The 72,089-nt window shown below is 38.0% G+C and overlaps 4 protein-coding genes across 5 annotated transcripts in view; 2 read left to right on the plus strand and 2 right to left on the minus strand.

The window, feature by feature from the left end:
- Positions 1–34,241: 34,241 nt before the first annotated feature.
- Positions 34,242–35,144, minus strand: LOC107793618 (uncharacterized). Its single transcript, XM_016616010.2, has one exon. It carries the CDS (start codon positions 34,960–34,962, stop codon positions 34,432–34,434), a length of 531 nt encoding a protein of 176 aa, XP_016471496.1. The 5' UTR covers positions 34,963–35,144; the 3' UTR covers positions 34,242–34,431.
- Positions 35,145–39,246: 4,102 nt separating this feature from the next.
- Positions 39,247–43,262, minus strand: LOC107793619 (protein trichome berefringence-like 7). The gene is made up of 3 exons (XM_016616011.2): positions 42,124–43,262; positions 39,906–40,064; positions 39,247–39,712 (listed from the first exon to the last, which is right to left on the minus strand). The coding sequence occupies exons 1-3, from the start codon at positions 42,924–42,926 to the stop codon at positions 39,415–39,417; spliced, it is 1,260 nt and encodes a 419-aa protein (XP_016471497.1). The 5' UTR covers positions 42,927–43,262; the 3' UTR covers positions 39,247–39,414.
- A 6,894-nt stretch (positions 43,263–50,156) lies between these two features.
- Positions 50,157–56,180, plus strand: LOC142170297 (uncharacterized). Its single transcript, XM_075232176.1, has 13 exons — positions 50,157–50,606; positions 50,812–50,840; positions 51,284–51,497; positions 52,104–52,736; positions 53,046–53,336; positions 53,472–53,610; positions 53,759–53,968; positions 54,079–54,141; positions 54,217–54,652; positions 54,744–54,864; positions 54,953–55,473; positions 55,573–55,779; positions 55,976–56,180. The coding sequence occupies exons 1-13, from the start codon at positions 50,157–50,159 to the stop codon at positions 56,178–56,180; spliced, it is 3,519 nt and encodes a 1,172-aa protein (XP_075088277.1).
- A 13,219-nt stretch (positions 56,181–69,399) lies between these two features.
- The window catches only part of LOC142170717 (uncharacterized), a 6,937-nt gene continuing 4,247 nt past the window's right edge, over positions 69,400–72,089 (plus strand). Inside the window, exon 1 of one of the 2 annotated variants that reach the window (XR_012700113.1) lies at positions 69,400–70,233. The gene's annotated coding sequence lies outside the window, so the exon portion shown is untranslated. The remainder of the gene's footprint in view (positions 70,234–72,089) is intronic. The other variant, XM_075232981.1, reaches the window with a different exon arrangement.

Below are 72,089 nucleotides of genomic sequence, written 5' to 3' on the forward strand. Positions count from 1 at the left end.
CTTAATCACTTCTTCTTTGATCTTTACACTCATTTCTATTTTAAATTTCCTTAGTTTTTGCCTGACCGACGGGTATGCCGGGTTAGTGGGCAATTTGTGAACCACTAAATTGGTGCTTAATCCAGGCATATCGTCATATGACCATGCAAAAACATCTTTGAATTCCATGAGGGTTTTGATCAATTCTTCTTTGACATTCGGCTCAATGTGGATGCTAATTTTGGTCTCTTGGACGTTATCAGCGTCTCCTAGATTCACAGCCTCAGTGTTATTTAGGTTAGGCTTGGGTTTCTCTTCAAATTGGCACAGTTCTCGGTTTATCTCTTCGAAGACTTCACCTTCGTCACATTCAGATTCATTGTCACGAACGACCTCTTGCATCATTGAGTCGGATTCAGATTGAATTATTAGACTAGGTCGAAGATCCGCTGTGCATGCCATGTCATTAGAACCAGTAAAAAGAGAACTGTTCAGAAAGAAAAAGAACAAAACAAAATTAAAATGAGACAAAAGAAAAGAACTTTATTAAACTTGCGGGATAAAAGGGTTCACACTTTTACAAAAACGAAAGTAAAATTTGGATTACACCCTTGAATAATCCGGACAAAACAAAACACACAAAACATAAATCAAAGCCTACTACCAAGACTCCCTTCGGACAGGAAGAGGAGTAACTGTCCAATTGTTGGTCTTGGCCTCAGGCCCCACAAACTGTATCTCTGCTCTGCTGGAACCTTCTCCAGCTTCCACCATACTGACATCCGCGAATAGCTTCTCAAAACTCTGATTCAGGTCTTCATTTATACCGATCAAAGGTCCTAGAATCTTTGGGACCGGTGACCCCTTGGCACTTGCTTTGACAAAAGACCTTGAGAGGCGTGGCACTGGTTTAGGCGGAAACCAGACCCTTTTCTTCATTTTTCGCGCTTGCTTCCTATCTGTTGCGTTTGGTTTGAACCCCAATCCGAAAGTTTCCAGATTTTTAGGAAGGGAGACAGGTTGGACAATCCCTTGAAGCTCGACTCCCAGGCCTTTTCCTGGCACAAATCCATTACCCAGCATTTCTGAGACCATCATGACTGTTGCGGCAGCTACCCTAGGGTGCGGGATGATTTCTCCTTCAGAAATTTTGTTGGCCGATCCTGTATCGAAAATCTGGTAGACCCAAGGACCTTTGTCATCAGCGGTCTCTATGAAAGGTACGATGGCTCCGCCCATGGTGCACGTTGTATCCTCGCCGTGTAACACGACCTCTTGTCTTTCCCACTCGAACTTCACTATCTGATGTAGGGTGGAGGGCACCGCCTTGGCTGCATGAATCCATGGTCGTCCTAACAGCAGGTTGTAAGATACTGCGGCGTCTAATACCTGGAATTCCATGGTAAACAGGACTGGACCGATGGTCAGTTCAAGTACAACATCCCCCACAGTGGCCGTTCCGTTTCCGTCAAACCCTCGGACACAGATACTATTCTTGTGGATCCTTCCGTGGTCGATCTTTAACTGGTTCAAGGTAGATAGTGGGCAAATATTGGCGCTTGAGCCGTTATCCACCAATACTCGAGTTACCACCGAGTCTTCACATTTGACAGCTAGGTATAGAGCTTTATTATGCTCCGTACCTTCCACCGGCAGGTCATCATCTGAGAATGTTACCCTGTTCACCTCGAAAACCTTGCTGGCAATGGTTTCCAGGTGGTTTACAGAAATCTCAATGGGTACATGAGCTTCGTTCAATATCTTCAACAGGGCCCGATGATGCTCCTCAGAATGGATCAGTAACGACAACAGTGAGATCTAGGCCGGTGTTTTTCTCAGCTGTTCGACCACAGAATAGTCTTATATTTTCATCTTCCTCAGGAACTCTTCAGCCTCTTCTTCGGACACAGGTTTCTTGGTTGCAACTGGGTTGGTTCTTCTTAGCTCTACCGGAGCAAAACATCGACCTGATCGAGTCAGCCCTAGCGCTTCACAACTGACTTCTTCCACCTGTTTTCCTTTGTACATCACCACCGCCTTTTCATATTTCCAAGGCACAGCCCTGCTGTCAATCATCGGCAGCTGGACCACAGGCTTTATGGTCACCAATTCTCTACATACCCCTTTCAACACGACTGTCGGTGTGGGCGGGATCCCTGATACTACCAACTTGCTTGGCTCGGGTTTGCTTGTTATGGCGGACGGGCTCTTTCCCAATATCACTACCGGCTTGACACCTTCTCCCTGCGACTGTACACTCGTTCCTCCACTGGTTGAGACTTCTTTCGGGGCGGCTTGGATCATCATCACTGTTTGTGAGGGTTTTCTCAATTCTCCTCCCTCACACACCAACTCAATCATGTGAGTTTCGTGGTGTGCTGGCAGTGGGTTTTGGTTGATGTTAGGAGCCTCCGGTGTCTGGACCTCGATCTTATTGGTGTCAATAAGATCCTTTATGGCATGCCTTAATTTCCAGCACTTCTCGGTATCATGTCCGAGCACCCCTGAACAGTATTCACAACTGATTGATCGATCCAAATTCTGAGGTGGGGGATTTGGTTCTCGAGTCTGGACAGGACTAACCAAACCCAATTGCCTCAGCTTGTGGAACAAAGCGGTGTAGGTTTCTCCCAGCTCCGTGAAAGTTCTCTGCTTCCGCAACCTGTCATTCCTAGCATCTGGATTTCCTCGAAAGCCTGCCCCTGAAGGGTTTCTATACGCCCTTGGTGGAGGGTAGGTGTTTTGTGGTGGTGCATATATGTTCTGGGGAGCCGGCGCGCTCCATTGTGGGCGAACCGGAGGCTGAGTGTATGCCTGGGCTTGGTGTACGGAACAATGTGGTTCTCGAGGTGGATAGAAATTTTGTGGTGGGTTGTATGGGTAGTTTGACCTGTGAGGTCTGGGTTGGTTGTAGTGCGGCCTGCCAACCCTGGACCAACTGCCTGCCTCGGTCGTGGCAACCTCTTCCTTCTTTCTTCTCAGCGCACCTCCCGTGCCGCTTTGAATAGCCTGGGTTGTGGCTTTGAGTGCCGAATAGTTTAAGATTTTGTCAGATCTCAGACCCTCTTCTATCATGACCCCTATCTTGACCACCTCGTTGAAAGATTTTCCAACCGTTGTCACCATGTGACCAAAGTAGGTTGGATCCAATGTCTGCAAAAAATAGTCCACCATCTCTCCCTCTCTCATGGGAGGATCGACTCTAGCTGCTTGCTCTCTCCAGCGGAACCTGAACTCGTGAAAACTTTCCCCGGGTTTCTTCCCAGTTCTCAATAATGTGAGACGGTCAGGAACTATCTCGAGATTGTACTGGAAATGACCTGCAAAAGCCTGCGCCAGATCATCCCACGTGTACCACCTGCTGGAATCCTGCCTGGTATACCATTCTAGTGCAGATCCGCTCAGACTTTGGCCGAAATAAGCTATCAGCAGCTCATCCTTGCCGCCTGCCCCTCTCATTTTGCTACAGAATCCCCGCAAATGTGCCATTGGATCACCGTGCCCTTCATATAAATCAAACTTAGGCATCTTGAACCCAGCCGGGAGTTGGACGTCTGGGAAAGGGCACAGATTTTTGTATGCTACGCTGACTTGATTGCCCAATCCGTGCAAGTTCCTGAAGGACTGCTCCAGGCTTTTGAACTTTCTCAATACTTCATCCTGTTCAGGGGCCTTAACCGGCTTCTCAACCTCTGCCGGCACTTCCAAATGTGGATTGTAAGCCTGTGGTTCGGGGGCATGAAACGTAGGCTCGGGGGGTAGTATTGTGTATCGTGAGCCTGAAACAATGGCTCACTGGTCGTTCTTTGCAAAGGGGCTGATGTTGGTCCCACAAAAATGGGAATATTGGGTGTTGGGAGAGGCTGATGGGGTGGTGGAGCTTGGGAATCATGAGGGCTTCTTTCTTGATGATAAAGGGGATTTGGGCGGCTCGTGGAAGGGCCAGAGTGAGGGTATTCCGGCATGTGTCCCAGTGTTTCAGGGCTCTTTTGTGTTTTGGCTAGGGCTAGCTGCATTGCATTCATCTCTAGTCCCATCCTTTCAATCTTTTCCATCGCTTCTTTTAGCAACTGGCTCATTGGCCTTTCCTCCTCATTACTATTCTCTGAAGTAGTCATGCTTGTTGCTACCGGTCCTTTGGATCTGGTTTGGTATGAGTGTGTTGCCAGAGTTCTTTAACAACTAACTTGTCTGGTGTCAGACAACAACAAACTTTGTTAGCGTTAGAGTTTAACAGATTTGACCATAACACATAGAGGATGCAATGCACCTAGGCAGTTAACCGTTTCTACATGCTTTGCTTCAAACAACATGCGTCATCCCGGTTTGCTCATTCGTCCCTTTTTAAAGTATTTTGGGAAACCCTGTGTTTTATTTTATTATGTATTTTCTTTTCTTTCTTTATTAAAAGCGGTCGAATCTTATGTGGATTGCCTATGTATCACATCCCCGCGTGAATCAGACCAGGCGTAGTTCTGCCTTAAAGTAAAGAAATACAAAATTCTTGTGAAATCATTAAATTCATTCTCAAAATTTTGCTATTACAAATTACTTCAAACAAGGAATAGCAATAATACAGACTCCACGGCTCTTTGACCCTATTTGATTGAAGGAAAAAAATAAAAAACAACATATGGGAAAACATCAAAGCCTAAATAAACAAGACTCGACCAAAGGTTAATTTTCCAACTTAGGGACCCGCGAGGCATCATTCGGCCTTTTCGCGGGTCTAGGTGCGAGATCCCTTTCGAGCTGCTCCAACTCGTGCATGGTCTGTTTGACATAACCCATCACTGCTGAGAGAACGGTAGCGCAGGTCATGTTCTCACACCGTCGACACCGTCTGATGATGGCATGGGCAATGGCTCTGATCTTATCTCTGGTTTGTTTCTTCTTTATGAGTAGGTGTCTTATCTGAACACTGCACGTCTTGAATCCCTGTGAGTCCTGTATATGCTGATTCCTCAGCTGCCGCACTTCTGTCTTCATTTGGGCCAGCAAGTCGTAACAGTATCTATTCTCCAATTGGAAATCCCTAGCCTGCTTAACTGCTTTAAACTCAAGTGTAGCCATCTCTCTCATTATTTTGGCAACAGTCTTCTCGTGGTCACATTTCAATTGGTTCAAGCATCGGCGATGCTTATCTACTCTTGTTCCCCACTGTGCCTTGAATTCTGCCATGACCTTTTCGGATTCTTCTAACCCATCTCGCCATTCCGTGATCTCTCTTTTCAAACCCTTTATCAACCGCTGGTCTGATCGACTTCTGGGCTGCTCATCAAGAGACAATCTCAATTTTTGGATTTGGGCCTTAAGTTCTTCATTCTCTTGGATCAATCTATTCTTTTCGCTTCGATCCGCCGTGATTTGTACGCTGTTATCAAATTTCAGACTGTCCATTTGTAGCTTCAAATCACCAATCTCTGCCCGATAACCCTTCTCTTTTGCTAACCAGTTCCATTGCCCTTGGGATGATTCTACGAAATCTTTGAGATGCGGTCTCTTAGCCGGTCTTTCGTAGGACAGGCTACCTCTAAACCAAGCGTGATATCCTGGGGCGACTTCCCCTTTTTGTCGTATCAATCACACAAGTGTTTGCTGTCAGATGTTGGCATTCACTCCAGATTTGGCGAACTTCTTCTTCAGGGAAATGACCGTTCAGACTGATTTCAATCACTTGGGTACTCAAATCTTCATCTTTCGGTACCACTTGGTACCTCCCAAGTTGCCTCAAAACCCGATACGGTGCATAGGGTTGGATACTTTTCAGTCCCATCAACAGAAAGTGAGGCCGGGTTGCCGGCATGTATATGATTTCCTCAATAGGTGACCATCCGAGCGTCCATTGGATTTGGCTGGCAGTGAGAGTTCGGAGAAATGAGGTCCATGATGTGACTCCCTCAGGTAAATTGAGCCCTTTGATTCTCGTGTAGAATTCTCCAATACAAGTTTTCTCTGGCGAACCATAACCCAAAAGCGAGGAGCGATGGCATAAATGGTCGGTCATCCATATTTGCAACAGTAGGTTACACCCTTCGAAAAAGTCGCCCCTGGCTCGACAAGCAGTGAGAGCCCGGAAAATGTCAGCCATAATCATCGGCGCCAGAGTACTTTTATCTTGGGTAAGCAAAGTATTGACGACCCCGGTTATCTTTAGATCAATGTTTCCATCTTTCCTAGGGAACACTATAAGACCCAGAAAGGCTGTCATAAAAGCCACTAGCCTGTGTTCATCCCACTTTTGTCGGTTGCCTCTACTGCATAGTTTGAAATCCGGCTTATTGAACCCGCCCACGTGGCCGTATCTAGCATATATGAGGTGGAGACTGCAGAATCCTTTGGCAAGATCTGGATGGTGGAACGTTCGAGGTATTTTTAGGAAATCCAGAAACCGGTACACCGTGACAGCTCTAGGTGCAATCAAGTATTTGAACCTAAAAGGGGCTTCATCGCTTCCGATGTACCCTGCTATTTCTTCCAACGTCGGGGTGAGCTCGAAGTCCGAAAAATGGAACACGTTGTGTGCGGAATCCCAACAAGTGACCAATGATCTGATGATATCACCCCGAGGCTGAACGTTTAGTAGGTCCGGGAGACCTTTCAGATATTTCCTTACTTTGTCTTGCCCTTCTTTGCCTAAGTCGTTCCACCATAACCGCAACTCAAACGGGATCTTGGTCATTACTGAAAAAGGTTCGTTTTGTATCGTGCTCATCCTGCACATTTATTAGGGTGATTATGCCAAGTGAATAAAATAAAATAAAAACTTTATTTAGACATATACTTTTTAGACAATAAAACGAACCCTTTTTTTTTGAAAATTAAGGGTCTAAAAACTTTCAAGACTTTTTGGCAAGACAAATTTTTTTTTTTTTAAAAAAAATAAGACTCTTTTTCATCTTCATTTTTGTGACAAGACAAACTATATATTTTGAAAAACAAAACAGAACAACGACCCCCTTTTTTCTCTCTTTTTTTTTCTATTTTTCCTTTGCTTTTAATAAAACAAAACTAATAAGACGTTTTCTTTTCATTTTCTCAAAATTTTGGCAGAGTTTTGACAGTATTTTGGCATTGGCTTTTTTCCAAAAATAAACAATTAGCTCCTTAACCGCTATTCCATCTTTTTTTTTGTTTCCAATTTCACATTATTCAAACACCGGTCAGCATGCGGGCTCGAGACAAACAAATGCACGGAAAACAAATAGGATGCATTAGGATCGTCCTTTCATATCAGGTTGCTAGTCCTAGATGGACCCAACCCCTGTGTTGAGTCCCCTAAGTCAAAATGCAACGTGATGCAAATAGGCGTTCCTACTAGGGATCCGGCATGAAGTCACGTTATTCTATGTTCAAAAACCTGGGTCAGTGTTCTAGACAGTGTACCCGAGCGGACAACTCGAGTCGAGGAGGGGGCAACTTACCGGGAACCAAAAGGCCGTCCGGCTTCGTAACTTATCCGTCCTCTTTCTTATTTCGGGTATTGACACTAATAGAATAGGGAGTCTCGACCAGCGAGCTTCTCCCCGGAGGTAAGAAGAGAAGGGTTTCGGCACAGTTTATATACAATCCAAATAATATCAAAGCGGTAAAAGCAGCGTTTAGCACATTAGGCTCAAACATGTAAAAATCAGATATAACCAAATATAACAATTTATCTAAGCTCGAATTTCTAACCCTGAACTAGTGGTTCTGGGCAGTTCCCCAGCAGAGTCGCCAGAGCTGTCACCCCCCTTCAGTTCCCCAACTTTTGTTCAATTATTGGGAACCTATATGAATTATTCATGCGGCGACTATCCTAATCAGACATGCTTATCATAGGATACATTTAAATCATACACAAAAAACAATCGACCAAATAAAAGGTCTTTGACAGAGATGGAAGAAATTAAGAAAACTATCAGAAAATAACAAACAATCACAACAAGGCATGCTAACGACTTAATTAGCAGTTGAATAAAACAAAAGGGAAAGAAAAACTTACCGAAAAAATGTCTAAACCAAACTGAACCAAAACTGACTCAACTTTGACCATTTGAGGCCGAACAAACTTTAATCAGGGTGTTCTCACACGAGAACACCTTGATTAAGGTCTATTAGACCTCAGACCCCTGTCAAGACTGGCCGGATTCCACAGGTTCATGTGTTCTAGGGTCTAGATTTTCAGATCTGGTTTTTTTAGAAGTTGTGGGTAGATTTGGACCAAACCAAGCTTGGTTTGGTCACGAGGGAAGTCATGGGAGTGTCTGATACAAAAATGGTGAGGTTTGGTATAGATCGAGTTTTGTCTCGAATCTTCAAATCCAGATTCGAGACGATAGGAGGTGATTTGAGGTACATGGCTAGTGGATTCGTGTTCAGGGTGGTTGGATGCTTCAGGGGTGTGAAGGGGGTGGTCATCGGCGTTCATGCCGCCGGGTTTTGGTGAAAGTGAAACTAGGGCGGCGTTAGGGTTTGGGGGTTTCAGGGCTTGGGGAAGGAGATGACTGAAGGGGGGTTCGGATAGGGGGCGTGGGGTGAAGGGCCAAGTTTATATACGGAAGGGGAAGGGAGATTGGAGCCGTTAGATCAAGTGATCTGAGCGGCTTAGATCTATTGGTGGGTAACAGGACGGGGTCGTTTGGTTTGGGAACGGGGTCGTTTTGGTTTAGGTGAGGGGTTGGGTTGAACCGGCTAAATAGGTCGGGTTATGAGGGAAGCCAGAGACCGTTGGATCAATGGGGTTGGACGGCTCAGATCAACTTGCCTGAAACGGCGTCGTTGAGGTGAGTTGAACAGCCTGATCTGGACCGTTCGTTTGAATCAGATCAACGGCTTCAATAGGGACGCCGATACGGCGTCGTTTGAATCCGTGCTTGGGCAGGCTCATCTTGGACTGGATCAGTGCTTTGGTTTTGGGCCTCGTTTTGGGGCCCAATCAGATTTTCCTTTCTTTTTTTTTTAATTCAACAAATTAAACAAAAATTCCTAAAACAATGTAAAAATTAAAATTAAAATAAACTTACACACATATTGGGTGACACCTACAACAATTAACACACACATATTAGAATTTTAAAAATGGTTAAATCACAGTCTAGAGTAAAAGCTGCATATTTTGTGAATTTCCTTTTAAAAACCGAATTACGGCCCGATTACACACGGCATACTTATTGTATTTTTGTTTGATAATATTCAATAAAAATGGATATAAACACTAAGGACTACCAGCACATGTCACATAAAAATTGAAAATTTGTACGGCGAGGCCATTTGCAATTATTTTGATTTCTTTTGGAGTGATTGTTCGTGAAGCAAAAATCACGTGCTTACAGCTGCCCCTCTTTGACATGGTGAATCATGGGGACCGCATTGCGGCCGTAGAACAAACGGTTGATTGATTACGGCCTGTTGTGGATATGGTGCATGAACTAAGAACCAGTCTAGGGCAAAGGTTGGACGACCTGGACCGCAGGGTGCTCCAGGCCGAAGTTGACATAGAAAACATCAGTCGCGACTCCGAGGGAGACTGGCAAATGACAGCCACAGAGGCAGCCGAAATTTTTGGCAAATTCGAGGGACTCCAACAGGAGTGTGTCGAATATTTAGCTTACAGGGCACAAGAGGCAGACAGGGTGACTGCCATGCAACAAACTATTGACGACTTGACAAACAAGCTCAATGTTGTCAATGCTGCTTTACAGGGCCTGCTTTGAGGCGGTGGAAACCAAATCGGGGGCACTGCAAACCCCGCTTCCGCGACACTAAACTAAAAATTCCTGAGCCAAAGTCATACAGTGGAGCTAGGAATGCCAAAGAAGTGGAAAACTTCATCTTTGACATCGAATAGTACTTCGATGTTGTTGGGGGCTTAGAAGAAGCTAAGAAGGTAGCAACTACTGCCATAAATCTTCAGGGTAATGCTAAACTCTGGTGGTGGGTGAAATACGAAGCCATCAAGGCCGGTGAAGATGCTCTCGAGGCATGGGCAGAACTGAAGGCAGCCATATGCCTACAGTTCTTCCCCGAAAATGGTGAATACAATGCAAGGAAAAAGCTACGGGAGGTACGCCAGACCAAGTCAGTGCGGGACTACGTGCGGGAATTCTCTGCGCTCATGCTAAACATACTTGACATTGGGGAAAAACACAAGTTCTTCACCTTCCTAGAATGGTTGAAACCTAATGCACGTATAGAACTACAAAGACAAAGGGTAGATACCCTACCCAAGGCGATCCAAGCAGTTGAATGCCTTGGGGACTATCAAGTGGAAGCTCGAAAGGATAGGCCTCAGCTGCCTGCCCGAGTGGGATTCAAAGGGGGCTAACCTAGCAATGGTGGCCCTAGCATAAGTGGGGGAGATTGGAGTGCAACCAAATCTAAGGCTCCCTCCTCAGGCAATAATAGTGCTGCGTCAAACAACAATGACCGGGGGAGAAATCCTCCTTCAGGATGTCGTCATTGCGGCGGACCACATTGGAATAATGAGTGTCCATATGCACAGATGAACGCCCATCAAGCCTTTGATAATGGGACAGATGACGACACAGACGATGCAGACCAGATCGAGCCAGTAGGTGCCTTCAATGCAATTGTTGGCTCCATTTCTGAGGCCTTAGCGTGAACCAGTGCTGGCATCTGTAAGAAGAAGGACCCCTACCCAAGCACCAATAAAAGGAAAAAGAAGGCAGATGAGAGGAATCCTCCTAAATAAGAGAGGACCTTAATGTTCGTTGAGATGAAGGTAAATGGCAAGCCCATTCCGGCGATGATAGACACGGGTGCTACCCACAACTACTTAGCCTCGACTAAGGTGGAGCGCCTTGGTCTAGTTGTAGGAAAGGGCAAAGGTAGTGTCAAGGCTATCAACTCACCTCCTCAGCTAGTGGGTGGGATAGCCAAAGAGGTACCAGTGAAGCTTGGCCCTTACGAAGGAAAATTCAACCTGCGCGTGGTGATCATAGATGACTTCGAGTTGATAGTTGGATTGGAATTCCTGAGTCAAACCAACACCATGTCTGTACCGTATGCTGACATGTTACTGATGATGTGAGTAAACGGGACCAAGCCCTGCATTATCCAGTGCATGCCCATGAAGATGGCTGTTGAGAATATCTCGGCCTTGCAGTTGAAGAAGGGGGTCAAAAGACATGAACCTATGTTCCTAGCAACCCTCTGCATTGAAGATGTAGACCGCTCCTCATGTCTCATTCCTAAGACCGTGAAGGAGCTACTACTGGAGTTTGAAGATGTCATGCCACAAGACATGCCAAAGCGACTACCGCCTAGGCGCACTGGGGACCATGAAATTGAGTTGGTGCTGGGCACGAAGCCACCCGCTTGGGCGCCTTACAGAATGTCACAACCCGATCTCACCGAGATTCACAGACAATTGATGGAAATGCTAGACATAGGGTCATCGTGCCATCCAAATCCCCTTACGGATCCCCTGTGATATTCCAAAAGAAACATAATGACAGCCTGCGACTCTGTGTGGACTATCCGTCTCTAAACAAAATTACTGTGAAGAACAGGTACCCTATTCCGCTAATGGCAGACTTGTTCGATAGACTGGGTGGTGCGACGGTGTTCACCAAAATAGACCTGAAGACAAGTTATTGGCAAGTTTTGATTGCAGAGGGTGATGAACACAAGACGACCTGTGTGACAAGATATGGGTCGTATGACTTCCTGGTTATGTTCGGCTTGACTAATGCCTCAGCTACGTTTTTCACCTTGATGAACCAAGTCTTCTGAGAGTACATTGATGAATTTGTGGTGGTCTACTTGGATTACATTGTGGTATATAGCCAAACATTAGAGGAATACCTGATACACTTGCGGAAGGCCCTAGCTCGATTGCGGGAGCATGAACTATATGCGAAGCTATCTAAGTGCTCCTTCGCTCAAAAGTAAATTGACTTCCTCGGACATGTCATCAAGGAAGAGCGGATCAAGATGGACCAATAGAAGATTCAGGCAATCACAGATTGGTCGCCGCCTAAGGATATCCACTCCTTGAGGGCGTTCCTTGGTCTATACAATTTCTATCGGCGATTTGTGAAAAACTACTCCCTCATTGCAGTACTATTTACAGAACTCCTCAAGAAGGTCACGCCTTGGGAATGGGGACCCAAGCGAGTGGAGGCCTTCAACGCATTGAAAGTGGTTATGTCTAGTAGCCCTGTCTTGGCCCTCCCTGATTTAGCCAAGCCATTCGAAGTACAAACAGATGCATCCGACTATGCCCTCGGCAGAGTCTTGATACAAGAAGGGCATCCTATAGCGTACGAGAGTCGAAAGCTAAAGGATGCAGAGCGGCGCTATGCCACCCATGAGAAAGAATTATTAGTTGTCGTCCACTACTTGTGCCTTTGGAGGACTATCTGCTGGGGACCCCGTTCGTGGTCAAGACAGAAAACACAGTTATTAACCATTTCATGACCCAGCCAAAGTTGAATGGTCGACAGGACAAGTGGCAGGAACTCCTAGCTAAATTTAGTTTCAACCTGGAGTACCGAAGTGGGAAGACCAATCATGTTACCGATGCACTCAGTCGGAGAGCTGATCTAGCATCGGTGTGCCTACTCGCCATCCTAAGGGGGAGCGAAGTAGCCACCTCCATCAAGGACCAGATACAAGATCTACTCATCAAGGATCCTGCTGCACAGTATTTGGTTGATTTGGTAGGACAGGGCAAGACTAGCCAGTTCTACATGGAAGATGGTTTCCTGAAAGTGAAAGGGAACCGAATTTATGTTCCTAAATGAGGAGATCTACAAAGGACTCTTCTGGAAGAATGTCATGATACTCTGTGGGCTGACCATCCCAGTGAGGAATGCACCATAGCGTTACTTCACCGTGCATATTATTGGCCTCAAATGGCCGATAACGTCGCTCAGTATGTGAAGACTTGTCTAGTATGTCAGAAGGACAAGTCGGACCGCTTGACACAAGCGAGACTCTTGGAACCACTAGCTGTCCCAAAGAGACCTTGGGAAAGCGTTTCCCTGGATTTCATCACCGGATTGCCCAAGGTCGGAGATCTCACAACTATCTTGGTTGCGGTAGATCAGTTTTCCAAGTATGCTACATTTATTGCTGCCACACAATATATATCAGCAAAAGATATAGCTCGACTCTTCTTCTCTCATGTCGTCAAATATTGGGGCCTACCCAAAGACATTGTTAGTGATCAGGACTCACGCTTCACTAGTAACTTTTGGACCCAACTCTTTAAGTGCCTTGGGTCAAATCTGAGTCACAACTCAAGTTTTCATCCGCAATCTGATGGCCAGAAGGAGCAGTTCAATGGTATATTGGAGGAATATCTCCGCCATTTTGTAACCGGATCGCAGAAGAATGGGCAAAGCTTCTGGATGCTGCTCAACTGTGTTTTAATTCACAAAAGAGCGCTAGTACAAACAAAAGTGCTTTTGAAATTGTTACCGGACAGCAACCGCTACTACCACACATAGTCAATGCACCAAATATGTCTAAATCTCCTCGAGATGCTAGCTTCTCAAAAGAGTGGAAGCAAAATTGGAGATAGTGCCAAGCTATCTTGTCAAGGCTCAAAGCGGATGAAGAGGCATGCTGATCAGAATCATCGCTTTGTTGAATACCAAGTAGGAGACAAAATGATGGTCAAAATTCCAAAGCGGTACTTATTTGCGGGGGTCCATGACCCCCACTTATTAAAAAAATACATTGGACCCTTATCCATTGAAAGGCGCATTGGGAAAGTTGCATACCGGGTGGATACCCTAGCTTGGTGGAAAATTCATCATGTCTTCCATGTCAGCCTCCTGAAAATGTTTTGGGAAGACACGGAGGATCCTTCATGGAGCCAGCTCATAATACCCAGTATTCGAGGGCCCAATTCATCCGGAAAAGGCATATTGAAGCTATCTTTGATAATAGAGTGATTCATGCCTCAAGGAAAGATCGCCAAGAGTTCTTGGTGAAATGGCAGGGCTGTGATATAGAGGAGAATACTTGGGAGAGGGGAACAAACATCAAAGCCTACAAGAGCCTAATTGAAGATTATCTTGAAAGTAAGGCGTCGAGGACGTCTCCAACTCAGGTGGGGGAGAATGTCATGGGTGGCTTTCCAGCCATGCCCCATAACCCCTTGGGCGCGCCCCGTGGCGTCCTAGCAAGCATCCCAATGCTTAGCGCCACGGACGTCCCCGTAGTCTTGGCCGCGCCAAGTGACAAGCGCGCATGTGCCTCTGTTGCCCCACCAATATCCCTCGTCAGCGCCCAACCGCAGGCAGATGCCAACAGCGCCGCGCTCGCAGACAATGTTGCGTGCGCAAACCCTAATGCCAAAGACTATGCTGCTGACAACGGACCTATTTCTGCCTTGTAGAAAACTAAGTCCTTTTCATTGTAAATATAGAGTAGTTTTATTCCATGTACTTCCATTATGTTTCTCTAGCTTAATCAAGTCTACTTGTAGCTTTGGTTTATTTTTTTAAAGCATTATTAGGGGGATCAAGCAATCAAACTTTCTAGCAAGCAAATAATTCTCTGTACTGGTGTATCTCCCCCTCGACACCGCATTTCCTTTCTGTAATAGCTTTCATTAATGCAATCAAGCTTTCTTTCATTCTCAATTCTCATTTTTGTTCTCTCGATTTCTTTTGACATTGGTTTTCCCATACGGCACTGACAATCTAGTCTAGCGTACGGAGGGGACCTCAATTGGCGGACAATAACTACACTGACATCAGTTGCTTAGCCTTGCGTCGCCCTTCCAAGGAATATCAGGAAGGCACCGCGTAACAGTATACGTGGTCAACAAGTAATATAGGATATAAGTCCAGATATCGTACCCACAAGGACTTGTGATTCACTATCAACTAAACTAAACCACACAATTAATCTATTCAAGCGAATCCTAACGTATGAATATTTAACTAAAACTAATCTAAACTAAAAAATTAAGAGATTAAAGAAAATAACGACAAACTTAAAGTCGAATTCAATGTGAGTGAATATTCTAGAGCTATGGGTTAGCTAACAATTCCGTTGAGTTTTCCACTTAAATCGTCTAATTAATTTATCTGATTTATTGATTGATAGTGTTAATATTGCTCGTAGCCTTCTCCCGAAGTACAACTCGCCTATTCAAGCTAATCTAATGCCTATATTCCTATGGAATTAGAATTAACAAGAACGCATTAATAATTCCTGTATAGTAACCAAGCAAGGCGATTAGGTATATTCCTATCCTAACCACAAATCCGCGCCCTCATCCCTTCTCAGAGTTAAGATCTTTCTCTACTCAATTTTATATGCAATCTAGAATTCCCTCTCCCGAGTTCAATCCTAGATTCGTAGATAGTATTCAATTGGTGATCAAGCAATCAAATAATTAAGCGCAAGATTAAATAAATAAACCAATATGATAAAATAATAAGAACAATTCAAGTTTCAAACCACAACAAAACTCTAGAACTAATAAACTATGAGATTAAAAGAAGAGAAGAGAAGAAAAACTAGTTAGAAGCCTCCACCAAAGCGTGGTGTGTTCTCCTTAGGTCTAAAATCTGTCCAAAATAGTCTCCCTAGGTCTAAGATGTGTCAAAAGTCCTCGAAATAGCGTTTTTATATGTATTTATACCAAGTAGGGTTGGGCCTTGATATCTAGGGATTATGATGCATTTTACACTGCTTCTTCCTTAAGTTTTGATTAGAATTGTGTACAAAATAGTCTCAAAGTCTCACAAGTTGTGCTTAATTGCAGGTTTGATCAACAAGGTGACAAGGTGTCAAAAACCAGCTCAAAAAGGAGTGAAACTTGCACAAGTACCAAGACAAGATCAAGCTCAGTCAAATAGGGCCAGTGCCGCCGCATACCATTCTGTGCGGTCCGCAAAGATGAAGTTTAGAGAGGATGATTTTCAGGCCACAAAGGGTTTTGTGTAGTCCGTATTGGGTTCATTGCGGCCGCACTCAATTTCGTGCGGTCCGCAGAGCCAAGGTTCAGAGAGGTGGCATTTTGGAGGAACTGACTAATGCGGTCTGCGGTCCTTTTTATGCAGACCGCAATAGAAGCCACCGCGGCCGCACTCGATCCTGTGCGGTCCGCAAAAGCCAAGTTTAGAGAGCAGATTAATCAAACCAAGAGCCTTAGTGCGGCTGCACTCGATTTTGTGCGGTCCGTACTAGCCCCGCAGGGGTATTTTTGTCAAGAATTTTTAGCCTAGTATAAATAGTTTCTTTTCCCATTTTTAGGTCATCAGATAGATTTTGGGACAGAGCTGCGCTCGTGAATTCTTCTCTTTTACCATTTTGAGTAATTTTAGCTTAGTTTCAACATTGAATCTTCAAGTTTTATTTAGTAATTAATTATTATGGGCTTATCTTCATCTATTTCTTTATTTTCTTCTCCAATTATGAGTAGCTAGACCCATTAGCTAGGGTTGTGGCTTAACCCTAGTGTGGATAATTGATGGGTCTTGTTTTTTGGTGCTTCATTGTCTATGGGTGTTTGATATTGGACTAATTTAGGGTTTTAATATTGAATTAGTGGTTGCAAATATTAGTTTATGCCTAGTAGACTTTGGCTCTTCTTGAGAAAGAGAGCCTAAGTCCATGAAATTAGTCCAACAAGGAATTGGGGCGTATTCAAGAGATTGATAGCCCCAATTAAAGGGTTAAACCTAGAGATAGTAATACCCAACTTGAACCTTGATTACTTGTACAAATTTTCATACCCAATTGGTCATAAGAAAGTCAGTTCGGGCAAAATCACTCGAACAACCGAAAGGTATAGAGTGAGTAGAATCGTGCAATGGTTATATCATACTCCCCAAATATGACAATCTAGCTTTAGACTCAAGAATTTGTCAATTGACCACCTAGGAGAAAGTCACTATCCTAGTGCCTTTTATCTAACTGATTAACTCTCAATAGTTTAATCTTAGCTTTACTTAGCCTAATTTAGCATTGTGGTATTATAAAATTAGAATTAATATCAAAACCAAAAATGTTTAGAAGTGCAATTAGGAACAAATACACAACTCTCATTTAGATAGGAACTCAACTCCAATATCTAGCTCCCTGTGGAAATCGATCCCGACCTTCTCAGGTAAAAGCTGTTTCGACCTCTCTTGCTACTTAATAGTTACATGGTTGGCATCGATCACTTTTTGGCACCATTGCCGGGGAGCTAACGGTTTTGGATATCTATCTAAATAGTTTTATGTATTGCTCTTCTTTCCTTTCATGTTACTAATTTGTGTGTGTCACAACTTCAGGTACAAAATGGCAGCAAACTTAAACAACGCACCTCTTGGAGATCTTCCGCCGGGGGAGGAAGTAGATGATAATGTTGAAAATGAGGTCCCTATTGTACCTCAAGGACAAAGGAGAGGCCGCCAGGCCAATGATAATATTCCAGACCCTTCCCCGCAACCTCCAAGAGTAGGTCATCGAGTGCTTCCAAACCAAGGCTATGCAAGTGCAATTGTCCCGCACTAGATTCGGGCGGGCAATTTTCAAATTACCAATGTGATGCTGACATTGCTGGAGTAGCGTGGGTATTTCATGGGCGCTGCCAATCAAAATGCTTACAAATATCTTAAGGGTTCGTGGATACCTGTTGGGGGAGCAAGCAAACTAATGTGTCCGAGGATGCATTTCGGTTGAGACTCTTCCCATTATCACTTAGAGGGAAGGCATTAGATTGGCTTGAGTGGCTTCTCAACCATTCTATCACTACTTGGGATGAGTTGGCAGACAAGTTCATTGCAAAAAATTTCTCAGCGGGGCATATGGCAGCATTGAGAGATGAGATCTTAGCTTTTAAGCAGGAACCCACCGAACCTTTGCATGAGATTTGGGAGCTTTATAGAACAATGGTGAAGGAATGCCCCAACAATGATATGACTGAGGCAATGATCTAGCAGACCTTCTACCAGGGCATTAACACAACAAACCAATGCATAGTGAACCAACTTGCTGGGGGAAACTTCATGAAGCTGTCTTATGATGGGGCTTGTGACATTCTTGACGAGATGGCTGACACTTCTTCTGCTTGGCAAAGTAGAGTCAATGTGCCCCAGGGTGACCCCACGGTCACTCATTTGCAGAAGTAGTTACATGATCATGGGCAGGCTATAGCTGAGTTGACAACTACAATGAACCAACTAGCAAAGGCACAGTTGCAACAAGTTCAAAATCCTCGCCAAATAAATGCTATGGAGGGTGTCAACATGCTAGTCAACAAAAGAAGATAAAGAGGTCAACAGAACCAAGGGAATTCATAGTAATTTGACAATGATTGTGGTGGATTCCAAGATGATAGTTATGATGGGCAGAATGAAGAGGTGCAATACGTGAACAATTATCAAGGCCAAAGGGGAAATTCTTCCAACCAACAACAATGGAGATCCCAAGGCAATTCGGGCAATCAACAACAACAAGGCAATGGTAATTTGGGGAACAACAACCAAAACTCCAACTGGGGCAATTAGAACAATAATCAGAATAATCAGGGTAATTAGAATGGGAACAACAGCAACAGGGGTGGTAACAACAATCAAGGAAGGTGGAACAATGGCAACCAAAGAAACCGGGGGCAAGGATTTCAAAGGCCACCAATGTACCAATAACCAAACAATCCACCCTTATTTCCATCCCAAGGCCCTAGTTCTTCCAGCAATGACATGGGAAGAATTGAAATGATGTTCGAATAGATGATGAAAAAGAGTGCAGATTCCGATGCTCAGTTGTCTTCCCACAATACTTCAATTAGAAATTTGGATGTTCGGTTAGGCCAAATCTCACAGTCCTTGAATACTCGCCCTAAAGGTGCTCTACCAAGTGATACGATAGTAAACTCAAAGGGTGGTAACAATCATGTTATGGCAGTAACTACAAGGAGTGGACGAGGCGGTGATGTAGATGCCTCCAACAAAAGCAAATTTTGAGTGATGAAGTTGAGTTGCAAGAAAATGAAGTTCCTTTGGTGGTTGAAAATGTGATTGATGAGAATATGAATGAAGAAGTGAGGATTGATATTCAAGATGCCGAGGTGGAAACTCAAAATGACGTGAACCCGTCTAGGGAACATGTAGTAGACATGCCGAAGCCGGTTGTGCCAAAAGCCAAGGCTCCTTTTCCAAGGCCACCTCTACCTTATCCTCAAAGGCTCGCGAAGCATAAAAATGAGAATTAGTTTAAAAAGTTCATTGATATGATGAAGAGCTTATCCATTAATGTGTCTTTGGTGGAGGCTCTTGAACAAATTCCTGGCTATGCTAAATTCATGAAGGACTTGGTGACAAAAAAATGATCCATGGATTGTGAAACTATAAAGATGACTCACCAAGTTAGTGCAATACTGCATTCAATGGCCCCGAAGCTTGAAGATCCTGGTGTTTTCACCATTTCTTGCACCATTGGGAGTGCAGACTTTGCTAAGGCTCTATGTGATTTGGGGGCAAGTGTCAACTCGATACCCTACTCAGTTTTCAAGACTTTGGGTATTGGGCAACCGAGGCCGACGTCCATGAGATTGAAAATGGTGGATAGAACGATGAAGAGACCATTGGGTATTATTGATAATGTCCTTGTCCGGGTGGACAAATTTATCTTGTCAGCTGACTTTGTGATCTTGGATTGTGAGGTATATTATGAAGTTCCAATCATATTGGGGAGACCTTTCCTTGCTACTGGGAAGGCCTTAGTTGATGTGGAAGCAGGGAACTCACCTTCCGGGTGGGGTGATGAAAAAGTGGTCTTTCACGTGTGCAAGTCAATGAAGTAGCCCAATAGTTCCGAGGTGTGCTCTTTTGTGAACCTTGTCACGACAGTGATAGTTGATGATACCAGTGCAATGATCAATATGGAGGACCCTCTAGAGGCCATATTGTTGAATCTTGATGTCAATGATGATGAGGGCCGAGTGGAGTGTGTGAATACTTTATATGGGATGCGCTCTTACTCTTATGAACCTAGGAAACTATCTTTGGAACTTGAGAATCCGAAGACTCCACCAACATGCAGTCGTTGCCTCCACCAAAGCAGGTTGAATCCGAAGACTCCACCAAAGAAACTATCTTTGGAGTTGAAGTCGTTGCCTCCACACCTCAGGTATGAGTTCTTAGGCCCTAGTTCTACTTTTCCAGTTATTCTTTCCTCTTGTCTTAATAACATGCAGGTTAATGCCACATTGGCGGTGCTTCAAAAGCGGAAAAAGGCAATTGGATGGACTCTAGCTGATATTCAGGGGATAAGCCCCGCATTCTGTATGCACAAGATTATTCTGGAAGATTATGCAAAGCCTTCCTTGGAACATCAAAGCAGGTTGAACGAAGCAATGCAAGAAGTTGTGAAAAAGGAGGTGATCAAGTGGTTGGATGCCAGGGTTATGTACCCCATTTCTGATAGCTCTTGGACTTCGTCGGTGCAATGTGTACCGAAGAAGGGTGGCATGACTGTGGTTGCAAAGTCACAAAATGAGTTGATTCCTACCAGAACCATCACTGGTTGAAGGGTATACATGGACTACCACAAGTTGAATAAAGTGACCCGCAAGGATCACTTTTCATTGCCTTTTCTTGACCAGATGTTAGACCGATTTGTTGGGCGTGCCTTTTACCGTTTCTTGGATGGGTATTCTAGGTACAACCAAATCTTGATTGCTCCGGAAGATCAGGAGAAGACCACATTCACTTGTCCATATGGCACCTTTGCTTTTTCTTGGATGCCTTTTGGGTTGTGTAATGCACCGGCTACATTTCAGTGGTGTATGATGGCCATTTTCACTGATATGGTGGAAGATATTTTAGAGGTGTTCATGGACGACTTCAGTGTTGTGGGTGATTCATTTGATGAGTGTTTGAAAAATCTTGATAGAGTTTTGGCCCGTTGTGATGAAACTAATCTTGTTCGTAATTGGGAGAAATGCCACTTCATGGTGGAAGAGGGCATAGTTCTTGGGCATAAAATTTCAAAGCACGGTATTGAGGTAGACAAAGCAAAAATTGATGTGATTTTAAGGCTCCCTCCCTACCTCTGTCAAGGGAGTTAGAGGTTTTCTTGGGCATGCCGGGTTCTATCGGAGATTTATCAAAGACTTTTCGAAGGTAGTGAACCCCTTGTGCAAGTTATTGGAAAAGGATGCCAAGTTTGTGTTCGATGAGAGATGTATGCAAGCCTTTGAACTTCTCAAGCATAAGTTGACCACCACTCCTATCATTACTGCACCTAATTGGAGCTTGCCCTTTGAGCTAATGTGTGATGTGAGCGATGTTGCGGTTGGGACGGTTTTGGGTCAAAGAGTAAACAAAATGTTTCACCCGGTGTACTATGCGAGCAAGACAATGAATGACACTCAAGTGAACTACACAGTGACCGAGAAAGAACTTTTGGCTATTGTGTTCGCAATGGAGAAATTTTGGTCATATCTTATGGGTGCCAAGGTCATAGTCCATACCGATCATTCCACACTCTGGTACTTGATGACGAAGAAGGATTCCAAAGCTAGACTCATGTGATGGGTCTTGTTACTTCAAGAGTTTGATTTGGAGATTGTGGACTGGAAGGGTAGTGAAAACCAAGTGGCGGACCACTTGTCCCGCTTGGAGGAGGAGGGGAGGCCTCATGATAGCCTAGAGATCAATGACTCATTTCCCGACGAACAACTCCTTTCGGTGTCGGCGAATGGTATGCCATGGTTTGTGGACATTGCTAATTTCCTTATGACTGGTATAATCCTGTGTGAGATCTCTTCTAACCAAAGGAAGAAGCTCAAACGGGATAGTTTGGATTTCTATTGGGATGAACCGTACTTGTTCAAGATTTGCGCGGATGGTATGATCCGAAGGTGTGCCCCGGAGGAAGAGCAATTGAGTATCTTGGAGGCTTGTCATTCCTCTCCCTATGATGTCCATCATAGCGGGGCGAGGACGACTTCCAAAGTTCTTAGTTGTGGGTTTTATTGGCCAACTTTGTACAAAGATGCAAGTGAACTTGTGAAGAGGTGTGACGAATGTCAAAGAGTGGGTGGAATTTCGAAGAAAGATGAGATGCCTCTCAATACCATTCTTAAGGTTGATATTTTTGATGTATAGGGCATTGATTTTATGGGCCCGTTTGTTAGCTCGTGTGGGAACACATACATTCTTGTGGCGATTGACTATGTTTCAAAGTGGGTTGAAGCCGTGGCTTAACCCAACAATGAGTCCCAGAGTGTTGTTGCATTTCTCAAAAAGAGTATTTTTACAAGGTTTGGCACTCCTCGTGCAATCATAAGTGATGAAGGGTCTCATTTTTGCATAAAGCTTTTGACACTTTGCTTGCAAAGTATGGTGTCAACCACAAAGTTTCTACTCCCTATCATCCTCAAGAAAGTGGCCAAGTTGAAGTTTCAAACAGGGAAATCAAGAGTATATTGTCAAAGACGATCAATGCAAATAGAATCGATTGGTCAAAGAAGTTGGATGGTGCTCTATGGGCTTATAGGACTTCTTAAAGACTCGATTGGTATGTCTTCGTATCTGTTGGTTTTTGGGAAAGCTTGCCATCTACCGGTTGAGTTAGAGCACAAGGCCATGTGGGCTTTGAGGAAATTAAATCTTGAATGGGATGTGGCAGCAAATCTTCGTGTGGAGCAACTTAATGAACTTGATGAATTCTGATTTCATGCCTACTCCAGTTCGTCCTTGTACAAGGACAAGATGAAGTACCTTCATGATAAATATGCTCGTGGCAAGGAGTTCAAAGTTGGTGACTTGGTTCTCTTATTCAACTCTCGGTTACGTTTGTTTCCGAAAAAGCTTAAGTCAAAATGGAGTGGACCTTTTGAAGTGGTGTTTGTGACCCAGTTTGGTGCACTTGATTTGAAGAGCAAAAATGGGGAAGTTTTCAGAGTGAATGGGCACAGGGTCAAGCACTACTTGGGAAAAATTGATGAAAGCCACGTGGTGGAACTTCTTCATCTCAAATGATTTGATGGTAACTTGCGTCGTGTCACGACGTTAAATCAGGCGCTTCTTGGGAGGCAACCTATGTATTTTTCTTCTTATTTTTCTTTGAATTTCATTGTAGTGTAGGATTTATTTTTGGACTGACTGGTTGTGAGATGATATAGGATTGTGTTGAAGCAATGCAGGAAAAAAGTTGGAAAAATGACCACTCTCTGAAGTTGTCAATGCGGACCGCACTGCCATTTTGTGCGGCCGCAAAGACCTCAGTGCAGAGGCAAGAAATCAATGAGGACCGCACTAGTGATTTAAAAAAGTTGGGGTTCTCTGAAGTTTACCACCGTGGCCGCATTGCATTTTTGCGGTCCGCGGTGGTCCACTACGGCCGCATTGCATTTTATGCGGACCGCAGTGGTTGACTTGTCTGAGCCCTATGGTTTTGAGAAATGCGGACCGCGGTGCCATTTTGTGCGGTCCGCGGTGGGTAGGTAAGTTGGGCTCCAGGACCTTTTTCTATAAATAGGACTTGAGGTCCTCCCTTTTGAACTTTTCACTCTCAAAACACAAAAATACACTGTTCATTTCTTTAATCTGCACAAAATTAACTGCTCAAGTTCATTACTCAGCAATTCATCTCATCTCTGGTAACATTAACTTCTTCTTAGTTGTTTAGTTTATGTATTTTTTTTGAATTTTTATTAGTTCTTCTTCTTCCCTTCCCATTTCCCTTCGATTTTGTAGCTTAGGGTAGTTAAAATACTGTGTTAATTAGGATTAGGTAGTTAAAAGACTGAACCAACACTTAGGGACTCTTCAATAGGTGAAAAAGTGGACTAAAATTGAACAAATCATGAACCTTAGGTTGGTGCTGCTACTGGGTACTCAGTGCGGACCGTGGTGGAATTTGTGCGGTCCGCGGTGCCTCTGTGCGGCCTGCAATGCCATTTAGTGCGGACAGCGGTGAACTATGTTCTGCATTCTAATAAGTGAGGACTGCGGCCGCATTGCATTTTGTTTGGTCCGCGGTGCCTCAATGCGGACCACATTGGCATTTTGTTTGGTCCGCGGTGCATAGTTTCAGAGAGTGAGTAGTCTGAACCCCACCTCTGTGTGGACCGCAATGGATTTTGTGCGGTCCGCAATGGCCTCTTTGCAGCCGCACTGCATTTTGTACGGTCCTCACTTTGTAAGTTTAAAATTGTCTACAACATTTTTTCTGCAATTGTGTATTGCATTGTTTTTCTGGATACTAACAAAGTCTGAATGAATGTTGTTTGCAGACAATGGTAAAATCAAGAGGTAAAGGTGCTAAAAACCAAGAAGAGGAGAGTCCTCCCAGGGTGGGAAACAAAAGATGATAAAGTTTACCCACAAGCCCGTCAAAACATAAAAAACATAAGGAAGATTTTAAAAGCTGCAAACAGGGCCATTGACTAGTCAGGGAGTGAGTATGAGCCCTCCCAGGATATATCATCAGACTTCGTGCCAGAGTACATTCCTGACTGGCCGGAGAGAAACAGGTTAAGAGATACACCTCCACTTTCCCCCACTGCCCAAGCTTCAGTGTGCGTATCTTCTGAGTCATCTGAGGGCTCAGCTGCCAGTAGAGAAAATGAATACTCCACCTCTCCTACAGCTTCATTATCCGGAGAGGATGCAGTAGCAGAAGAAGGGGAAGAAGCAGAAGGGGGTGAGCCTCAAGTTGGTGGGGTTGTGCGGACTAGGAACCCGGAGGCATGGGAGGAACGGTTCGTCAGTGAGATAGCCTACCACAAACTCAGAGAGTGGTGGCCAGAAAAGAGGTTAATACTTGAGAGAAAAATTCTCACCCGGGATATTTTGCCTCACAATCCCAATATGTTGAGGCAATTCAGAGAAAGAGCTGGATGGGACTACTTCATAGGGCAAGTGGATGACGCCAATGAGCACTTGGTGAAAGAATTTTACACCAACGTGTCCCACATCAAAAAGGGTACCACGGTTACCAAAGTGCGGAATCTGAAAGTGAAGTTTGATGGCAAGACTATTAATGACTATTTGGGATTCATGAAGGAGGATGAGTCCATGTAATTGAATAAAATGAAGTTGGGCGAAGAAGCTCGTCCGTGGTTGACGGAGTACTTGGCAATCCCAGGTACCACCCCCGAGTGGTTGACTGCGGGGGTGAAGATACTGAGGAGGATATTGAACTTCGAGGCGAAGGGGTGGGAGACATTTGTGTGCAGAAAGCTAGATCCTACCACCCATGACAACTCACTCCTAATTCACCGGGTGATCTTAGTAGCATCCATCATGGCGGGGTACCCGATCAATGTCGGGAATGTGATGTCCCGGGTCATTACACGGGTAGTGAATGAGTGTGACAGGTCTTACCCATTCCCCAACTTCCTAACCATGTACCTGAAGGACCAAAATATGGAGAAGCGCAGATTTGACGTGAAAGTGAAGGCAAAGACACATATCTCGTGGTATAGCCTACAGGGTAATGACAACCCTAAGGGCAAGCACTTCAAGGGGAAATCCACTACTTCAACTGGATAGTCTAAAGAGCCAGTAGTGGTAGTGACTACTCCACAACCTCCCTCCACTTCAGCAGAGCTAGATATACCCTCCACCACTGCCTATCCATTTACTGCCTACCATTTGAGCTAGGCCCTCACTAGCATCAACAACTAGATGCAGACAGCTACTTCTAAGCTGTCTGTATTATCTACTACTATGGCAGCTCAGTCAGCTCCTCCTCATCCATAGGTCCCACAGTCCATTGAGGACACTCTCAAGGATCTTCTGGACAACCAGAAGAAGATCCTTGAGAACCAGAAATTGCTCACGAACGTTGTTGATTCGTACAGAAAGGATCTCAAGGAGCTTTCTAGGGAGGCAAAGAAGATGAGGAAGACTAGGGCTTCCAAAGAGTCCGTGAAAGAGTTACGGGTCGAGGTGGAGATATTGAAGGCAGATCACCTGCCTTTGGATTTGCTACTACATGACCCTGTGCCACCAGCCCATCCCCAGCCAGAGCAGTCTGAGAGGCCTCCTAAGAGGAAGAGGGTGATCCCCCAGTCAGATGATGCAGTTATCCAGTTAGCAGACCCACTGGAGACTTCCTCCAGTCATCCACAGGATGCAGCCCAGGTCCCAGCAGCATAGCCACAGGTCACAGGGAGCCAGTCTCAGGTTCCCAAGCATATATAGGATCCAGGGACCACTCAGGATCCCATGCTGACGGACGGCCCATAGGGAGTTTCTGTATCCTCTTTCCTCTATTTTTGGTGCTTATTTTGCTTAGTTGGCATTGAGGACAATGTCAGCTTTCATTTGAGTAGGTAGGCCCTACTTGGATTTGGATGACTGTATATATGAATGATTTCTTTCTTTCTTTTATCTTTGATATGTATATAATTTCAGCATTTCATTACATTTTTCGTACTTTTTACCTTGGGTCTGTATATATAAGTTACGTTTCATTGCATATATTCATCTCCTCTATTGTATATTCGATTAAATCCCCTCTTTTACATATTCATTCTACTTTCCGCATTTTTCCTTTTCTTAGCTTCTTATTTTATACTCGTAGCTTCTTGTTTTGAGTTTTTGCAATAAACCTTTGGTTTTCTTAATGCCACGGTTCTTTCCAAAGGTGCAATTTGTGTGAACCGGGTGGCTCTTCTCAATGATAGATGGCATGTCAACCGGGTGGCTCTTTTCAGCTTGAACACTTCCATAGCCTACCAATGATAAAATCCCTAGTCAATCCTTTTGAGTCTTAGACCTTTTTCCTTCAAGAACCATGATACAAGCCTTTACACTTTCTAAAAGATACCCTCTCTTGGAACTCGATCTTTCCTTAGCGCATGGCAAAAGTATAAGTTTGGGGAGAGAGATGAGGATTTCAACAAAGTGGTAAAAAGTTACAAAATGAAGAAAAAGAAAGGCAATAAAAAAGAAAGAAAAGCAAAAAGACAAAAAGAATGTTCAAAGTAGAAATGAGTGAAGGGATTCAATAAAAGCAAAGAATAGAAGGAGTGGAAAGTTGAGAAAGGAGAAAAGATTTGAAATGAACAACATTGTGTCTCTCTAACCCCTTAGAAAGAAGTGAAATGACTTTTAAAAAAAGGCAAGTGAATGTACGCCAAAATGAAGCAAAAGAAGTGTTAAAGGGAAGATGGAACCTACTTAGACCAAACATTTCCTACCCTGAACCAAAAGCCTTTACTATGTCTCTACAAAAGCCCTATATGATCTTGAGTTGAATGAAACTTTCATTACTGGTGACTTACATAAGGGGCAAGCATATGGTACTTAGAGCCGGACTTGTGACTTTTCCTTGAGAGAGATGAGTGTAGTTCTATTAACCTCGTTTTGAGTGCCACTATCCTAAAAGTGAAGTTTGCTTAGGGAGAGCTGAAGATGTGTGAGTTTGGGTTCCACAATGACCAAAGTAATAGAAATAGTTTTTTTGATGTATTGAGTCAACTCTTGATGCTCTTGTATCATACTAAATCCTGATGTTTAAAAGAGTGAATGTTGTTAATGGTTCATTTAAATTGAGGGCAATTGTTAGTCCCAATTGATGCTAGATGAGGTCACTTTAGGACAGCTGAATTTTCTTGGATTTTCTTTTAAGGGGTGGGTCTTATTTTGTTTGCATGAGGACAAGCAAAAGCTTAATTTTGGGGGAGTTGATAACTAGGGATAATGATGCATTTTACACTCCTTCTTGCTTAAGTTTTGATTAGAAATGTGCACAAAATAATCCCAAAGGCTCACAAGTTGTGCTTGATTGCAGGTTTGATCAACAAGGTGACAAGGTGTCAAAAACCAGCTCAAAAAGGAGTGAAACTTGCACAAGTACCAAGACAATATCAAGCTCCGTCAAACAGGGTCAGTGCGGCCGCACACCATTCTGTGCGGTCCGCAAAGATGAAGTTCAGAGAGGATGCTTTTCCGCAAAGGGTTTTGTGCAGTCCGCATTGGGTTCATTGCGGCCGCACTCGATTTCGTGCGGTCCGTAGAGCCAAGTTTAAGAGAGGTGGCATTTTGGAGGAACTAGCTAATACGGTCCGCGGTCCTTTTTGTGCGGACCGCAATAGGAGCCACCGCGGCCGCACTTGATTTTGTGTGGTCCGCAAAATCCAAGTTCAGAGAGCAGATTAATCAAACCAAGAGCCTTAGTGTGGCCACACTCGATTTTGTGCGGTCTACACTAGCCCCGCATGGGTATTTTTGTCCTGAATTTTTAGCCTAGTATAAATAGTTTCTTTTCCCATTTTTAGGTCATCAGATAGATTTTGGGACAGAGCTGCGCTCGTGACTTCTTCTCTTTTACCATTTTGAGTAATTTTAGCTTAGTTTCAACATTGAATCTTCAAGTTTTATTTAGTAATTAATTATTATGGGCTTATTTTCATTTATTTCTTTGTTTTCTTCTCCAATTATGAGTAGCTAGACCCATTAGCTAGGGTTGTAGCTCAACCCTAGTATGGGTAATTGATGGGTCTTGTGTTTTGATGCTTCATTGTCTATGGGTGTTTGATATTTGGACTAATTTAGGGTTTTAATATTGAATTAGTGGTTGCAAACACTAGTTTATGCCTAGTAGACTTTGGCTCTTCTTGAGAAAGAGTGCTTAAGTCCATGAAATTAGTCCAACAAGGAATTGAGGCGTATTCAAGAGATTGATAGACCCAATTAAAGGGTTAAACCTAGAGATAGTAATACCCAACTTGAACCTTGATTGCTTGCACAAATTTGCATACCCAATTGGTCTTGAGAAAGTCAATTCAGGCAAAATCACTCGAACAACTAAGAGGTATAGAGTGAGTAGAATCGTGCAATGGTTATATCATACTCCCCAAATATGACAATCTAGCTTTAGACTCAAGAATTCGTCAATTGACCACCTAGGAGAAAGTCACTACCCTAGTGCCTTTTATCTATTTGATCAACTCTCAATAGTTTAATATTAGCTTTACTTAGCCTAATTTAGCATTGTAGCATTATAAAATTAGAATTAATAGCAAAACCAAAAATGTTCAGAAATGCAATTAGGAACAAATACACAACTCTCATTTAGATAGGAACTCAACTCCAATATCTAGCTCCCTGTAGAAATCGATCCCGACCTTCTCAGGTAAAAGCTGCTTCGACCTCTCTTGCTACTTAATAGTAGTACAGGGTTGACCTCGATCAGGCCCAGACGAAATACTCTTTCCTGTGTGAAATAGGACTTTGGCTCTGTAAAATTTGTACAGGTGCACCTCACCCTCCGCCACGCTAGTGGAGATTCTCAACAACCATTCATTTTTCTTGTCATGCCAGTTTTTACACTGCTGCGCCCCATGTGGCGTGGTAGTGTGAATTTGCAACAATGCAAAACATACAAGTTGTAGCTCTTTCAAATAGCTTTCCAACGATATATTGTGGAGCGCAAACGGAGTTCTGAGCAAAACGTTATGTGCATTTTACTAGACAATGCGTCGTATGCCCGCTCGATTCTTTATTTCATTCTTAACTATCATCCGTTGATCCCCGAACGCGACCCCGACTTAATTCCTTGGGATTTTACTCTGACATCAAAACTCAAAATCACTTAAATTCATTCCATAATGCCTACATAGATCAAAATCACTCCTACAAGGCATAAAATACATATTTAGTGCAAAACACTAGCGATTAAAGCTCAAACTCAATTAAAGTGCAGTAAATTAGAGTGTAATAAGCGACTAAAATATACAATTATAGCCTATCATCAACACCCCACACTTAAACCATTGCTCGTCCTCGAGCAATCAAACTAGTCTTTAAATAGACACGACCTTTTTAAACAATTCGCATAACTCATCACACCAAGAATATTTAAAATAGACTAAGCACAAGAGTGTAACATCTTCACCTCAAGATTTGACTTACAAGTACCACACATTACTCGCAACTCACCCAGTTACTCTAACGTAGAGGTCACTGAAATTACCTTTCCTATCAAGTGCCCTCACACAACAAAAGAAAGTAGTTCCACATAATAAAATTTAAGAACACTTAGGAACCCAAGATAGAAAGAATTCACTCACTCTCAGAAATAACATTCATATGCCACAAAAGATGCACCATAGACTTGCCCGTAGTGTAATACTCTACTAATCGAGCTTATACAGTCTAGGATCAAGTAGGACTTTATTTGGTAATGTAGGCTGAAGGACGGGTAGGATACATTTAGATATAATAGTGACTACACCTCCATAAGCACTTTAATACATACACTTTAACATTTAAAACCCCACTTATGTCAAACCAAAACTCCACATTCACATCAATGTATATTACCCAATACTTCTTTAAGCACAATTACATCAAGAGTCACCACTTATCAAGGAATATTTTTCACGGCAATATAACTATATTTTATTTTTTATTTTTATTTTTTCAAGTGGCTCTTACTTTTTTCAAAACAGTGTACATTTCTCCTTATTTCATTAGTTCTACCCAAAAGTCAAACCAACCACCCCACACTTTAACTTTTACAAAGTTCATAATAATTCAAGTGCTCATGAGAGGTGAAAAGGTTCAAATACATGGATAATTCAAACAAATGGGTAAGGCTTGTAATGTGGTTGCCAAAGAAACAGGATTACAGGCTCAAAGGGCTTAATTATGATACATAACAATTAGGCGGATAAAATATATATATTCGGCTTAACAAAGTACGCATATATCACTTCCAAAACTGAACAAAACTACTATTTTGCTTTGCAAACACACTGGGCAAGTTCTAGACATCAAATGCAATGCACAAAATAACACAAAACCTTACACACATATGGCACATAACTCACTCAAGATTGGACTCATCAAGACACTCTAGTCAAAGAAGTTAAGCAAAGTTAAGATCATTCGATTTAAGGTACTTATACAAGAGTCAAAAACTGAGCATAAGTGTCACAACCAAAGTACTCACTATTCTCAAGGCATGACAAAGTTAGAAGATATTGTTTTTCAATTCTCAGCACAAGTTTTCCTAGTTCTAAAAAAATAACTAACTACACCTGGTTCAAACAAAATCATTGGAAAAGAACCGCGGCACAAAGAAAAACCAAGGGGGAATTACTACACTAGCTACAAAGAAAATCTTTTTGTCCTTTTCCTTTAGACTTAAATCCCTCAAGAAACCTGTCGAATGAGATCCAACGTCTGGAAAAGTCCAATTTTTCTATATATATTTTGTTGACAAAAAACTACTACACTAAGAACGAGTACTACAACTAAGCTAAGATAGCACAAAATCTCACACAAACAATCTCTTCGCCCCACACTTAAAATTGTGCAATGTCCTCAATGCATACTATAAATAACAAGAGGGTAAAAAAGACTCCCTGGTGAGCCAAAGGCCGAAGTATTAGCAGCTCATGGGATACTCAGACTTCTCCCGAGTATGATCCTTTGTGCGAGTACCTCACACTCAGTTTCAACCACCTGCTCGATTTTTTACATGCCTATTGCCTTTGAATCCATATTCCTACTCCTACAAAACACAAAAATAATACTACAAAAGAAATAACACAATAAAAAAATAACTAAAAGTAAAAAATAAAAAATAAAATTGGGTTTCCTCCCAACAAGCGCTTGATTTAACGTCGCGGCACGACGTCATCACTTTCACCACTTTTCCTTCCACTTTGAGGATATGAATTGCGCCCCCAATTTTGCATCAATTTTTCTGTTACATTTCTGGCACGGTGGTGTAAAAATAAAGGAACTAAGTAAATAATATCGCATCTTGCACTTCTTGGCCCTTAAGTGAGGAATGTCGTTTTGTCTCCTTGGCATCACAAATTTCAGAATGTAAGGGTCTTGTTCCTCATCTACATCTCTCCAAAGGTTCGATCTCCATGTCTTCATCCAAACATAATGTAGAAAAATGTGTAGATGAGGACCAACACGCACCAACTCTAAAACTGCATCATTTTTTACATCCTCAGTAATACATACTCCCTCAACCTCGGCATCATCAACAAAAACATGGTCTAGTGATTGATATTCTGGTTTTAGCTCCTCAATTTGGCCTAGAAGATCTTTTTCAACTTCACACAACTCATCACTAAATTGTTGGGCGTTACACGCATCAATCTTTGCACTCAAATTTGCATCCAAATTGCGAATAGCACTGCCAAATTAGTCGATCTCTTGTCCCAATTCAACTCTTCCTTCTATAAATTGTTGCATCTCATTCGTAATTTTTGCATGGAAACCTCCATATTCATCTACTAATCTCCCGTGCATATCAAGAATGCGAACATCGTATTCTACATCATCCAATTCGTTACTCTTGTCAAACTCACAAGAATTATTAGAATCAAGAGGGGATTGGAGTAGGATAACAACACTTAGGACAATTATTCCAATTTTCATCACAAATAGTACAGGATGGAGATGGTGCATACAACTCGGTACTAGGAATATTTTTACAAGATTGCCACAAGTGGGATCCTTTTTAATATGAACAAGGATCACAAAAACAAGAATACTTACTATCCCACCACTTTTTGTTCAAAGATGCCATAAAGAAAATTATAATACTAACTACACTAAACTAAAATTTAAAACTTAAATAGATAAAAAATAAAAATCTAATCTAGTAAAATAGTTAATTTCTAAGTCCTCGGCAACGGCGCCAAAAACTTGTTGCTCCCAAACGCACACACAAGTATACGTAGTCGACAAGTAATATAGGATTGTAAGTCCAGATATCGTACCCATAGAGACTTGTAATTAACTATCAACTAAATTAAACCAAACAATTAATCTATTCAAGCGAATCCTAATGTATAATATTTAATTAAAATTAATCTAAAGTAACAAATTAAGAGATTAAAGAAAACAACGACAAACGTAAAGCCGAATTCTATGTGAGTGAATATTCTAGAGCTATGGGTTAGCTAACAATCCCGTTGAGTTTTCCACTTAAATCGTCTAATTAATTTATCTGGTTTATTGATTGACAGAGTTAATATTGGTCGTAGCCTTCTCCCGAAGTACAACTCGCCTATTCAAGCTAATCAAACGCCTATATTACTATGGAATTAGAATTAACAAGAACACATTAATAATTCATGTATAGTAACCAAGCAAGGCGATTAGGTATATTCCTATCCTAACCACAAATCCCCACCCCCCTCCCAGAGTTAAGATCTTGCTCTACTCAATCTTATATGCAATCTTGAATTCTCTCTCCCTAGTTCAATCCTAGATTCGTAGATAGTATTCAATTGGTGATCAAGCAATCAAATAATTAAGCGCAAGATTAAATAAATAAACCAATATGATAAAATAATAAGAACAATTCAAGCTTCAAACCACAACGTTCATGTAGCACCCAAAATTCTAACTAATAAACTATGAGATTAAAAGAAGAGAAGAGAAGAAAAACTAGTTAGAAGCCTCCTCCAAAGCGTGGTGTGTTCTCCTTTGGTCTAAAATATGTCCAAAATATTCTCCCTAGGTCTAAGATGTGTCAAAAGTCCTCAAAATAGCGTTTTTATATGTATTTATACCAAGTAGGGTTGGGCTCAGACGAAACACCTTTTACTGTGCGAAATAGGACTCTGGCTCTGTAAAATTTGTACAGGCGTGCCGCACCCTGCGCCGCGCTAGTGGAGGTTCTCAGTTGCCTTGCATTTTTCTTGTCAGGCCAGTTTTTACACTGATGCGCCGCGCCTTGCGCCGCCCCATGAGGCGCGGTAGTGAGAATTTGCGAAAATTCAAAACATAAAAGTTGTAGCCCTTTCAAATAGATTTCCAACGATATATTGTGCAGCTCAAACGGAGTTCTAAGCAAAAAGTTATGTGCATTTTACTAGACAATGCATTGTATGCCTGCTCGATTCTTCGTTTCGTTCTTAACTATCATCTGTTGATCCCCGAACACGGCCCCGGCTTAATTCCTTGGGCTTTTACTCAGATTTCAAAGCTCCAAATCACTTGAATTCATTCCATAATGCCTACATAGATCGGAATCACTCCTCAAGGCATAAAACACATATTTAGTGCAAAACACTAGCGATTAAAACTCAAACTCAATTAAAGTGCAGTAAATTAGAGTGTAATAAGTGACTATATTATAGCTTATCATCAACAATTTGAAAAATAGGGTGCAACCTACTATAACCGGTTATAGTAGAAACTTATTTTGAAATTGTTTAACTAAGCTTATAAGCTGATCAATACTAGCTTATAAACACTTTTTGGCTTATCTATACATTTACCAACACAAAGTGCCACAAGTCATAGTAATTTGAAATATCAAATCTTAACGTAATAATATGTTCCAAGTAGCAACAAAATTCGTAGAAAATAAAACAATTTAATTGGCATAACAAAGAAAGTGTTGACTGTACTTAGTACTTCTGATAGAATGATCAACCATTAGCCTCTAATAAGGCAATTGAAACATTAAAAGAAAGAAGAGCAGCTTTTTTGTACAGTGGTTACTCTCATACTTTCAATTTATTTTAAAATGTAATTCGTGACTTGATGCTCATGTTTGGCCGTGACCATGTCCAGAAGAAGAAGTTGAAGAGTAGTGTACATGTCCAGCTTCAAGAGCAGAAGGTGTAATTTCTGAAGTTTTATTAGCATGAAACTTATGTGCTTCTTCTAACTCTTTCTTTGTCCTTATAATATCATCTTTTTCATGGAAATCTTCTTCTACAGAGAGTACCACAGTCTCAGGTTTCCCATGGGGTCCTTGAACAATAGCTTCCTTAATTCTCAAATGCTCATCAATATGCTTCACTTCTTTCTCTTCAACTACTGTTGTCTTCTTCTTTTTCTTCAAGTAGCAGCAGAAAGAAAGTATTGCTAGGCCAAGTAAAATGCAACCGAACGTCGAGAAAACGAATATTATTATGATATAACTGTAAGGGGGTGGTGATGGTGGTGGAACAAATGGTGGAGGATGAGGATGAGGACGAGGCGGAGGAGGAGGAGGGTGGGGTTTTGGTGGTGGAGAGATGGGATGAGGAGGAGGGAAATGTGGAAATGGGAAGTTATTCACATTGTTAGCCATAGTTATGTATAATCTTGGAAAGTTGATATAAGAATTTTGGTGCAAATTCTTGAATCCTTTTGATGTTGTGATGAAGAGAAGTACTAGAACTTTTCTTATTTATAAGTATGGAGTTTTAATTTTTTTTTTTTTTCTGTCTCTCTTGGTTCTTTTTGTTCTCTTTTTAATGTAGGGAATGCTTCCAAGTAAACAGAGACTTGGCTCTCATGTGAAGATATTAGGAAGGCTTAATATTTATGTTTTGATTGTAGTAGAAAACACTTTTTCTTTAGCTTTACTTCTTTCTCCTTATTCTTTTGCTTAAGTGATCTAGTGTCCTACACCACAAGACAGGGGGACATTGACACGATCACACGAAAGGTTTTGAGAGCTTCTATTCTATAGGGTAGAGTTGCACCATATTCTTTTAGCCCCAAAGCAAACATACAGATAAAAACAATTTTACACATTCTATTCTATAGGGTGGATTTGTGCCAGATTCTTTTAGCCCCGTTGAAAAATGACACAGAAAAACATTATGTTTACCCAAAGTAACAATTAAATTTGTACGTGGTTTAATTCAATACAAATAATTAAGAATAAGAGATAAATGAATTAAGGACAAAATAAACGATTAAATCAATTGCAATGTAATGACCAAACCTGATCTTAAATTGAACAATGGGACTCGTCTTCGATTGGATCCTCGGTACAAGCTCGGCCGTGAGTAAAAAAAAAAGAACAAACAAATAAATTTCACAAAACTAATTTTTTGTCGCACTAAAATAACCGAACTATGTGTGAAAGCTTTTGGGCGTGCATGGATTTTAATATCCCTTCCATCATACAGATCATTTTGTTCCTTAATTTATGAACATACATTTTTGTTCATCCCTAATTTCCCAAGATGGAGAACTCAGTTCCAGCTTTAACGATGTAAAGTTTAATACAAAGCGAAAAATGGCCAAATATATCCATTTACTATTAAAAATTATTTAATATTATCCTCCGTTATACTATAGTATATATAAACTCCTACCGTTATGCTTTGGTTCAAAAGTACTCTTAATTTTAACAGAGGTACACGTGTCAGTTCAGGAGAAAAAGGCCCAATCCCAATTTTAAAATGCCCAAAATTAAAACCCACCCGTAAGTTTACCCGTTACCCGACCCATATCCCCCCTCAAATAACCACCCTCAACAAGAAAAAGAACTCTCCTTCTTCCTTTCTCCTTGCACCAAAGAAGTTGTAACAAATAAAATCTCCAAAATTCTACAATTTTATAGAATCGATTGTAGAATTACTTGACATCAAAAGTTACAATCTTTTTATTTGTTTCTTTTATTTTTTTGCAGAATTTTTAGGTTTATTTCTTAGAATCTAATTCTTGGAATTGAATTTGATCTGGTGTCTGTTTTTATGCTTGAATCTGGATGTTCTTGAGGTTTTTTTGTTAATTTTTCTATTTGAATTTGAAGAGGGGTTTGGTTTTGGTTTGAAATTGTAACTGTTCAAACGTTTAAAATGGTTCCTTAGCTTTGCTGAATTATGGTGTGTAGTCTTGTTTTTGTTTTTATTTTTGTTTCCTTTTGGATATTTATAGGATTGCAATATTGGGACTTAGACATGCTGGTTTTATGCTGGCTTTTCTTCCTTCTTTTTATCTTTTTGTAAACTAATTTTCTTTTTCTTGTTTGGTGTTACGTAAATTGCCCTGGTTGAAGTTATTTTACGTGGATATGTTATATTCTGAGTAGAGCTGTTTTAAAGATTTTGAGGAAGTATTATTTGACTAAAGGGAAAAGATTATGTAGGAGGTTCTGTGTATTGGATTACAAATGCCTTCTTCAGATAGTTATGGTTCTTCGATGGGTTTTCCCTTATTCCGTCGTTTAATTCTAAGTATTAGAAGTGAATAAGAGGTTCATTCCTGGAATTGAACCATGATTCTACAGTCCGGGAGTTTGGTTATAACAAACCTTTGGTTGCTATTCCAGTAGGAATATCTCAATTGCCATTGTTAATGGTGGTGCAACTACGTACTGATAGAAGAAAGGAAGAAGAAGAGGATGGTGACCAAATTTTTTTTAATATTCTAGTGGATGATATGGGTCAGATAACAGGTAAACTTACCGTGGGTTTCAATTATTGGTATTTTATAGGGCGAATTGCACGGTTAGCCACTAATAACATATGTATTTACTTTTAAGCCACTGTTTAAACTGTCTTTAGTTTTGAGACGTTGCTTTAATAAACTTTAATTGTTAGGACGAAAATACTTTTCTGCTCATGTTCTTAACTTTTGAACTTAACTTTAGGACTTCATGACTATATGTCCTTAACTTTTGAACTTGTAACTCTAAGTTCAGGACTACATGTCCTTGACTTTTGAACTTAACTTCAGGACTTCAGGACTACATGTCCTTAACTTTTGAACTTGTAACTTAGTTCAGGACCAAGTGTCCTTAACTTTTGATCTTCGAACTCAAACTTCAGGACCAAGTGTCCTTAACTTTTGTACTTGCAAGTCAAAGTTGAGGAACAAGTGTCCTTAACTTTTGAACTTGTAAGTCAAAGTTACGGATCTATTGTCCTTAACTTTTGATCTTGTAACTGTAAGTTAAGGACTGTATGTCCTTAACTTTTGTTCTTGTTAGTCTAAGTTCAAGACAAAGTGTCATTAACTTTTGAACTTGTAAGTCTAAGTTCAGGACCAATTGTCTTTTAACTTTTGAACTTGGAACTCAAACTTCAGGACCAAGTGTCCTTAACATTTGAACTTGTAAGTCTAAGTTAAGGACATATTGTCCTTAACTTTTGAACTTGTAACTGTAAGTTAAGGACTGTCTGTCCTTAATTTTTGAACTTGTAAGTCTAAGTTAAGGACATATTGTCCTTAACTTTTGAACTTCTAACTGTAAGTTAAGGACGCATGTCCTTAACTTTTGAACTTGTAACTGTAAGTTAAGGACTGTTTGTCCTTAACTTTTGAACTTGTAACTCTAAGTTCAGAACTACCTTTCCTTAACTTTTGAACTTGTAACTCTAAGTTCAGGACTTTAGGACTACATGTCCTTAACTTTTGAACTTATATGTAAGATTATCATGTTCAAGATTCCTTATATGAATTAAAGTTTATGCTTACATGTGGTATCAAGAGCCTTGATTGTTTGAATCGTTAATCTTTGTTTACTCGTATAGTATGAACGAAATCACTGTGGCTTTGATTGAAAAAAAATCTCTTCATCAAATCTGCAAGAACATTAATATTCATGTTTTCTCTTTTCTCCAAATTTAGAGCCTTCGTCTGTGTCATATTATTTATATTAGTTGATGTTGTTGATGATACAACGAAAGAATAGTAGCTACTAAAAAATTAAAATAATGATTTTAGAGCTTATTTCTCCCAAACTGTTTTGACATAATGGGGATGCTTCAGTCTGCGTCAGTTACAACGTAAGTATGTAATAGGTTTGGGAAGAAAAGCAATGGAAGAAAGGGTAAAAATGTTTTCTCATATTAATTTTAATAGAGTGGTGGCTATTTTTGCTCAACATTAGAATTACTGGATAAAAAATAAATATCACCTTAAATAGTGGCTACTCCACGCCATTTCTAGTATTTTAAAACTAGGGTTGGGCCTTTTGTTCCTGGGCTGCCACGTCCCCCTTTGTTAAGATAAGGGTATTTGTGTTTAATAGTATAACGGCAGGGGCTTTAATGCTCTAATAGTATAACGGAGAGCTTATTTAAACTATTGACGATGGTAGAGGGGCAGATCAGACCCTTTGCCGAATACAAAATTATAGATTAACTAATTGCAAGTAGTGATAGTCCTTTTTCTCTCCTTTGCCTTTCTTGGGTGAGTGATTTAACTCTCTTCTCGAATCATCATCATTCTTTCATATTGAAATTTTGCTATCACCATTGTTTCTCGCTTGCCTAATGAAATTATGAAATCATTAACAAAGTTAAATAAATTGCTTTTAGCCAGAGACGATTTGACAGATCGAATTGCACACGCAGACCATTACGGCACCTTGGCATGTTTTCCTCTAATTAATCAAATTTCGTATTCCTAATAAATTGCATGAGTGCAAGCTCTCTCGAAGAACCACACGATAAACAACAACTACTAATACTACTACTGCGCCTTAATCTCAATTACTTTGAGACTGGCTATAGGAATCATCACTGTTTATGTAGACTATACACACACACACAAAAAAAAAAAAAAAAAAAAAAAGTACTTCAATCTCTCCCCCACGGCGGCCCTTTTTTCGCTCACAAATGACCAAGACTTTCGTGTGGCAAAGGTAATCAAGTTGAATAAAATCTGCAGAAAATGTAAACAAATGTTGAAATCAAACTATCGAACAGAGGACAACGGGTTCAAGCCCGAATACTTAACTAACAGATATTCTGAGAATTATCGATTCAGTAGGAAAAGAATAGAAAATATAATCATGAAGCTAATGAATCTGATATTGCTGTTCCGAAAATAGAAAGGTGAAAAGCAGTTCGTTCCACATATCAGGCACACCAGGTAAGCAGTAATGGCTACAATCTGGAACTGATGGATTGTCACTCCAATTACCAACATGTGCATCGCTTCGGTATGCCCCCATTGGAGTGACATGCAGCAGTGTCACAGGGATTGCTACATTTTTCACAGTATCAATTATCATGTCCGAAAACGCATTCTTATCCTTGCCGTTGGTTTCCGACCAGGGCTGTCGTGTCACGTCGCATTTTTCACGGGGTCCAGCACTGATTCAAGCATAAAAAGGCTCTCATCAAATTTAGAAAAGAGATAAAAGTGGAGAATAAACAGCTCTTACACAAACTATATCCAACTATCGGACAAATTGACCTTTAATTATAGCCTAGACAGAAATTTTAAGAGAAGTAAAAAAGCCAAGACAAAGGATACCAACACATTATATTAGTAAATTGAGCACACCTCCAATGAGTAGCTTCGAAAGTCCGAAAGAATACACGTGTTCTATCAGAGTTGATGTTATTTTCGATCCAAGAATGCCAAGTAGTTAAGGCTTTATTGAAGGCACCATTTATTGTCATTCCGAGCTTCATCTTTCCGTCAATCTGGAAGTACCAGCCCCTGTCTGAAGAAGCATGTCAGAAGAGTTCTCTGGACAAATTGGTAAAGTAACTTCGCGATAAAAAGTGCAGAATAGTGGAGTATCTTCAGAAAAGCATTTACTAGCACGTAAAACACATAAAGCTCCACGGCTTTAACTGTAATAGAATTCATCTTAAAGTACTTGATAAGTAAGAGAAGTAGCTAAGTTGCTCGGACACAGGTGCGGATCTAGAGATGTAAATTCTAAGATTTGAGGATATGGACACTAGTATGGATACGGGTGCGGGGATCCAGCTAAAAATAATTCAAAAAACTATCAATATAAAAATATCTCTAAATTATGAGAAATTTTGTAAAATACTTATGTATAGCTTGTCAAGTGTACATTTTTTTTTTCCTCAAGTTGTAGGTAAGTAAAGGATTGATTTCCCAGATGAAGTATGCTAATTTCTTCAAATTTACCCTAGTTTTGGTTCTGATTTCGAGAATCAAATTGTATCTTGTCTCGAATTTTTCCATCCGTCGTGGTCAAAGTACCCAAAATTATTTGACCAGATCCGGTATGGATCCCATACCCACACCCATACTAGTGTCGCGTTGACACGGGTGCGGCATCTAAACTGCCGTGTCGGAGCAACTTAGAGAAGTAGTTCAATTTCTTGCATAATTACACTGTCTGATGGAAACTCTCTTCCTCTCACACACACAATCACGCCTGAGCAGAGTAAATCAGAACTGTGAAAATCTATCTAGTATGATCCCTATACTAGGCATTTGAAATCTAAAGGCTCTATTTTTATCCATAACAAATCGATTCTTTAACAACAGAAGCAACAGATATTGAAATGTATTCATACGGCGAGGGGTCTTTTTATCAAGTTTTGCTGCATAATGATGTTGAACAAGCATTAAGACATCCCTTATTTGCAACTCACGTATTATGTAGAAGATCTAAGTTAACTTTCCTTGTTATATTTACGGATTTTTAGCATGACAGTTAACCTAAAATTTTCAAAATCTAGATAATAGCAGTCTTACGCACATGTTGAACTAAGAACTATTATCAAATAATTCAGCTTTAGTTGCAAAAGCTCAAATGAAATAAGAATAGCACAATAATCCAGTTCCAAAATATAGGCCATGAGTCAACTTCAGATACATAAGTCTGGGAAGTTTTTCATTTACCTTGAAAGTGTTAGTTTTCTGACATGAAGGCTGATCCTCATTATCAGGAAAACATTGACTAACTCTATCAAACAAAAATTGAATTTAAAAGGTAGGCATGATAAATGACAAATTGTTGTCCACTACTTGAGAGACTGAGTTAAAAAAATTTATACAGTAGGACGATCTTTATAATCAGAATAACTATAATCATGTATTTTAGGGAGATACCAGGGGAACCAGGAAGAGGACAAACATTTTGTTCCCTATAAGAAATAAGCAAACAAAAAATGACATGAACAGGAGAAAAAGTGTCCATTTTCGAACCACGAAACACAACTGCTGCAAATCTACAAGTCTCCGAAACTTAGCTTATATCAAGTTAGAGTTTTTTTTTTTTTAGTTTCAAAGCGATATTCATCATTGACAAACAATGTTAGTTCATGAACTCATGCAATTAAATAGGTTGACGGCTTATTCTACAATTATTTGATGACCAGTAACTTCATCATGATAGGTGACCTCAAAATTTCAAAATCTAGAAAATGATAGTCATAGGCATATGCTGAACGAAAAATTGTTATCACACAACTGTGATGAATCTACAAGTCTCCTAGATTTAGGTTATATCAAATTACAATGAAATAGGTTAGCTACTTGTGCTATAATTATTTGATGATCAGTAACATCATCATTTATTTTACCAACTCAGGAGCATGTTAAATAATCGGCAAAGACATAGTTGATAAGTTTCCAAGCTAAAGTTCTAACACAAGAGAGTTAGCAGTATATAGTATGAAAAAACTTTTCATCTTAAGCAAGGGAAAAACACCAAATGAAAGTAAAGATTCTTGCAAGAAATAATAACTGACATCTTCAAGAACAAGGAATTCAGCATGACCAGATCACTTACAGTTCAAAAAGCTTCGTGGGAGTCCACCAATGACCGGTATTAAAAACTAGAATATCAGAATGAATCCATTCCTTGTTTATGTCATCCAACTTATCAAGCATTAGTGCTTTCTTGATCCTCTTTGGAGAACGTTTTGGTGGCGATCCAGGTTGTACTAGGAAAATTGACCTATAAAACTCAACTGTAAAATTAAAGGAGCTAAATCGAACTTGTAAATGCCTAATCTGTCTAGTGATCTTTCTTCCTTTGACTTCATATACACTCTTCTTGTCCTCAACACCAGTCATCAATATGCATATCATAGACTCCCATTGAGTTCTACTTAATGAATCACCAACAAAGACAATTCTTTTTCCCCTTAACTTTTCCAAGATTACATAAACATCAAACCTTGGAATTTCACAATTCCTAGGTTTCCACCTCCATTTGAGATACTCTTTATCCTTCCTACCATTATCTAAACAACTAAAACCTTGTTCAGCAAATGGACATTCTGATGCATTGTACAAAGGATAACTTTCATCGGGCACCCAATTTCCAACAAATAAATTGCATTCACCACTAAAGTTAGTATTTGTTCTATTATCTCCTGCATTTTCAAGAACAATTGGTTGTGGAAAAGAATTTGTATTGTAGAAATAACCAGACCCTATTGCCACAAGAAACAACAATAATAAGGATCCAATTACAAGGACCCTATTGAAAGAATGAAAAACCCAAGTTTGACAATGCTTCAACTCGCCAAAGTTCAAATCTTTAGGCCTAAAATGGCCAAAAGAACTCAACTTCAACCTATTCACCATCTATATGAACACCAAGAATGAACATTAAGTTGTAAAACAGACCTTATAGCAACAGACAAATCAAGCTATATCTCCAAACAAAGATGAAAAATCAAGATTTTGAAGAGAACCCACGAAGCTAAACAGCTTTATAGAGCTGAGTATTAGCAAAAAAGAATGAGAAGTATAAAACTGTAAATGGATCTTGAAGCTTCTTCAGTTGCAGTTGGTGATTAGGACATGCAGAGGAAAATATGGTTAAGAGCAGAGGGTAAGTATGTCATTTCCAGTTCAAAGTGGCTTTGGCTTGTCCGAATGTGATCTATGAACTAAAATTTGGTGGAGATATGATGGTGAGTAAATATAGCATAGAACTAAATTTATAGGTTGGAATCAGCTGCTAGCTGGAACAAATATGCTTGTGTACGGCTGCATCTCATTGGCTAACATATTTAAATAGTGGAAATTTTTGCCTTCTTTTCTAGTTTTGTCTTTCCTTAATGTTTCTTTGTGTTCAGGGGAAGTATCCTTTTGTAACATACTTTATGTTGGTCAAATACTGCATCAACCTCACCACAAATAATTTCCATTTAATTGGAAATTCAGAAGAAAAAGTTTATTAGATAAGTGATAATCTAAAATTACATATATAAGTATATAGCTAAAATGCATGATAATAAGACAGTTTATTAAGAAAATTATTCGAAATTGTCATATTTAGAGATTGAGATTGTTCATGAAATTAACAAAACTTACTGCCTCAGTCCTAAACTAAAATTTTCATTGCTTAATACATAATTTTTTTCAACCTGTAAAAAAAAATATCTTTTACACTCTTTAAATTTGCAAAGAAATACACCTTGAATTGTAACCTCCTAAAAAGGCCATGTGGCATGCACGTACATTGCCAAACAAATAAGAAAGAATTACAGCCCATTGGCCTAATAGCCGAACCAAAAATGGTCCATATTTGAAGCTCTTACCCTATTTAGCCCATGTTTTACATAACTTGAAAGAAACTTTTTACCCTTTAGCCCACTATTAAAGACATAGTTTTAGGGTTTTTATTATTTTCTTCTTTCTTCATTCCCTTCTCTCTCTCACCGCCCCTCACTTCTTTCTTTCTAACCCATATAGATCCCTCATACTCTCTTAAAATTAGCCATTAACAATGTATTATGCTTCTCTTACAAACACACAGCATCTGCTACATATCTGCCTCCCTCTTTTCCGCAGATTATCTTAGTCAATAACTGAAGCAACTTCAATTTGTGAGGAGCACAGCAGCTTTATTCCCCCTCCTCTACCCCCCACGCAGTTCTTCCATTAATGGCTTAAGAAGGCTCGGGCTCCTACTCCGTCGTCCATGGTGGCAAACAAAAGAATATTGAAGATTTTTGAAAGAAACATGAAAATACACACAGATCTGAAAATAAATAGCTCTCAAACTTGATTTGCACCAAAAAATAACCACTAATGTTGGAAGATTTTGAAGTTTGAAGTTCTGGCCATTATTACTATGACCTTGAAGTCTCAAATCTGAAATTGGGTTTGTATAAAAATCATAACTATGTAGCAGTTTGTATCAACATTGTATACTAGTGTATAATTGTGTATATGGATATACAAACACCTCTTATACACTATTATACATGTTTATACAAAGTTATACATTGTTGTATAATTGTGTATAAATGTGTATATTTGTGTATAATATTGTATAATTATATATTTTTCAGTTTATAAGGATGTATATACATTGTTAGTGTGTAAGAGGCCTCTACAGAAGTTTGACACTTCTTTCTCATCTTCTTTTTCGTGTAATGTGTTGTATGAGCGTTGGAGGGATTCTACAATTCATTTACCAAGTTTTTATTTTTCTTTTATCCTGTTGGATTGCTTCAAATAATTGCACATAAAAGTTTTTGAATTTCTTACCTTCAGATAATATGTATTATTCAGGATTTTTGAGTTGTGTTGTGCCTGATTTACATTTTTTTATCAAATGCTTAATAATCAAAGAAAATCAACAGAATGAAAACAACTGGTTGTATATGCAAAATAAGCTTTCTTTCGGGAATTAGCCTATTATTTCTTGGGCTATAGATTTGCAAAGTGGTATCTAGGCTGTTATGTTGCAAGTCAGGTGTGTGAGTTGTATTTATGTGAAATTATCCCAAAAAATAAAGCGTGTGGAATGGCTAAAAAATCCCAAACCCCATTTTTTACATTTTTACAATTAAACTTTTTAACCTATTTTTTCTCTTCTCCCATTTCCACTCAGTGACGGACCCAAGACTTTATACAAGCTGGTTTGAAAAAAATAACGATAGATATTAGTATAGGCAGTGTTGGGTATGACAAACATATAAGGTTTGATCAATTTTTTTTCTTAAAAAAATCTCAAACTAAAGTCATTTTAATTAAGGTCGCGCTCAATAGTTTTAAAAAAGTTAAAAATATTTTTAAAAAGATACAAAAAGATGTATGTTTCTATTTTTAGCAATTTATCTATCTAATTTAACAAATTTTACTTCAAGAAATTCACTTTAGAAAAAGTACTAGCTCTAAGATATTCATATAAAATCTAGAATTTTTCTTGTTATTATGTTAGAAGTTGTTATTTATAAACAAAAGAGAATAATTTTTTTTATAAATACTAAAATAATTCCAATAATTTGTGAGAAATTTTAGTATAAAACAAATAGAGATTTCAACATAGACTAAAATTAAATTCAACTAACAAATACATAATTTGAATAAATATCCTCAAAATTTGAATCAAAATTCATGTTGTAGGTAGGTTTAATTTTTAAAGCAAATTAACCTATAGAATAATTATTATTACTAATTTCAACCAAAGAAAATAAAGTAAAATAGTAAAATTAAAAAGGAGAGGACATGAGAGTAACAAATTCAGAAGGGATAAAGTGTTTTTTGGTTTCCTACCCAGTGTCCGGTACCCGCAATGGAGCCCGATTATATTTGCGATTCGTGCCGGGTAAGGCCCCATTCGGGGATAGCGCTCCCTACCAATGATTTTTCTATACGGAGGGCTCAAACTCGAAACCTCTAATTAAGGGAGGAGTAGCCCTATCCACTGCACCACATCCTTTGGTGGTAAGGGACAAAGTGTTGGTAGTACGTAAAACTCCTTCCGCTAAAAAAATATTAAACCTAGCGCTGTATGGATTTGAACTCGGTACCATCCATACACTTTGAACCCGCTGGACCAACTCGACAGCCAGCGCAATTGCATCAATGAGTTCAAGTTATCGTTTATATAAAGAATATCTTTGTTTAAAATACAATTTTTTTATATATACATATAATTTTTCAACGAAGCGAATTCAACTGAACCCGCTTGACCCTTCGTGGTTCCGCCCCTGTTTCCACTCCATGGGAGAGGAGGAAGTGAGAGATATATAATTAAAGAGTGAGAGTTATAAATTCTTTTGGAGAATACAAAGCTAAAGTGTAGGTGAAAAGAGGGCAAATAAGCTCCTTTAATTTATCTTCTTTTAAGTGGACATGTTTGGTAGAGAGGGAAACAAAAAAGGAGAAGCATAATAAGAAGGATATATGGTGTTTGTGAAAAAAAAAAACGGAAGGAAAAAGAAAAGAAAAGTAATAAAAAATACAGTCGAAAAATCAAAGAAAGGAATTATGCAATGAGAACATGGCATTCCTCGAGTTGTACATCTTAGAAAAATGACACTTGAACAAGGAGAGGCTCCTAGCACTTTCTACAATATAGTCAAAAATAATGCAAATAAGCAAAAGAAAAAAAAACAAAGAAACATAAATAGCAGAGAAAAAATAAGAAAAAACAACTCAAGAAAAAGAAATTAAAAAATAAAATCAAAGGCTGAGTTAGGATTTCAATCTTATGGATTTTGGGATTCTAATCATTTTAAGTTATTGGGTTCTAAATTAATAATTTGTTCATATTCGATAGATTTTTAACGACAAATACAAGATTTGAATCAAAGCTATTGGGTTCGGCCGAACCCGCTTCTGGTACTCTGACTCCGACCCTCAATTAAATAAGAAAGAAAAAGAATTAAGAAAGATAAAGGGTCACTTTCCGATTGATTTCAATTTTAGACAAGGGTTAAACTAGTTGACTTGAGAGAGAAAGAACTCTCCATGTGATTGTGATTTTTCCTCCCCCAATTCTCCATGTCTACGCTACTACTTTCTTCTTTTCTTTTCTGTTTGAATTCTCTATTGTGATCGAATGATAATGGGAGGGATGTGTTCTTTAAGTTCTTTATTTAAGAAATATTATGACACGTGTTGTGATGTGAATAGTGTACTCTAATATTATCTCTATGGTTAGAGGTGTACATAGGTCGGACTGGTTTGGATTTTACAATTACCAAACCAAATTAATTGTGTCGGGTTATTAAATCTAAAGACCAAACCAAACCAATAAAACTCGGGGTTTTCAATCTCGGTTTTTCTCGAGTTTTCGGGGGGTTTTGGATTTTTCTGAGGTTTTTTTACAGTAAAATCTTCGTAGAACAAAACATATAACTTCTGCTCAAAATATTTCTTTAATCCTAGTAAGATACAACTATATAAAGTATTTTTCAAGAAAATAATATAAAATATGAGATGTGTCATGGCATTATCCTAAAATATTCAACAAAAAGACAATAAAATTATGTAATATAAATATTGCTAATTAAAAAGCCTTAATAAAAATAAACATGATCTAAAAGTCATGTTAAAACAAGTAGACTAATAAGGGAGTACTAATTACATGACTAAACACTAAAGAAAAAATAAAAATAGGTTATGGATTTTTATCTAAATTATTGCAAAACAAAAAGTAGATATTTATAAGTTCATTCACGTTCGTAGTAGTGAATTGAATGTCTTTTGTTAGCATTAGTATTGATTTGATTTTGGTTTGGGCTTTTGTTAGCATTATTTAATTTACTAACATTAATGGCTATAAAACTTATTGGAACATTCAAAAGTTCTAAGTCCAACCTTCAAATAATACCTTAAAAGATAAAATTATGAAATTTTTTAAGAAATATTTATAAATTACATCACAATAAGTATATTTATATATTAAATATATCTAAAATTTCTATATATGTAATGTCGAGTTGGTTTGGTTTATGTTTGACTTTCTTTAGTTAAAACCAAACCAATTATGGTCGGATTTTTTTTCCAACACCAAACCAAATCAAACCAAACTATAGTCAGATTTTTTTTCTCGATTTCACTCGGATTATTGAGTTGGTACAGTTTGTCGGTTTCCTCTATACACCCCTAGCTAGGTAATGGGATGGCTGTGTTCTCATAGGGGTGTCTGGTTCGAGGAATTAGGTAGGTTATCACGTTATATTGGATAAATTTATCATTCGTTTGGTCGGAGATATAAGCTAAAACTTGTAATATTACTTTTATACTAAAATTTTGGAATACCTTATCCCATATAATAGGTTGGACAAATTATTCAAGTTATAGTCCTGATTTTATGCCACAATTATAATTTTAGTATATCATGATTTTGAACCCAACCACAGTGTACACTAATATTATCACCTATAGCGATGGTTGTGTTCTTTTTAAGTGTTTTTATTTTTCAATATTATGACAAATATGGTGCTATGCATTTCCAAGAAAGAAGTTGTTTTGGGTCATCTAAGGGGTTCTAGGTGTAGAACTGTAAAGTTGGAGCGTGTAAAATGATGCCCGCAAAAACAAAAATAGAGCAATTTATGCAAAATACTCATTGAACTTAAACTAATTACCGTAAATTAACTCACTATGGTTAATTAATTTAAATAGATAAGAATATATGTAATTTACCATGGTTAAATGATTGAAGTCCATATGCAAGACACATGTCATATATCTATTGGTTTGGTGTAAACATTCAGTGCGGGTAAATTTTTACCCTTCTTTACCTATTTGAAAATTAGTTACAATATATATCTACCCAGTTAAAACTAATTATCCAACCTACCTACCTATCACACTTTTTTTACCCATTTGGCTAACATAGCTTGATTTGGCTTGGATTAGTTTGGATTGAATTGGCTTGACTCGATTTCGTTTGGTTTGACTTGGCTTGATTTTAATTGCTTAATTTGAAATATTTGGTTGAAAGGGCTGAGCACTTAAAAAAAATAGGTAGGGGGAAAACTTTACGGTAAGAATGAATAAATAACTTGCTTGGGTAAGAATTTGCTAAAGATTCCCGTAAGATTATTTCCCCTTATTGACAAGGTTAGGAACACTCCTCATTCTTGCATTATATTGTTAAAGGAAGATCTGTTTTGAGCATTCCAGTAGGAAAACAAATACCATCACAAGATGTTAAAAGAAATTATTATTAATTACAAACCAACAAAGAAGAAGGAAAAGCATAAATATGGACAGATGTAAGTGATCGAAGACCTAAATGGTTTATGAGAAAATATAAGTCCAACGAAAAGAGAAAAACAAGCCAGGTGACACACGTCGTAAATGACATTTGGTTGGTTTTATCACCTTCACCGTAACAAACAAAGCAAGAAGACATGGTAGTGATCGTTAAACACAAAGAACAAACAACAAGAAAACAAGAAAAAACAGCCAAAGATACAAGATAAAACCAAGGATACTAATAATGTGTTTGGACATAACTTTCCAATATTTTTTGAAAAAGTTGATTTGGATGAAATTTGATGTGAAATTGAACATGTGTTTGGACATAAATTTTGGGGCAAGTTTTGACATGTTAAAAAGTCTATCTTTTTTTTTTTGGGAAAATCTCACTTTATACCTATTAAGCCCAAACTATTTACCTTTTAATAACCATGCCCAAACTATTTACCCTACCTACCCAGCCGGCCCAATTTATTTACTCGGCCCCCATATTTCACGCGACCCAATCTACCCATCTCTCCTTATCTTCGATCCAGCCCACCTATTTCACCCGGCACAAGCTTCCCACGCTTTTCTTCGTTCTTTAACAGTTAACAAGTAGACTAGAGTACAGTTTCCAAATCTCCATAGCCAACCGATGAGAACGTAAAATTTACTCACATTCGAGTTTTTAATTTTTTCTTCCGATTCCGTTCTGTCTCTTCGTCTAGTACCTATTTTTGGGTGACATTTTTGCTTTGGGTGAAATTTTTGCTTCTGAAAGTACATTTTAGCGAAAGTGGGTTTTCAAAATCATAGGATTTTTGTGTTTTCCTTTGTACTTTTGTGAATCAATGTCTATGGGTTGATGTTTTCTCTATGGGTCGGAAGCATTGTGCGCGTAGATGGTGGCACCGTGGACAATATCATTCTTCAACACAAGTAGCTGCTAAATCCGTTGCCTCAGCCATGTCTGTTCCTAGTTTTTCCTTATTTTCTGATTCTCAGTCTCTATTTAGTCGTAACCCTAGCAGTAGTCATGTTGAAAACACAACTGAAAATGTAGAATTAGAGGGTGGAAAAGGCAACAATATTAATGCTTCGTCAGTCGATGAAACTCCCTACCTATCATTATCCGACACAAATTCTGAACCAGTCATAGGAGGTGTTCATGTGACTGATAAGGGAAAAGGTAAAGTTGTTGAGGATTCTGAGTTAGGGGGAAGCCGACGTGAATCCGTGCCTAAAATAGAGACTCAACCAGTAGATATTGATTGTAGCGATGATTCTCAGTTAAAGAAGAAAAAAATTGGTATCGCACCCAAGAGGGTAATTTTCTTACAATTATGATCTTTGAGATTTTTAATGTATAGTACATTGTTATTTTTTGATTTCCTGTTATGATTTTGAATTATATTATAGTTATAGTCAGTTGTGTTAATTTTAAGTGAATTCTATTTCTTCAAGTTCATTCTGTACATTTAAGAGAACTGTTGTAAATTTATTACGATTTTCATTTATCTGTTTATTCCAGCTATCCGTTTCATCAATGTTCAGTGCGACGTAATAGTGTTTATAGCTGTCAAAATCCATCACTAGATGATTAACTAAGAGAAAATCAAGTACCAGCGAATTTTGAGTTTTTGGGTGAAGTTCATTTGAGCTGTTCTATGTGTATGTTTCTGTGATATTAGCAAAATTTAGGCCTATCATTCTGCTTAGAAGAAGTAAAAGATATCATTTTGTATACATTGTGTTTGAGCGTGAAGGAATTGAGTGATCTTTTCTAGTATATTGTACAGACCAGTTAATTTGCAATAATGAGCTTGTTAATTTTGGATGGCATATTTGTCTTTGTTATTAGTTTCTCAATGTTTTAGAATCAATATAGACAGATTAAATTAATGTTCTGCTTGAGGTTTAAAAAGGGCCACTGATTCAGTAGCTGTTGTAGTCAACCATATTTATTGAAGTCAGAGCTGCTCTGTGTGATTTCTGATTTTCAGCTTTGCATTAGATGGTTTTGTACATGATTTAGTATTTAGCCAGTTGACAGTGGTGGAGAGAAACATGGAAGGAATGGGACCGTGTAAGTTAGGAGTGCAGAATGAGCTTTTCTTTATAAGTGGCATTGTGTGGATGGGGTCAATGGGCGAGAAGTGCTGGTACTGTAGCATAAGTTCCTTGTCGAATATTAGCTATCTTGTAATGCAATTTGATGTGAGTTTATGCTATTTTTTTACTTCCTTAGTACTCTTAAGAATATGCAAGATGAAAAGTATTTTGCTACTATCCTCTAAAATATGTATTTGATAGAATAATTTCCGAATACTGTAGATTTAATAGCTAAGTTTCTTTTGGCTTTCCCTCCCTAGTAATATTGAATATGCATCTTCAAATGAAACAACTTAAAGTAAGTTTATGCATTGATGGTCACTTAGTATTGCTGCAAATTGTTCCCACACTATTTTCCTTTTGTTTCTTTATAAGTAAAATTTATAGTTGCCGGAAATTAGTCAGTAGAATTATATACCTTGCTGGTATAGTTATATGTCGTGTTGGTATCGTATGGTAGTTGTAATATTTTTAGTTGGTTTAGTTGCATTTTAAGTGAATTCTATTTCTGAAATTATTTTATATGAACATGTTTTGCAATGTTGGGATTTCCTTGTGCCTATGGACTTAGATTATAAACCATAGGTTGATTGGGATACCAACTGCCATGTTATTTATCACTTGAAAGCGAATTTATCAAAGAGGCAACTTCGATTGTTTAAGAAAACATGCTTTGGCTATTTTTTGGATCTGCCACCAGTTATTGTGCAGATTCAGGTTATGCACCATTTGCTTATTAGAGAAGTACATCATGAGGTGAAAAATGAGATGCAGTTTGTAGTGAATGATTCTAGGTTGCGCTTTGGCTTGGGTGAATTTGCACTTGTTACTGGGTTGAAATGTAAGGGTGATATAAGTATAGAGAGCATAGCAGAGAATAGGTTGATTTCAAAATATTTTGGGACTGCATCCGTGACATTTGCCCAACTAGCAGACTGTTTTAAGAAGAAGAAATGGGAAACAGATGATGATGCGTTGAATATAGCAGTTCTTTATTTTGTGAACAACTTCTTACTTTCTCAACTCAAAACAAAGGTTATTTCACGGTCTTACATTGACTTGGTTGAGTGCGGTGATTTTAATAATTATCCCTGGGGTATAGATGTTTATAAAGCTACAATTGACTCGTGTTCCAACAAGTTTCAAGATAAGCCTTCTTTTTATAGACTCGGTGGCTTCCCGTTGGCTTTACAGACTTGGTTGTATGAATGCTGCCCAAGTTTGGATGGTCACTTTGCTGATCATCTTGGAAACAAACTTCCACGAATTTTGAATTGGGTAGTCATGGGTCAAATACCGAATGAGCGAGTTGCTTTGCAAATGTGTAGCTTGCAACGCGAGCAGGTAATTTTCTCATAGTTTTATTGCCTCTCTTAATGTTTTGGTACAGTAGTTTAGTCACAGTTGTAGCAATATCCCAGTTCAGTGATATACTCTGTTGGTATACATGTATACTATATCCCAGTTCAGTGATATACTCTATTGGTATACATGTATACTATATTGGTATCATGTATACTATATCCCAGTTCAGTGATATACTCTGTTGGTATACATGTATACTATATTGGTATCATATGGTAATAGGGATCTTTTATCTTTTCATACTTTATTATCATTTCTATTTCTAACTAGTGTGCTTCATAATTGCAGCTAAAGAACATCACCCCAACTGATGATAAGAAGCAACTATTTGATGTGCGTGGTCTAAACTTTGAAATTGAAGTTGAGTGCACTGGCAGTCAGCTTGATAGCTTTCAGGTTTTTGGCACTCAATTACCAAAGACACAAAGTATGCATGAAAGTACTGGAGGTGATTCCCAACCTACCAATGCTAAGGTAATGAAGGAGTTACAAGCTTTGAAGCTTTTTGTAGAGACCAAGTTTGAGGAGGTGCTTGTAGCTATTGGTAGGCAGTCAATGAAACCAGAAGGAAATTCAATGGTATTGATCTTTTATATAATATAATGTTATAGTATATTGTTCAAAGATGCAATATATGCTTATAAAATACTATTCCATTTTTTACTTTTAGTGCACATAGTATTCTTGTAATATACATAATACTAACATTGTTAGTTTCTCATTTTCAGCATAAGCAACAGGATAATGATCCTGACTTTCGTGAGGATGCATAATGATTATGACCAGTTTGAAAGTGGCCACGTTGAGAATGATCTTGTAGTTCTTGGAGATAGCACGCCCAAAGCGCCTTCTAGTATGTAAATCACAGATTGATTGATTTTTTTTTGCTGTTGTTTTTTGAAAATATTACTCTTGCTTATACTTTTATATGTTTAGTATCTGGTTTTGGTGGGGTTGGTCAAGGTTCATTGACTAGCCTTTTTTTTAAAAACTTTTTTCAGCCCCCTTCGTAAATGAGCATGATTTTGGCTTGGATTCTAACTTTGAACTATCTGCATCTGCAATTGATCAAATCACCGCTATTACACAACAAGCAACATATAAGCAGTCATCTCATGATGTTAAAAAGTCGGGTCCTGCTCCGCTGCCATCAGGAATCCCTGTACAGACACGAGCAGATGTTGTTATTGAGTCTAATACTGCTCCACAGGGTACGATGTTGATGTTACTAATTCTGTAGTTAGTATGTAAATGATAGGTTCTTGATAGTTTTTTAATTTTTATTTAAGTAATGATGCTGATAATGCTTTTATGTGTTCAGCATGTCGGGTTGATGGTGTTGGTCAAGTGGATGTTGGTGGCAGTAATGTGAATTTGCCTTCTGGTAATGTCTTCTATATATAACTTTTCATTCTTTTTTTCTAAATTTCTTAACTTTGTATATTTATTTATTTACTAGCATTTTCTAATTTAAGCTCCATGTCGACACGGGGTGATCTTCACTTGGATTCTGATTTTGAATATACTGATTCTCAACTTGATCTAATTGCTGCCATTACACAAGGAGGGAGACGTAATGTAAATCAATCTGGAAATGAACTGACAACTCGTGCTGTAAATAAGTCTAAACCTGATCAGTCGGTATCAAGAAGTATTGTCCAGATACAAACAGACGTTGAAACTACTCCTGTAGTTTTTGCACGGAGAAGGCGCCTCGCAGCTGTAAAACAGTCGCCGTATAAGAATGACTGGCAATCTGGTGTTAGTGCAGTTGGGGGATCCTCGAAGGTTATCAAAGGAAGATTTCCATTTGTAAATGACATTTCAGAGACTGTTGATTTTAAGCTTACGACTGCATTCTCAAACTTTGTTGAAGCAAACATGCAATTGGGAGAGTGCGTATTCGTTTCCATGTACTTTTGTTTTCATTTTTTCTTAATGTTTGTTGTTATATTTCTTATCCATATCTTCTTTTATACGAAATAGGGAAGTGTATTTACCTGGTGATCAAAAGCTAGAGCCTTGTTTTGACTTTGAAGTTGAACAGATTGATGATAAGACGTTTTTCCATACCTTAAACTATTCTGGCAGGCCGCTCTCTAGTTCGGTATGTGTACTGCTTTTTATTTTTGTTGTTGTAGTAGTTCATTCATATTGTTAGTGGTAGTCATGTTTTCTTCCTCTCTTTTTTGCAGCACTTGAATATTATATTCTACTATCTTAGGAAGAAGGCGAAATATGGAATTAATATGCCAATCAAAGTCACAACTACAAATACTCTTTTTAATAATATCATTCAAAGGGTTTTCACAGAATTTGTAAAAGGTGGGAAACAAGATCATTTGATTGATAGATCAGACGATATCATGGAGTACATGAAAGGATTTAGGATGCATTGCAACACTCCATGGCACCAGGTTGATCATGTCATTTTTCCAATTAATTTGGCAGAAATTTGGCATTGGATATTGGGGTGTGTGTCATTCCACAAGAGATGTTTTTACGTATATGACTCGCTACGTAGTCGAAAGCACAAAAAAGCTATTCAAAAAGTGGCAGAGGCTTATGCTGTGTTGATCCCCCTATTTCTAGTTAGTATTGAATTTTATAACCAAAGAAGTGACATTGTAGTAGAAAATGGTCTGCACATGGGAAAGAAGTTGACTGATCTTTTTGAGATTGAACTGATTACAAATCTGCCAACACAGCAAAATTCGTAAGAATAGTTACTTTTTTTTTACTTTGCTTTCCTCATTCATATTAACATTTTCACTTCTAATTCATTTTTATAGTCTATTCATTTGTTTTATTTCAGAGATTGTGGAGTATATATTGCTTGTTTTGCTGAGTATATTATTGAAGATCTTCCAATCCATGTTGCCAATTTTGATGTGGATGGTCTTCGAGCTAGGTTTGGTATACTGTTGTGGCACTATGGGAGGAACAAGCAGTTGCATGGCAAATCAAGTGAATCTGAGGCTCCAGTAGCACCTAAAAAGACTCGTGGAAAGAAACGCAAGAAGTAGTATAGGTCTCTTTTTGGTTTTAGTTAATCGTATCATGAAAACTTTGCAGGATTTTAATAGTTTTTGGTGAAGTATGGTATTATTAGTAGTAAATGACCTTCTGCTGATTCAAGACTGAAGGAAACTTGTGCCTTTATAAGATATTTCCAGTTGCTAATGTTTCTTTTGTCATATTTAATTATTCTGGTTCAGAATATGTGGTATAGATTTCTTCAAGTACATGGGGGTTATCAGTTTAGTTATGTCTCTTGATGCTGAAAATTTGCTGATCTTGTTTCTGATTTCAGCTTGTTTTATTAGGCTTTTCTTAGGCTTCTTCTATAAAGTTGTTGGTTTATTAGGATGCCGAGGTCCATTCCTTTGCCAGAGGGTAAGGTTTAATGGATTCTGCAAGTGAAAATTAGGGGCAGATGAAGCGAACACTTCCAACAACATACAATGTAGTTGTGACAGAAGTTAAATGATCTGCTTTCGAATGTGATGATGGTCTAAGCTTTAATGTTCATCTGTAGTTTTAGCATAAATGGTGTATTAGTGTAGTAGAACTATACACCAATCAGGTATACTGATATACCATTTGGGTATCACGTTGTATTTGACTCACCTTTTTTCCTTCAGCAACTAGATGTAAGTACTGACATGAGTTACAAAGCGTGCGCATTTTGGGTATCACGTTGTATCTGGTGCATCATTTGTATTTCTACACATATTTTGTTTTAGCCATATTAGTGCAATACCACTATATACCAGCGAGGTATACAAATATAACATTTGGGTATCACCTTGTATTAATGTACCTGATGATGTACAATAACTGCATGTAAATGGCTTCCAATTTGTTATACTTCAATACAGACATGAGCTGCAAAGCGTGCCCATTTTGTTAACAAAGTATGTACAAATGTTGCATTTGCAGCACCACTTCTATTTCTGCACATATTTTGATACTAATAAGATATACAGATATACCAATAAGGTATACAGATATACCACTTGGGTATCACATATATATTTTAGCATCTTTTTTCCTGCAGCAACTAGATGTAAATGCATCCCACTTTTATATACTAAAATAAAAAATAAATAGATTCTTATTGAAAATACAAGTAGCCATATAAATTTGTTGCCAAAAAGTAATTTCTCAAAGAACCATCATACCAAATATATGTCTAGTGCAAGAAATGCATTTTATTTTTTTGCAATTCAAATGCTATGATTCTACGATATATGAGTTCTATAAAAACATTGAAGCATTATATCAATCTCTCTTTGGAATATTTCGGCATGTTCTCTGGTTGTGTCCTTTTCTCCCGCATAGTGCACATGTAACTGTATTTCCTTCCCAGGCTCCTATGCCTCTCTTCTTTTTAGGTCTTCCTGGTTTGATTTTTTCTTTTGGTGGCAGTACCACCTGCGAAGAGACATGTTCTGGAATTTGCCACGTTGTTTCATCAGGCAATGAATTTACTGGTATCTCGTATGTTTTCATCAAGTAGTCTATGATGTAGTAATCCGAGCAATACTTGTATGAATCCATATGAATTTTTTGTATAACTGCCATTGCATGTGGACATGGAATATCATCTAGCTGAAACCTCCCACAAGTGCAGTTTCTTTCATGTAGACGCACCACATTTCTTGTTTGGCCATCAATTACTAAATGTAAGAATTCAGTTGATGGCAACACATAGTATAATTTTAATTAAGAAAAGTCATTAGCTATATGAAGTAATAGTATTTTTTAAATAACAATATTCAGTTGTTTAGTGAAATCACTAAGGTAAAAAAGTAAAAATACAGAACATATAGTGTTTTTATGATTTTGAAAATGCATACCGTCATCGTCTGTGATAAGATTGTATTATCTACCAATATTTTTTCATACTTTGCACCAATCTTCATAAATGATTCCACTGCATCCTTCCGATTGGTGTAATTCCATTTTTGAATCAATGTTGTCATTAAGTCAAGCAAATTCACAACTGGGATGTCTCTTGCGTGCTTGTTTGCTGCATTTACTGATTCCGCAATATTTGATGTCATGGTCATGGTTCTATTTGCCTTGGAATGCGCCCGGGACCATTTATCATATCCAATATCCATCAGGTATGTTTTCACTTTACTATCAATAGCTTCTAACTCTGTCATATGCCTGTTGAATTCTTCAACAATGTATGCTCTTGCTAACGCAAAATATAATTCTTTGATTTGTTTTTGGCTCTTCCTGAAGTTTGTCTTTATGTTGTTCCACAGATGGAACATACATGCACAATGAGGGACTTATGGATAGACAATTGAAGTTGCTTTTCATATAGCATCATGCCTGTCTGATACAATGCACATTCCCTCTCTTTGTCCATAGGTTTCTCTGAACTGCACGAAGAACCATTCCCACGATGCATTATTTTCCGAATCAACAATTGCATATGCAAGGGGTAGAATTTGTCTTGTAAACCCAAAGAACAAAATATCAATTACAACACACTATATTAATTTAGCATTTCATATAGTAGTATAGTCATAGGTAGGTGCAGGTGTGTAGCAAAACAACTATATACTCTGTTGGTATACTTGTATACCATACTGGTATCATATAATATTTGAAAATATTTTTTGTTTCTTTAACTGAATGTAATTGGATTGTACACAAAATATTAATTTAGTATTTCATATAGTATTATAGTCATAGGTACGTGCAGATGTATAACAAAACAACTATATACTCTGTTGGTATACTTGTATACCATACTGGTATCATATAATATTTGAAAATATTTTCTTTTTCTTTAACTGAATGTAATTGGATTGTACACAAAATATTAATTTAGCATTTCATATAGTAGTATAGTCATAGGTAGGTGCAGGTGTGTAGCAAAACAACTATATACTCTGTTGGTATACTTGTATACCATACTGGTATCATATAATATTTGAAAATATTTTTTGTTTCTTTAACTGAATGTAATTGGATTGTACACAAAATATTAATTTAGTATTTCATATAGTAGTATAGTTATAGGTAGGTGCAGGTGTGTAGCAAAACAACTATATACTCTGTTGGTATACTTGTATACCATACTGGTATCATATAATATTTGAAAATATTTTTTGTTTCTTTAACTGAATGTAATTGGATTGTACACAAAATATTAATTTAGTATTTCATATAGTAGTATAGTTATAGGTACGCGCAGGTGTGTAGCAAAACAACTATATACTATGTTGGTATACTTGTATACCATACTGGTATCATATAATATTTGAAAATATTTTTTGTTTCTTTAACTGAATGTAATTGGATTGTATTCTTACCCTCTGCGTCTTGCGTGGAAGCCGTGAGTATGGTCCCTCCATATGTTGACTTTAAAAAACTTCCATCAACTACAATTGTTGGCCTACAATAGACTCATCCTCTAATCGATGCATATATAGCTATGAATGCATACAAGAAGCTCCCATCTCCTTCAGTGTGTAGTCGTGTCACTAATCCTGGGTTAGCGTACTCTAACATATAAAGATATGTTGGCATTTTCTTGTATGATTCACTTGGTGATCGTCTCAATAATTGCATTGCTTTTTCTTTTGATCTCCATGCTTGCATGTAGCTTAAGTCCATACCATATGCTTTTTGGATGTCTCTCTGGATATCTGTTGGTGTATATATGGTTTTCGGGTCAACAAGTTTATCTTGTACCACAGCTGCAACAAAAGCTGAGACAGCTTGCTTTTGTGAACAAAATCTCTTATCAGTTAAACAACTGTGGACAGAATTGAAATCCGTCACTTTGAAAAGATTTGATGCTCGCAGGCTTGATGCTTTAAGTCTCCAAGTGCATCTTTCATCCACACATTCAAGGATATACCTGCTTATAATACAAATAAAGTTATGTATCATGTTTTATTGATAAAAAACACACACAAAAATCTATACAATTATATACTCACATGGTATACTCTGTTGGTATACTTATATACTGTATCAGTATCATATTTTGCTGATAAAAAATATAGACAAAGCAGCACAATTCTATACTCACATAGTATACTGATTTAGCATACATATATACTATATTGGTATTATGTTTTACTGATAATAACAAAGACAAACCAATACAGTTATATACTCGCATAGTATACTGATATAGCATACTTATATACTATACCAGTATCACTGATAAAAAACACAGACAAACCAATACAATTCCATACTCTCATAGTATACTGATTTAGCATACTTATATACTATATAGGTATCACATAGTTTTTTACTTGAAAACATGCAAACGGACCTTCTTGGGCATGATTTATGAACCCGATATTGACATTTTTCTCTAACGGCATATTGTTTCATAACGAGAGCCAACAGGTTCTTGTCTTCATAAATTTGTCCCTTTTCAACATTTTGATGAAATTATCAGTTATGATGTTTGCATCATCAAGTTCTAAAATGGCGTCATCTCCTTCTTGCACATCAAACGTAGTAATCATATCAGTGCTTTCAAATTGTGCAATTTCTGATAAAATTGGAGCAACATCAAAACTGGAGGTGCTTGCAGCTATAGTGTTTTTAGCAAACGACACACACAGGGGAAGTGTTGTCATCCCTGCACTTGATTTTTTCAATTCCATGTAAACACTAACACTCATATCGCTGCAAATTGTAATTGATGGATATCCTTGAGCAATAGTATACTGAATAACTATTGTTTTACTGTCCTTTTGCAGTTGCTTTGCAATTTCTCTGAGAAGTTGTTCAAATTTCCAAGAGGTCTTTATTAGAATTGCATCAACATGAAAATTTATGAAATTATTGTTATCATCCCATTCTCCACTATGCTGCAGCAGAATTGGAATATTTTCCATGATTCTGAAGTTATAATCACTTTTATGTCTAAAATTGAATCTCAACAATGCAAATTTCAACAGTGTTCGAAATCAACAGTGTTCGAAATTTCAACAGTATATAGCTGCAACAGATTTTTCGAAATCAAACCTCTAGATCTCCAAACCTAGATTAGAATTTTCAGCTAAAATTCAGAAGTTTAGCTCCAAAATCAAAATCAAAACAACAGCGAAATCAAAATCTGAAAACAACAGCGAAATCAAAATCCGAAAAGAAGATACGAATCAACATCTTCGATCTGTTTTTTCACACTTAGTGATCTTCAAATTAGGGAATGTCGGTGGAAATCTCAATTTTGTGCGCTGATTTTCTGAAATTTTGAGCAACTTTTGTGTTTTTATAGGTAGAGCATTAAGCGTGGGGTAGTTATTTTGATATTCCCATTTATTTATTAAATGGGTAGGAGATTATAATTATTTAGTGGGTAGAATTCTATAGTGGGTAGGGCAGGGTAAATAGTTTCACTTTTATAGGTACTCCTGTCTTTTCCCCTTTTTTTTCCCGCTAAAAATTTCTAAATGGTCATGATTTGGCCCAAAAAAGGTTTTACGCTATATTTGGGATTTGAAGTTTTGGTTTTCAAAATCTCTCATAAACTAGATTAATTCTATGAACAAACAAATATTTGAATTTTTTGAAAAAAAACTTCCAAAACTGATGGCCAAATGCCTACTAATAGCCTATTTGGCCAAACTTCTTTTAAAGCCAAAAGTATTTTTTTCCTTAACTTGAAGTGTTTGGCTAAGCTTTTTGGGGAAAAATACTTTTGAGGTGAAGTAAAAGCAGTTTAACGTAATATTTTTTACAGTTGTAGGGCATTTTTTACTCATGTATTGTTATTACATATGTTGGATTAGTCCTTGTTGTATTCTCTTGGTTCAGCATTTAACTCTAAGCAGGTAACAAGATATTTTTCATTATCAAATTTATTTTGTTATGTACCTTTTTTCTCTCTATGGGTTGATAGTTGCTGGTTTTGGATAAAGATTTTATCAACAATCAGGTGAGCTTAAAATGTTTTTATTTTTGCATGTGTGAGTACTTTAATTAAGAATATTATAGTGTATGGCTCTATGCACTAGTTAGATATTCAAGTCGAACAAACAGAAATTACTGGGCTGAATAAACCGAAATCGAGTGGAGAAAAGCCAAACCATGTCGAGTATAATTAGGTATGATATTGGTAGATCATTTTAAGAAATCGAATGCCGAAAATACCGAATTGAAATATCTAAATATCGTACCATACTGACCAACAAATACTTCTAGCCCCCTTGACTCATTGAATCAATCAAATTGAACTAAAATAGTAATTTTGATATAGAATTTTTAAAATTTTTGAAATAAAATTTACATATTTAGAAACTACTTAAAAAAAATACTATAAGTCATAATAGTTAATAATTCAAAATAGAAAATATTTGCAAAAAAAAAAAAAATATATATATGGTAAAAAATACCTTGTTTAACTTCCCAAATAGTAATAGATTCACATAGTTGCCTTGGAAATACTCCAATAAGTTTATCATCTGATCTTTGGATGCCACTGAACATGATTAGATTTCCTATTAAATATCAATGAATTGGGGGGATTTGCATCTATATTCATTTTTTGGGTCACGTTTTAACTTATACCTGCTTTGCAAAAAAAATTGCAAGCGTACCTACTTTTCGCGTAACTTCAAACATACGAGCCTGAAGTAACAAAGGCAATCACGCAAACTTCAGCATTCTAGTAGATGGGCCTGAAGTAGCAAAAATTGTTGAACCAAGTATTGGCTGAAGTTTTTGTTTGTAATTGCTGAACTTAAGCATTCTAGTAGCTGAAATTTTATTCTCTATTTGCTGAATTTCAGCATGTTTTAGTTGAAGTTTTGTTCGATATTTGCTCAACTTCAGCATGTTTTAGCTGAAGCTTTGTTATGTTTGTGATGAACTACAGGGCTGAGGTTTGTTTTGTATTTGCTGAACTTCATCATTCTAGGAGCTGAAATTTTTGTTTATATTTGCTGAATTTCAGCATTCTTAGAGCTAAAGTTTTAAAACAACAATGACAAGTTGTCATTAAGATCTAGTTGCTATAATGGAATTATCAGAAAATTCAATATTAAGAAGAACCATCTTTAATTCTTTTTTTGGGGAATGAAATTTCAGATGTACTTAACGCAAAATTCATACATTAGTGCTAAGTCACTGTGTATTTCATATTCAATCAATAATACTTACACAGAGTCTCATGTGTTTGAGAGAGAAAAGAAGAAGAAGAAGAAGAAGAAGAGGAAAAGAAAGGAGCGTACATGTAGCAGGAAGAAGGAGGTGCCTAAAGTTGTAAACATTAGGGTATAGGTTAAATAATTTTAAAAATATGGGTATAGGTTAAATATGGGTGACCAAATATGGCGCCCCGTGCAATTTTTACATTAAAGTTGAGGAAATAACACTAAATGCCTATCACTCCCAAACTATTTACCCGGATTTGCCCATTTGGAAATTAATTACAACTCATATCTAGGCAATCTAAACTTATTACCCGTAAATTCACTTGTTTTTTTCCTTTTAATTTGCTTTAAGCTTTTACCCAGCGTGAGGGGCAAATTAAAAATGCAAATCATTTTTTCGTTCTGTTTTATTCTATGACTTGAATTCCAAGACTTCTGACTTCTACAAAACATTAATATGCCATTGGAGGACCTTGAAACTTTGAAACTATTAAATTGAGTTTGTGGTTATTTTGATCTGATTCTGACCGAGTATATTCGAAATGTTAATTGGAGGATGTGGCTATATTCTGAATCAATTTGGTGGAGCTTTTAGAGTAGATTTTTAAATCTTGAGTTGAAATTGAGTTGAACGGAAAAGAAGACAGATTTGTACTGTATACCAAAATGGTATATTGTATATTGTATTGGTAATGATAATTAATTCAAGAGTATATAATTAACTACAATAGTATATTACTAATTTTTTTTGAAGGAATGAACTAATCCTCTATATACCAAAATAACATATTATAAACCATTTTGGTTAATTCAATAGTGTATAATTTATTGTGTTGAACTGGCGAAGAATGTATATTATATACCAAAATGATATACTATATACCATATTGGTATACAGCTCATTCCAATGATATACTATTATAGTATGCTATACAATGTTACGGTATACTCTTACAATTAAGTCCTTTTAGAATTTTTTAGAATATTTATTGATAACTGATATTATTTCAGTTTAATAATTTGAATTTAATAATTTTCTTTAACTCTTTGCGTACAATTGTATACCGTGTTGGTATAACTATATACTATACTGGTATCATATGTTAGTTAATATGTTTTAATTGTATTAGCTACATTTAATTGTTACACTATTTGATTTTTCTTTAGTAATAGTATAAAAAAATAAAAAAGATAGTGTAAATAGTAAATGAAATTAGATTATGAAGATAAAAAAGAATATAAAAAGAAGAAGTTAAATGAAATTAGAAAAGGAAAAAAGAAAAAAATAAGAAGAAAACGAGAAATAAAGAAAAAAAGAAAAAGAAGAAGAAAAGAAGCATAGAAATAAAAAAGAATTGGAGAATAAAGAAAAAATTCCTCACAAAAAGTACTATGGATAGGAAATTTTAGTTTGATGGGTAGACAAGAGTAAATAGTTTTGTTTTTGTGGGTAAGTGTGTTATTCAATGCGGATGAACTGGCTTCTTGCATTATTATGCACATTATAATTTGAAACACTAACTTGTGGACCTCCTTATACCCTTTCTATCTTAACCTCTATTTAGTTTCTAGTAGGACTGTTCAAAATCGAAGCGTAACCGTTAATCGAACGACAAAAACGACTTATTGGATATTTGATATCGGGTTATCGGGGTAATAGTTGGTGAATGAATTGAAATTTTATAATTAACGGCTTAATAGTTTGGGGGCGGATTAGCCAATTTTCTTATCGGATAAATCGTTAAGCTGTTAAGAATTTTCATATTTACACTTGTTACCCCTATGTATATAAAGTAGTAATATTTAAAGTCATGTTGGAGAATAAACCTTGAATATCACAGAAGTAGATGATTATTCTTCTTAATCAGGCTACCGATATCATCAATTTGTGGCAACAGAGTGGTGGTGATATAGCCTAAGCTTTCAAAGAACAAGATATGTATATTGTGCTGCCACTGTACGTCATCATTTTATTTATTATCATGATCTGATAAGTAACAGATGTAGAGTGCATATGCTTAAGCCACAATCTTGAACTATATGATAAACAAAAGATGTTGATCATCATTGCCATCTAAGAGAAAAAAAAGCTTTATTTTACAAGGATAGTCTATTGAGATTGAGAAGCCTATATCTCTCTCTGTACATGAATTTGTTATTAGCAATATTGCTAAAACCAACTGGATTATATAAATGCTCGACTAGAAGCGAGTACCGAGCAGATGTAATGCTTTACTCCAAATTTTTCTAATTTCTAATTCTCAATTTTTTTATTGTCTATTTAATTTAGCCGATAAATCGCCCGATAATCCTAATTTGATATCAATTCGCCCGATGTCTTATTGGATGGCTAGCGGATTACTATATTTAATTTATAAACCGATAACCCATAAGTCAAACCGTTAAAATAAATATTTGCCCGATCCGCCAGTTAAGCACCCCTAGATTCTAGAATAATATTTATTAAGAAATCCAATTGTTAAGTTATTATATCAACTGTTATTTTTAAACCACTTTGGATATCATTCAGAGCAATAGCAAGATCTAATTTCCATAGCTAAGGTCATTGACACAGGAAACATAAAATCTCTTTGTAGACAAAAATATTCACAGTTACTTTCCACGGTGCCAAGGTTGTTTATAGACGTCCATCTGCTTTTCTAGATGTGGAATAATAACAAAGAATCATATTGTTCCAAATTGAAGTCTCTTGTGTAGTGCTCGATGAGTTGTTTATATTTAGAACGCATGAGTGCTTTATAATCAAACTTGGAGTCGTGCAAATATGTGCCATGATTATTACATGAAAGCAAAGTTCCTCTCCTTTCCTAGGTGGTTATAATCAATGTTGCGCGGACTCTCTAAAATATTGTCGTACCGTGTCGGATTCTCTAAAAATACACACAAAGAATCCGACACGCACCCTACGACATTTTCGGAGAATCGGAGCAACATAAGTTATAATTACTATTATCAATGTAATATTACAAGGGTTTAGAGACTTTCAATAGTTATTGTTAAAGTCAAGCTTCCTGCATCACTTGCTATGGAAGTACATAAGATCAATGTATTTGATCTGGTCATTTGTTAATTTTTGTGTTTGGTTTTTAGTTGGCCAAATACATAAGCTATATTTTTCTAACTAATTAGTAAAGAGGTGTTCAATCAGTGGCGGAGGCCGGGTCTCCGCTAAGGGGTTCAACAAGAAAAAAGTTAAAATATATTGTAGCTAGTGGAATTGAACCTATCATACAAAAATTTTGAACCTCCTTGATCACTAAGCTACACTTTTGGGTTGTATGATGAAAACAAATTTTGACTCATATATACAATGTAATGTTTTGAAAAAGGGGATTCGGGTGAACCCCTTCCGCCCCCTAAATCCGCCCCTGTGTTCAATAGGCACACTTTGGATATTATTGCAATGTCTAATAGGAACAAGCCTTAATTCAAGTGTCAAAACGAAAGTTGAAGAAAACATTAAGAGTCGCTTATGTATTTGGCCTTTTTAGTTTTTACCATATTTTCCTTGCAAAACAGTAGAAAAATTCCTGTAGAAAAATTTGAATGAGTTCTGATGCATTTTCACCTTTTTTTTCTGGCTTCAATTTTTCTTACTGCAAAGGAGTTAACGATACCATTCTATATTACTGATATAACTGTGATGTTTCTCATGGTGTTAAGATATTGTTCCATCTTATTAGTACTGTACAGGCTTACTATATTCAAGTTAACCTTTCCAAGTTATTTTCTCAAAGAAGTGTAAATAGCACGGTATAGCCAGTTTTCGGACTGGTCATTCAAAAATAGCAAGCGTTTACGAAGTCAATGAAAAATAGCCACTATTTTGCTGCAATAGAGACCGGTCCAGCATAATATACTGGAGTTCGGTGCACCTGTGTATGAACTCCAGCATATTATGTTGGACCGGTATACTTTGCTGACTCTAGTATAATATACTGGAGACTGGAGCACCAGTGCTCCAAACTCCAGTATATTATACTAGACAATTATACTTGCTGGACTGGAGTTCTAGTGTACTTATGCTGTAACTCCATTATATTATGCTGGAGTTCCAGCATACTTATCCTAGAACTCCAGTATAATATGTTGGAGTTCAAGCATACTTATGCTGGAACTTCAGTATAATATACTGGTGTATTTTCCGGGTTTTGAACAGTGTTTTCGCTCAGATTTATCTTTACATGAAAAGTGGCTAAATTTCGATTACTTTTGAAACTGAGCTATTTTTAAACGACCAGTTGTAAATCTGGCAAAGCTCACTTGCTGATGCGCTTTTGATGTTGAGTTAATTAAATTTGGTCAAATTAAATTAAATTCTGAAGTGAAACAATTTTTGTGTACGCCAGAGTAATGTTTGCTGTCCAATTTGGCCAAAAAAGTAATTGGAGATGAAGCAAATGTACTAATTAAGTACAACTTGGTTTTACATACCACCAACTGGTGCGATGGATGGTTGGGATGGTCGGGATACCTGATTCGACCCTTGAAAATGGAGAATTTCTTGGCAGGGAATGCGGCATGAATCCTGATTTCGGGATAGTCAGCTTCGAATTCTAGATGGTTAATAGGTCATTTCGCTCTAACACTAAATAAATTGTTTTTAAAGCAAATTTGCCGATGAAAAAAGCAATGCCACATATGTGCATTGTTCTTGTATTGAAGAGTTTGACTTTCTGGTGTTATGACTTATGATCATGTTTCAACTTTCAAGTATAAAATAGTCCCACATATAACATCATTCTTGATTAACTATTTAACCTGTCTTTTTCCTCCTGCAATGTATTACGTCCTTTGGAAGAAAACCCACAAAAAAATTATTCACATTGGTCTAATAACTAACATCCCTGGACCTAGTAATATATCACAAAATTTCACAAGGAATACTACATAAATCATAGTCGATGTAACAAACTGCTTTCTTGAGAATGACATTAATTCATATTGTATCCACATAGTAGTCTTTTTGTATTCAAATTCTGTTGACTGTCAGTGAGATGCTTCAAAAATATTTTTTTGTGTGTGTTGGGTTTAACCATCCAGTATGTGCAACCGACCGTGAGCATGTGATTTTTGCCTCACGAATCACTCCAAAAGAATTCCCAAAATTAGGTCTTTTCTTTAATTATGTGTTATTTTAGAAATTACTGTGCGATTTTCCTGATTGTTTGCATATGTTTGTGTGCATGTTTAATTCTACCAATGCATTAAAAATACAAAAATATAGCATCTGCATTTAGAATTTGATTTTTACATTTTTTGGAATTAATTTAATAATTAGGTGTTTACAAAAATGAAAAATTCAAAAAAAAAAAACATATTTTTGTATAATTTTTGTGATTTCTTTTAATTTAGTATTTAATTATTTATGATAAGTATTTAGAGTTAATTAATGTTTTTAAGCTAATTTGGGTTTTTATAATTTAAATATAGGATTTTTAGTTTTAATTTTTGAAAAAGGGGAAGGAAAGAAAAGGAAAAAGAGTTAATGAAAGAGAAGTTATGGTTTTGGGCCATTGCTTTAAACCAAAATAGGCCCAAAACATTTTCCTTGATAAATCGTCCAAACTGGCCCAAAAACACGTCCAAAACCCGGTCCAAGAGGCCCCTCGCCCAGACTATTGAAACGACGTAGTATGGGAGAAAAACTACGTCGTTTCAGTGTCAACGAATCCCAACACGGTCTCCCACTTAACCAAACGACGCCATTTAAACGGCCTTTGATCTGAGCCGTTCATTCCCCCACATCCAACGGCTTAGAACATCACCCACAACCCGACCCCGACCCGTCCACCCAATGCCCGGTCCGCCCCAACACCCACTTAGTCAAAACGACCCCGTTTGTGATTAGTAATTCAATCGGAGCCGTTGGATTCCAATTATCCAACGACCCAAATTAAATCGCTAATATAATCTACACAAAACCCTTACCCCTACCCCAAACCAAACCCCCTACCTCTTCGTCTCTCACCATCTCTCAGAGACCCCCCCGTTAGCCCCGCCCTAAACCACCGCCTGCCGCCTGCCGGAAATCGCCTACGGTGGCAGCCGGCGTCCAAACACTACCAAGTTTACACCCCTGACTCCTCTCCACCTCTCCATTCCAAACCCCCAAACCATTTCCCTCGAATCTCAGCCAAACCTTTCGAATATTAGTTCAAAAATCGACCCCGAACCCTAACTTACCCAATCACCCCCAAACTAACACCCCTTGACCACCACAACTCCCCCTTCCCAAATCCATAGCCAGCTTCCTTCGAATATGGTCCAATCTGCTCGAATCTTAAAAACAAGGGTTCGAGTCTTAAAAGCCAAAATCCAAAAAAATTGATGCTCCAGTTCCTCATAGGTTTAGGACCGATTTTATCACAAAATAAGGTTATTCACTTGTTCTTGACAAAGAACAAGTGATTGACCTTATTTGGTGATTTAAATCAGAGGGTCAGTCACAAAGTCGATCCGAGCAGGTGAGTTCTTTCCTTTTTTTTTATTTATTTTTGTTAAATTTTATTCTGATTGTCCATCTCTTCCCCATTTCTTTTATTTTCTATGGTTGAATTCAGTTGAAATTCGACCATATCCGCGGTTCAGAATGTGTTATGTTGTTTCATTTGCTTTGTGAATAGGTTCTTTGTTTCATTAATTGTATTTTCAATGTGTTTAAATTTCCAGAGTCACATCTTAGTCAATGTAACTGGCATTAATTTGAGAATTCGGGCAGTTTCTTGTTCAATTGTGTAAATAATCAATTTGATTACTGTAAGTTAATCCTCAAAAACTATTTAAGTTGTCACCTAACTTGAGAAGCTTCTAAATGGGTGGTAGGGTAGAAATTGCATTACTGAATTAATTAAAAGCACTAAACTAGTGGATAATTAAGAAATGAAAAGCGGAACTGATAGTGGTAAATGCACTAAGTTGAATGCTTATAAATAGATACTGAGTTCATACACAAGGAGGAGGAGAACATGTTCTGAAAAATACTGAAAAATACAGATTTTTAAGAGCTAAGAAGTGAGGAAAATCAGAATGGCTGAAAAACTTTAGAAAAAAACCACTGTTTCATTGAGTCCTTTGGTAACTTCTGAAATTTTCTGAGTGTTGAAAAATTCCTGGTTAAATGACAGTTGAAATGGATTAAGATCAATTCTGGTTTGAGGTTTTCTGGTTCACTATTTGGACTAAAATTGTTTTCTGGGATATCTTACTTCATTTTCTGGTTTGAGCTGGTCTAACTGGTTGATTCTGCTACCCTGATGTTTCTGGATAACATCTTATTTTGCTGGTTTTTGTTTGCTCAATATCAGGTACCTCTCGTAGCTTTTGATTAAGGAATGATTCCTGGAGATGTAATTTGGTTGGAGTTAGTTAAATGAAGGCTACATTCAAGTTGATGTCCCTGTTGCTATACTATTATGTTTTTGTCATATTCTGTACTTAGGCTTTGAATTATAGACATTAATTAGTCTTTCTTTTCTAAAACTGTGTGTGTAAGAGTAACCCATAGAGTATTTCGCATGTGTATTGATAAGTGGACTATGGACTTTGATTATTTAGGTTCATGTTTGATTTTGAGTTTTGGATCACCACTACTGTTAGTATTCTGCTGAAATTGCCATGTTCTAGTCTTGAAAAGCTGGCTGTTGGCATGTATGTGTGTTGGTTTATACAAATGCAATTTGGAAGTGCTAATTACTACTTGACAGTTAATCTGAGTTTTAGTATTCAAAAGGAAAGCTCATATGTAGGTTGTTTTTTTTAGGAAACATGACTATATCAGCAGGGTATGTCAATGATGTTTCAATTTCCAATATGTGGATGATGATCATGTGAATGTGTTAGATTATAACTAGTATGAGCGATGAATTACTTGTTTTTTTATTTAAAGGTTCAGCAGTAAGCATGTTCACTTAGTCTCCAAATTCCAATGATTGCCCACTTGCAGTACTTTATTAATTAATAAATGAAGTTGTAGGAACTTAAAAAGGATGTTTAGGAATGATTGTTCGTTAATTCCAATCGAGGTTTCTGTATTAGTGATTATTAAGTCCATTGTTGAGATTGTTCATAGACCTATGTTGTTCGAATGTCCTTGTTATTGTGCTTTCCAAATCTGAATTACATTCTGCTACTGCTCGGATTCGATCATGACCTCTTTGACATCCCATTTGAGCAATGCCTCATGAAAGTTTGGGCTCTCCATTTAAGTCCAGATAGGGTCAGCTTGGAACCCGTATTTTGCATCCTTGTGTTTCTTCGAGCTATTGGGCCTCACCTTAGGCCAAGCCCGAATTCTGAAAACTAAAGATAGACTAGACTTTACTTCACCTTAATTTGGACCCATGTTTGAGTTCAGCCGAGATTCCAAAGTAGGTGTAATTCCTTTAATCCTTATTTTATTGATAGGTCCTCTAGCTGAGGTGCGCCGTGCCAAACAAAATGCCAATCGCATGGCCCTAGTTTAAATTAATTTGATCCTTAGAATTCGAGGCGTGCCGTTTAGTCAATTTCCACGGCCCTTGCAAAGTTGCAAACGCGTAGTTGCTTTATGTGCGCCATTTTAATAAATTCACCTTCCTAAAATCGGGTGCGCATTTATATGACCCAAATCCAAATCTTAACAATGTTAGATAAAGTATGTTGCGGACTACAGGTGCATTTATGTGACGTGGTTCAAGACGTATTTTTGATAACGTTGAATTTTTCTTAAAAATTAATGAATAAAAGTGGTCAAAGTTAAAAATGCACATAGGTTCAAAATGTTCTAAAATCAGATAATATGCCACTTATAATAGTTGAGCGACCGTGCTAGAACCACGGAACTCGGAAATGCCTAACACCTTCTTCCGAGTTAACAAAATTCCTTACTCGGATTTCTGGATCGCGGACTGTAATACAAAGTCAATCTTTCTTCGATTCGGGATTTGAACCGGTGACTTGGGACACCATAAATTATCCCAAGTGACGACTCTGAATCTTAAATTAAAATAATCCCGTTTCGATTGTCCTTTAATTGGAAAAACTCCCTTATACCCTCTCGGGGGTAGTAAAAAGGAGGTGTGACAGCTCTGGCGACTCTGCTGGGGACCAACGAACCCAGAATCTCTGGTTCAGGGTTCAAGAATTTGAGCTTAGAATAACTATTATATTTGGCTTTATTTAT

Source organism: Nicotiana tabacum, chromosome 16, assembly GCF_000715075.1.
Source record: "Nicotiana tabacum cultivar K326 chromosome 16, ASM71507v2, whole genome shotgun sequence".
Taxonomy (NCBI): domain Eukaryota; kingdom Viridiplantae; phylum Streptophyta; class Magnoliopsida; order Solanales; family Solanaceae; genus Nicotiana; species Nicotiana tabacum.

What these genes read in the sequence shown, in the direction of transcription:
- LOC142170297 (XM_075232176.1), top strand. Translation starts at nt 50,157, where the DNA reads ATGGGTCGGAAGCATTGTGCGCGTAGATGGTGGCACCGTGGACAATAT. An exon ending in GCAAACATGCAATTGGGAGA is followed by an intron (nt 54,653 to 54,743) that starts GTGCGTATTCGT and finishes TATACGAAATAG; the next exon opens with GGAAGTGTATTTACCTGGTG. An exon ending in CTGCCAACACAGCAAAATTC is followed by an intron (nt 55,474 to 55,572) that starts GTAAGAATAGTT and finishes GTTTTATTTCAG; the next exon opens with AGATTGTGGAGTATATATTG.
- LOC107793619 (XM_016616011.2), bottom strand. Translation starts at nt 42,926, where the DNA reads ATGGTGAATAGGTTGAAGTTGAGTTCTTTTGGCCATTTTAGGCCTAAA. An exon ending in CCCACGAAGCTTTTTGAACT is followed by an intron (nt 40,065 to 42,123) that starts GTAAGTGATCTG and finishes TTCTTCAGACAG; the next exon opens with GGGCTGGTACTTCCAGATTG. An exon ending in TTCGAAGCTACTCATTGGAG is followed by an intron (nt 39,713 to 39,905) that starts GTGTGCTCAATT and finishes TGCTTGAATCAG; the next exon opens with TGCTGGACCCCGTGAAAAAT.
- LOC107793618 (XM_016616010.2), bottom strand. Translation starts at nt 34,962, where the DNA reads ATGGCTAACAATGTGAATAACTTCCCATTTCCACATTTCCCTCCTCCT.